At 43.8% G+C, this 61,303-nt stretch overlaps 1 protein-coding gene across 2 annotated transcripts; it reads right to left on the bottom strand.

Moving 5' to 3' along the window:
• Positions 1-723: 723 nt before the first annotated feature.
• Xpnpep2 (X-prolyl aminopeptidase 2) lies at positions 724-29,245 on the bottom strand. 2 transcript variants are annotated; one of them, XM_027940065.2, is made up of 21 exons: positions 29,141-29,245; positions 26,530-26,603; positions 24,889-24,999; positions 23,350-23,413; positions 21,651-21,755; positions 21,317-21,403; positions 20,167-20,313; positions 17,347-17,448; positions 16,592-16,673; positions 16,091-16,286; positions 15,238-15,327; positions 14,181-14,290; positions 13,524-13,601; positions 12,069-12,140; positions 9,103-9,163; positions 7,686-7,755; positions 6,818-6,922; positions 6,321-6,380; positions 5,732-5,808; positions 2,650-2,739; positions 724-2,092 (listed from the first exon to the last, which is right to left on the bottom strand). In XM_027940065.2, the coding sequence occupies exons 1-21, from the start codon at positions 29,187-29,189 to the stop codon at positions 1,898-1,900; spliced, it is 2,025 nt and encodes a 674-aa protein (XP_027795866.1). In that variant the 5' UTR covers positions 29,190-29,245; the 3' UTR covers positions 724-1,897. The 2 variants fall into 2 exon arrangements, with proteins under 2 accessions (XP_027795866.1, XP_071462379.1); XM_071606278.1 differs by lacking the exon at positions 6,818-6,922.
• Between the last annotated feature and the right edge of the window lie 32,058 nt (positions 29,246-61,303).

Genomic DNA, 61,303 nt, shown 5'->3' with positions numbered 1-61,303 from the left:
CTCTTCACAGGTTGTGAGGATAAAGTGAGAAATTGCCCATAAAACTTTCTATATGTAACATAACACTTTCTGTACATTGCACTCAGTAGTGGTAACAGTGATGCTGCTGCTGCTGCTGATGGAGATGACTTTAATTTTATTAATAGTAGCTGTCTGTGTGGTGAGCAGGCAAGAGGGCAAAGGACCCAGCAAACAGAGGCCCACCACTGGGTGCTACAGGTTCTCAGTGAGGGTGGGTCTGAGCTCTGACATTAGCATGGAAGATTTGGTGATGACTGTCATAGTCATCCTCATGTTCAGCAAACTAGGCCTTGTGCTGCCAGGCTGGGCAACTTCTTAGCCTGGTGCCTTTGCCCAGCACCCTGTCCCCAGAGCCTTGGTTCTCACCTCCTCACCACCCAGAACACAGTGTCTGTTCTGGCCCCAAATTTCTGGCCCACATTTGGCAAGTTCCCAGCATGAGGCTCTGTCCCCTCCACACCTCTAGCACAGGCTGGAGGCAGCTGGCTAGGCAGAGAGAGCATGCACATACATGTTCAGGAGCACACTCACACACAGGCTCACGTGCACATTCTCAAGCCCATGTGCTCCCCCACTGAGCTTCTGGAGCCTCAAGTCCCCACCCCCACCTCAACCTCTCCTCTTCCTCCCCCACCACAAAAGCCACAGGTAACAGCAGCCTCCAGCAACAGAGCAGACACAATACAAAACCAGAGGCAGGCATCTTTGCAAGGCTGTTTTAAGCATGTAGCAGGATGTGAGCCCAGGTGGCTAACGGCTGACTGAGGCCCGAGAAAGCTGGGCTCAACCAATGAGGAGGGGGCTGGGAGGTGGGTTAAGAGTTGCTGCACGGTGCTGAAGGGCAACAGAGCTGGACCGCAGGCCATCTCCCCATGCGTGTTGCGTGTCCTCAGGCAGGGACCACCTTCTACCTGAAGCTCAGTTTTACTGTCCGTGAAATGTGGAACCTAGACTCTACCCACCTGAGGTTAAGGGTCATCCAAGGATGTGGGAGGATTTAATAGTATTGCCAATGTGGCTGCATTTTAGAAAATTAAAATGGGCTCCTTGAAGGCCAGGGAAACCTGGGATGGTGACATCATTCTCTAACCTCTGGTAGCACCATATTCTAGAGTACCTTGCCACAGTCCCTCCTACTCCATAGCCAAAGCCCTACACTTTCACTTTCCCTGCTGTCATTGGAACAGAGTGCACTTGGGGTTTGGGAGCAGTGGGCTCCTGGCTGGCCTGTGGCTCCAGGCTTACCCCCCCCACACACACACTAGATTTGTTGTTCTCCTCAATCCTAAGTAGCTCTCTGCAAACAGATGACACAGTCACCCTTCCTTTGTCTTCCTCTAAGGTACAGCAATTAGCCTGGGGGAGTCCTGCTCCTTCAGCTCTATGGGCTGTAGCCAGGAGGCCAAAGTGGAGCTGGGGACAGGTGGGTGGCCAAAGGCAGCCTTAAGGGTTGGAAAGGCCACAAATTCAGGAGCCAGTGTGGGTGGGAGCAGCTCTGACAATCTCCACTAGGTGGTAATAGGGTGGAGTTCTCCCCAGGACATGGAGCCTCTAGGAGTAGGGGCACTACCTGATTGTTTTTTTATTTGTGGGGAGAGGAAGTAGCTCTAGCAGTCTGGGCTCACAGGAGGGAAGGCATAGTTGGCTCTGCTTTCCCAAACTAGGGGCTCTGAGTGAGGTGCACATGCCTGGGGAGGGGTGTGTGTGCTGCCTGTGCTGCCTGGGATCTGCCTGGAATCTCCTTCCAGAGGGGGCCAAGAGCAACAGTTTCTAGGTAATGGGCCAGCAAGTGCTCTTGGGGCTTGTGTGGTACAGGGGGAGGGGAACTCAGCAAGTCCCACATCTAGGTGGAGGTCAGCAGGGGAGTCAGGAGCCTCTAGCTATTCTGGATGAGGAAGGCAAGAGTGGTGGCTAGCAAAGCAGAGGCCAAGGAGGTGGAGTGGGGGGCATTGGCAGACAGGGGCTCTGTGTGCTTCTGCAGCCAGGCCAACTCTTCCAATAGCTGGCGATTCTGTAGCTCTGGGGCCACCTTCTCCCGGATGGTCTGGTAGTAGCGATTCAGGTACTGGAGCTACAAAAGATAGGATAGGTTTGATCAAACCCTGCTGTGGTATTCCAGATATCCACCTTGGTCCAGGAACCCAGCCACTATCAGGCCTTATGTATTCTCTGGGGTGTTCCACAGGCAGTTCCCCATGGTGGCTGCTTAATGCCATAGTAATGTTCATGAGGAATGAGATGGGTGAATTTCAGGCCCAGGAATGAGAATAAACAGGGCTGGCATCCCCATTTTACAAAAGAAGAGACTGAGGCCCAGAGAGGTGGTAGGGAATGCTTATTTTTCTAGACCCTGTAGTAAGAGAACTCAGAGTCCCAGTCTCAGCCTTTCCAAGAGTTAACTACCTAAGATTGGGCAGGCTGGCCTGATTGGAAAATTCTAGAAGTTTGGGGGTCTCTGGTGAGCTGGGAAGGTATGCCCCAGTGTCTGCCTACAGTGCTACCAGTGTGGACTCTCCTGGGGAGGGGCAGGGACAGAGTGCCTTGGAGTTAGAGGCATGAAAGTCCCAGAGTGGGGAAGAAGGCAGTCATTCACAGGCCGAAGGCCTGGCAGTGCTGACGGATACTCACCTGCTCAGGGGACAGCAGGCTGACATCAATGAGGTTTCGGTCATAGGGCACGAAGGACACCACTTCAAAGGTCAGGTAGCTCCCTGGGTACTGAGAGCCCACAGAAAAGGTGGAAAAGCAGGAAAATGAAGGAGGAGGAGTAACTGTGTTTAAGGGAACATGGGAGCACTCCACACAGAAGCTGCAGGCACAAGAAACTGATCCTTGTCAACCCAAGACAGTGGTTAGATCTGAGCTTTCCAGAATCTCTTCCCTTGGCCAACCATCATCTTCTCTAACACTTAGCACCTAGGTGCTTTCCTCTTTATTCCTGAAATTTAAACTTAGGTCTGTGTTTCTCAAAATGTGGGTATCAACAGCACCTGAGGAGTACATTAAATGTGTAGATTCCAGGATCCACCCCCTAGGCCTACTGGGGCAGAATCTCTAGGGCAGGGTCTGGGGGCTTACATGCAATTCAAATGATTTACAAATAAGTTATTAGGGGAGAATCAAAGCCTCTGGGACAGGAGTCCCCTGTGTTTCTCCCTTGCTAGCAAAGTAATAAAACTTCATTTTCCTTTTTCTCAAAAATAGTTATTAGGGTTTTCTACCCATCCATTCATCCATCCATCTATATATCTACTTATTGATTCATCTATCTATAAAGACAAGTAAAAAGAAAGGGGTAAAAGCCTATAATTTCCATCTCTCAGAGAGCTTATGTGCTTAGGAAACTCAAACTACACAAAGATACACAATAAAAATAGAAAGTCTCTTCTCTGGCCAGTTTCCTTTCTGAAAACATTTCTGGCATATGCAATATATTTTTTGAAAAAAATATATGTATATATTTGAAAAGCCATTCAACATGGATCCTACCATACATGCTTCTCTTTACCTTTCTTCCCACCTTACTTCATGGTAAACCCAGGAAAGTGCTCTGAATTAGCACAAGGAGATCTACCTCATTCTTTTAAGGGCCGTATAAGATGTACCATGATTTATTTCAGCAGTTGTAGATTTTTAGGCTGTTTCCATTTTTTTACTATGACTATCAATGCTATAAACCAACAGAACTGTATAAACATCTTGATGAACTTTGGGACTATATCCAGAAGGTATATATTTGGTGAAGGAATTGCAGAGTCAAAAGGTACAGGGATTTTTAATAGGCACTTCTATAGATATTGTCAAACTGCCGTACAGAAAGTTTGCACCAATTTGTACTTCTCTTAATAGTGAACTGAGAGTGTCTATTTCACCACATATCCATCAACACTGGGTATCATTGGAGCCTCTAATTTTTGCCAATCTGATAGATGAAACATGATATTCTATTGTTGTTTTGATTTGCATTCCTTTAAGGATGGAGTTGAGCATCTTTTTACATGTGTGAACCATCTGTGTTCATTTTAGTGAATTATCTCTTCATGTCCTTTGCCCACTTTTTTCTTTTTTTGCTTTTCCTATTTTTATCCTATTTCTTTGTAAAAGCTATGGTAAAATTAAGGAAATTCACACTTTATTTGTGATGTAACACATTGTCACAGATCTCTCTCCCTCCCTCCCTCCTTTTCTGCCTTCCTTCCTTCATTCCTTTGCTGTGATGGGGCTGGAACCCAGGTCCTTGTGCATGCTAGGCAATTGCTCTACAACATAGCTACATCCCCAGACCACAGACTGCATCCAAAGCCCACTTTGTCATAGTATCTTTTGATATTTTTGGTATTATTTCCATATACACATTTTCTATAAAATTTAGTCAGAGTTTCAATATTTTCCTTCATGACTCTGGGTTCTATACAGAAAGGCCCTTTTACACCCTGGGATTATAAATTAATTCATATAAGTTTTCTTCTAGATCTTTTGTGGTTCCATTATTCACCTTAAAACTTTGGTCCATCTGGAATTTTATTTTGATATAACAGTGATGTTATTCATTTTAATCCCACCAATGATTAGTCATTGGTTCCCCCCACCCATTAGTTGAATAATTTCTTTCCTCCTTACTGTTTTCAAACATCAGCTTTACTGAAAACTAAATTCCCTGAGACTGGGGTTGTGGCTCAGTGGTAGAGTGCTTGCCTAACATGTGTGAGGCACTGGGTTCGAGCCTTAGCACCACATAAAAAAATCAATAAACAAAACAAAGGTATTGTGTCCATGTACAACTAAAAAAAATTTAAAAAAAAAAGAAAAGAAAACTAAATTCCCCATGTCATTTATGGGAATTAGAAGGTTTACTTTGGGAATTACTGTTTCATTGTTCCCAATGTCTGTTTCATCTCCAGTGTCATTCTCTTTTATTTTATTTTGTGTGTTTTTTTTTAATATTTATTTTTTTTAGTTGGACACAATTCTTTTAGTTATTTTTTATGTGATGCTGAGGATTGAGCCCAGGGCCCTGCACGTGCTAGGCGAGCACACTACTGCTGAAACACAACTCTAGCCCTTGTGTTAAATTTTGACAGGGCTAGTTTTCTTTATTGCTTTTCTTTTTCAGAATTTCCTACCTACCTAGCTATCTTTCCATGTTTATTTTTACAAACTTTACTGTCATTTTGTGAAGTTACAAAAGTATCCAGTTAACATTGAAATTGTGATTGTCTTGAATTTATAGATTAATTTAGGGAGAAATGACATCTTTATAATATGGTGGCTTCTTTTCAGAGAGCACCATTTACTTAAATCTTTTTTATGTTCCTTAGCAGAGAGTTTTCTCTGTAAGTCTTTTAAAGTTTATATCTAGGTATTTCATCTTGTTGGTTGTTAAAATATCAAATCCTTATCTAATGAGCTCCCTTGGTGATTATTAATGTGCACTGAGAACCAATGATTTAGAGCAGGGATACTGATTCTCTTGTCCTGAAGTGGGACCTGGCATTGATTGCCATTTAAGAAACAAACAAGCTTTACAGATGATTCTAACGTGCAGCTTGAGAAACTGATTTATGGAATTCCTACAGAGCCATGGAAGATTCCAAATAAATTCATGCTCACACATTAAATGCCCTTCTCCTTCAGCTTCCATCACCTCCCATGAAGCCCAAAGTCACTGCCATTCTGTCCACACTTCCAGCCCATTTCAGTGGTACGTTACCTTGGTCTTTGCTTCCACTACGAGGGCTATATCTTCAAGACGGATCCCAAATTCTCCATCCTGATAGTAACCAGGTTCTGGGAGACACAGAGATGCTGACAGCATTAAGCCAGCGTGGTTGGGGATACCCAAACTCAGGCTTTATGTGCCAATCAAGAGGCTGGAGTGCCCCACTGCCTGACTGGCAGCTCCCTGGCTGTTGGCTCTGGTGGCCCAACAAATTGGCTAAGCAGAGGCAACATGTTAGGCCTCAGATTCCCTCTAAGCCAAACTCTGACTCACCATCCCTCCCTTCTCCCTGTGTGCCACTGTCCTGTTACCCCAGCATTTGGTTGGAAACTCTGTAATCTGGATGTACAGCTGAAAATCAGCTCCCAAGAATAATAAGGATGATAAGGGCCAAGAGGGCTGGGTAAGAGTGGGCCAAAACATTTGGGACACGGGAATGAGAGTGGGGAGATGAGGGAGGGCAGCAGTGGATTCAGGGCTGTGCCCATGCCTGGCATGCTTCCTGAAGGTGGGTGCTTGATTCCCCAGCTAGCCCTGCTCTGGGATTGGATGGTGCAGTGGAGAGGTCTGAGAGCCGTACCTATGGAAGTGAACATGCCCTTGGCCATCTTAATGTTGTCGGACTGGAATCCCACTGGCCCTAGAAAGAAAGATACAGGCAGGTATCAGCTCTCCTATCCTTACCAGCTTGGAGGTGAGCAGGTTCTGGAGAAGAGCAGGTAATTGGGGTCCCTGGGCATCTGTAGCAGTACTTCTCTGTCACATCATTGTCTACCTGGAGCTGGCACATACCAGAATAGCCCTGGCGTTTATTTCTCTGGGGTCTATGCCAATTACCACTAGGCCGTGGTCCTCTCTTTGCTGCTCTCTTAGATGCCAAGAAGGCTGTGGGATTGGCCAGCTGCCAGCATGCCTCACTTATCCTGTGGTGCATCACCTCCCCCCTAGCAGGATGACCATGGGTGGGTCATGGCATCTCTGTGGGTCTTGGCAATTTCCATACCTGTGAAATGCTTTCTTTCATAGGGGGTGTCACACAAGGGGGGATACTGGAGCAGGGATTGAGAAGGTACCTACATTCATGCACACACAGGAAGTTGCCAATGCCATGGCCTGTCCCATGACCATAATTGAGGCCAATGTCCCACAAGGCCTTACGGGCAAAGGCTTCCACCATTCGTCCTAGAAGGGAAAAGAGAGTGCTCTCGCTCAGTTGGCTGGATCCCAGACTGTCCACCTTGCCCCTTCCTGATCAACTACTAGGGTAGTGCCTGAGGAGAGGGGCTCCTGAGAAGCAGGAAAGCATGAAATGACATGGTGACATTGGGCAGGAATGGAGAGAGGCTAATGAATGAAGCCAGTGACACCATGTCTAGCCCAGACCCTCACAGTTTTCAGCACAATGTACATTGTACCTGTTACCTGGACAGACAATTTTACCACAATTTCTCCCCATCCATTAAGCCTTAGCATTCTGACATCTATTTCCTCTAGGAATCTTCCTATGACTGCTGCAGCCCACAATGATTTTCCCTACCTCTGAGCAACAGCATTGGATTAGGAGGCAGCAGACCTGGATTTGAGGCCTGGCAATCCTACCAACCCTCTGTATGAACTTGGGAAAGTCTTTTTTTAAAAAAAAATATTTATTTTTTTAGTTGTAGTTGGACACAGTACCTTTATTTCATTCATTTATTTTTATGTGGTGCTGAGGATCGAACCCAGGGCCCCCGCGCATGCTAGGTGAGTGCTCTACCACTGAGCCACAATCACAGCCCCACGAAAGTCTTTCTCTCTCTCTCTCTCTCTAGGCTAGATTTTCTCATCTATACAAGGGATGGGATGATGATATAATCCCTGACCCACTAGCTTCCCAGGGTAGCAGTCTAAATCCCATGAAATCAGGGCCTGAGGCTCTGTGTCCAGCCTGGTCTCCAAAACCTACCTGATGTAGCAGCAGGAAAGATGAGTCTGGACAGATCAATGTTTCCCATCAACACACGGGTATATGCCTCCTGATAGGGAGAGGAAAAGGTGATGGGACAGGCAGTAGGAGGAGCCAAGGGAGCTTCCAATGGCTTGGCCTAGGGATGTGTGGGGGTGGGGCCCAGGCCTCTGTGTGTTAGCAGAGTGGGGGCGACACATCCTCATATATGGGTCACCCAGGTGATAGAAGATGGCCTAAGGAGGCTGAGGGGGACATTTCTGAAGCTGAGGCTCAGTCCATGTAACTCTATTTGGCTGGCCCACAGAGGTCATTATAATGTGTTGAGGACATGCTTATTTTTTTAAAAAAGAATTTAACCTTATTTTAAACATTTATTTATTTATATGTGGTGCTGAGGATTGAACCCAGTGCCTCACCCATGCCAGGCAAGCACTGCACTCTACCACTGAGCTACAACCCCCAGCCCGAGGACATGGTTATGGAAGGTGGTTATAGTGGGGGTGGGGGGGCAGGAAGACTGTGGGCTGGAATCCTGGGTTGGCCATTCAAACTCTGAGGTCTTGGGTCAGTGAATTTCACTTTTCTGTGCCTCAATTTCCTCATCTGTAATGGGATGACAGTAGTATCTAGTTCCTAAGCCTGTTGGGAGGAGGATGTGGACCAATGACATAGTAAATAAATGCTCAACTCAGCACTGGAACTCTCCTTGCGGGCTTGTAATCATCCTTTAAGTTTTCCTAAGGCCAAGATTGGGTTGGGCCTGATCATGTGGCAGATCAGCCTTCCTGTCAGGGGAGTGGGGGTGGGCTGACCATGGCATGGCCTCTTCTGGTCTCTGCAGTGGTGATGTGGGCTATCCTCTTCATTACCCACCCACATAGGCTTGTCATCTCGTGCAAGGCAGCCAGAGGCAACAGACTCAACTGGCTAAATTGTGAGCTCTTGGAGATCTGCAGAGCACTTCCCCTCTCTGTTTTAAGCACAATGTCTGACTTGTGATCTGCTTGCTGAATGCATGAATACAGCTCCCTGTCCCAACCTCTGCCCTAGTTGACCAGACTTCACTGTCCCGAACACCTCCAGCTCCTTTCTGCCTCTGAGGCTTCACTTGTGCCATTTTCCTCTATTTAGAATGCCTTTCTTCCCCCTCTCTGTTGAGTGCAGGGTCAGACATGCAGACAGCACTAAAGAAATAATTGTGCATTGATGTTCTGAAATGGGACAAGGTGACCTTGGACCAAAGCCTTGGTGGCCTGCAATCTCTGTGAGTGAGCACTGTGTTTTCTGGCATTACCTTGCTACATGAACTTGGGCAAACTATTTAACCTCTCTGGGCCTCAGTTTTGTTCTCCCAGGCAGAAGGACTCTTGGTGGAGTCCTTTCCCAGGAGGGGAATCCTGGTCCCAACACTTACCTTTTGGAAGGCAGAGGGGGTGCCCCAGTGGACTGTTCTGGTGATATCTGTGGTCCCATCCCTGTGGAGAAGGGAAAACCAATATGATCAGCCCCACTGAGTGCTTATGGGTAGGGGCTGGGCCCTGTGCTTCCTGTGCTTTTCCCACTGGTGTCTGAGCAACAGGGCTGGGATAAGGCCAAATAAGGAAGCAAAAGGAAGATAGCCACCATCATCAAAATCCTGTCTTCAGGACTGCGAATTGGTGCAACCACTCTGGAAAGCAATATGGAGATTCCTCAGAAAATATAGAATGGAACCACCATTTAACCCAGCCATCCCACTCCTTGGCATTTACCCAAAGGACTTAAAGTCAGCATATTACAGTGACGCAGCCACATAAATGTTTATGGCAGTTCAATTCACAATAGCTAAACTATGTAGCCAACCTAGGTGCCCTTCAACAGGTGAATGAATGAAGAAAATGTGGTACATATACACAGTGGAATATTATTTAGCCAAAAAGAAGAATAAAATGATGGCATTTGTCTGTAAATGGTTGGAGCTAGAGAATATCATACTATGTGAAATAAGCCAATCCCAAAGAACCAAAGCTGAATGTGTTTTCTGATATGTGGATGCTAATTCACAATAAGCGGGTGGGGAAGAACTGAGGTATTTTGGACTAGACAGAGGGGAATGAAAGGAGGGGAGGGAGTATGGGGGGCAGGAATGATAGTAGAGTGAATTGGACATTATTAACCTATATGCATATGATTATAGGACTGGCATGATTCTATATCATGTACAACCAGACAAATGAGAAGTTGTACTCCATTTACATATAATGTGTCAAAACGCATTCTGCCAGGTGCCATGGTGCATGCCTGTAATTCTAGAAGCTTGGGAGGCTGAGGCAGGAGGGTTGCAAGTTCAAAGCTAGCCTCAGCAACAGTGAGGTACTAAGCAACTCAGTGAGGCCTTGTCTCTAAATAAAATACAAAATAGGGCCAGGGATGTGGCTCAGTGGCCGAGAGCCCCTGAATTCAATTCCTGGTACCCCCCCCCCCCCCGAATGCACTATACTGTCATGTATAACTAATTAGAACAACTAAAATATTTTTTTAAATTGCTTTTATATTTTTAAATACATGACAGTGGAATGCATCACAATTCTTATTACACATATAGAACACAATTTTTATGTTCACACCAACTCATGTCTTCATACATATACTTTGGATAATGATGCCCATCACATTCAACTATCATTTATTACCCCATGTCCCCTGCCTTCCCTTCCCACCCCTCTGCCCTATCTAGAGTTCATCTATTTCTCCCATGCTCCCTCTCCCTACCTCACTATGAGTCAGTCACCTTATATCAGAGAAAACATTCAGCATTAGAACAACTAAAAAATATTATTAAAAAAAGATCTATAACAAAAATATTCCACCTTAGCATGTATGCATGAAGGGGCTCTGCATAGCTCTCAAGGTGAAATTCACTATATTCTCTGAAAAATCACAATGCCCCATATACACTCCTTCCCGATACTACCCATTTGGGCTGGTTTACAACTCTCTGGGTGTCAGGTTAGCTCTAAATGCAAGGCTTCTTCTGGGCTTCCTGGGAGGTAGCCCAGGGTTGTCTCCTTTTTACAGATAGGGAAACTGAAGTTTGGAGAGATGACATTACCATAACATTCCCATGTTCAGATGTTTCCCATTTATAGGACACTTTTTCAGCTCCTTGAGAAGGATGGCAGAGTCGGCCTTATTATCCTCATTTCACAGGTGAGGCAATTGAAGCCTTGAGGCTGTGAGGTGGTCTCACTCCCCAAGCCTCAGCAAAGCCAGGACCAGAGCAAGCACTAACTTTCCACGAAGTTCTGTTCATTGTGAATATGGATCTGACCCAGTGATCCAGCGAAGTGAAGCCAGAGACAGAAGATTTGACTTCCAACCACCAGCTGCAGCATTTCCCCAAGGACAGTCCCTGGGCCAGCACCCCCCCCCCCTTGGGAAAGGGGAGGGGAGAAACCATCCCAGGGCCCCAAGGGTTCCTCCTGGGGAGTAGGTCATGGGGCGTGGTAAACTACTTCTTCAGAAGGAGAGAAGAGGAAGTGAGGTGACCATTTCCCCAACCTCACCCTCCTCTGAGCATGCCCCAATCCAAAAAACGCCCCCACAAATTTACTTCCCCTTTGCAAGTCGGCCATCTCAAGTATGCACAGCATGGAATTGGGGATTAGCAAAAGCTGCTAAACTGAGCCCCTGCCCCACTGCCTGTGAAAGCTATGCTAAGAGCCAGTGAAGGAATTTTTAACATTAGCACATTCACCATTTCCACCCAAGACAGGTTGGGAGACCCTTAGAAACTACTCTGTGCTCCTCCTTCAGTTCAGCACATGCTTTCCTTTGCCTCACCCAATCTTTCCACAGCCCACTTGCTCTCTAGATGAAAAGGGAAAATCTTTGAGGTCAGGTCAGCTCAGATCAGCTTCAGTACATATGATTGGCCACATATTTGGAAGGAATATGCTTAGCCTATTCTGCATGGCTGTCATGTCTTATTCCAGTTGTGCACTGGACAAAAAAAAATACATCTAAAGAGTTGCTTCTTACTTGCCCCTACTTCCAACCTGACCTGGTCACCTTACCTGTTCCATAGGAGGAGGGGGAACTTAGGAATATGCATAGTGATCTTTGGTATGTGGGCTGTGGCCAGAGTCTGCACAAGTGGGTTAGAATATGGGTATGTGTGTGCAATCGGGCAAGGATGTGTAATAATGTGCAGACTTAAAAAAAAAAAAAACATTTTGCTTGAGTAAGAGGAGTCTTCCTAACACTCACAGAAGTGCTGCATATCTAGCTACCTAGCCTACATGTGTATCCCCACTATCCTGGTCTCTGTGTGGTTGCCACTGTGCAGGAAGCCCAAATGTGAAAATGAAGGATGTTCAGTGCAGGGTTGGGGGTACATACCAGTACTGTCCCCCAGAATCCACCAGGTACATCTCATCTGAGGACAGCTTGCGATGCATCTCCTTGGTTGGGCTGAGAAGGGGAGAGAACACTGAGAGGGGAGCAGCTTAACCCTGCACTGAGCAATGTGGAGTTCTGAGTGAAAGCAGAGACACTAGCCAGGCATGGTGGTGCATACCTGTAATCCAGCAGCTGGGGAGGCTGAGGCAGAAGGATTGCAAGTTCAAAGCCAGCCTCGGCAACTTAGCAAGACCTTAAGCAACTCAGTGAGACCCTGTCTCTAAATAAAATATAAAAAGGCCTGGGCATGTGGCTTAGTGGTTAAGTACCTCTGGGTTCAATCTCTGGTACCAAAAAAAAAAAAAAAAAAAAAAAAAAAAAAAAAATCAGAGGAACTCCCCCTTCCCTGGAGACCGGGCTCATGCTCTGGGGATATCATTATCTCCCAAAGGCCCTGGGAAAGTATTTGATATCTGTTGCTGCTGTCCTCAGCACACTTTATCCTGCACTGGCCCAAGCAAACCTTTGGGCCCCAGGGAGGGGAGGAAGAAAAGAACCCAGAATGTGGGAATGAGGAGAGCCTCAGAGACCACCCAGTCCAGCTATCTCCTTTTACATAAAGAGAGACAGGTCTACAAAATGACTTGCAAGAGGTCACATAGGAAAAGAAAGCAAGAAGAAGTTGACCCTGGACTAGGATGCTCCATATAGTACTCTCTCTCTCTCTCTCTCTGCCTGCTGCCTCAGAGGGTGTGAGGGCTCCAGGAAGCAGAGCACAGGAAGGGAGGAGACCTTGTGGGTGGGGCTGGAGAACAAGAGTCCTGAGGGTTGAAGAGTACCTACTCTGTCACTATCTAGCTCTACTAGGGAGAAGTAGAGAGAAGGGACTGGACCAAGGCAGCTGAAACTTGGGAGACACCAAGGGGTGCCACAGGAGGAAGTTCTGGGATATTTCTGGCCTTCCTTCAGAATGATGTCCAACCTCTTCCTGCCATATCTATACCAGGCTGAGGTGTCTGGTTACCTCCAAATATCGTTAGGCAGGCATACAGTGTTTTCCATGGGGCCAAATATCTAGCCTACAACTTGGGCCCACCGTGGTTGTTTCAGACTGAGTGAAATAGGTCTTTCTTCAGAATGCTCCTGAACTTTGAGAATTATATAACATAAATAACTCACAGGAAACCAAGGAAAAGCATCTAACAGCAGCCATGTCTGTCTCTTAGAACCCTCAGTCCTGAGTACTCAAAAAGTGCTGGCTTCTTGGGGGAAAAGTCATTCAAGCCTTTTAATTTCAAGGGGACTCCCAACCCCATCCCCCACAGTGCTGAGAGCCTCAAACCTCAAATGTGGACTTTGGGCCCAGAGCATTCCCTCCTATACCCCAGTCCCTCTTCACCCACAAGATCCAACCCTTGCCACCAGAATCCTAGAAAATTCTTTCTCCTGAAGTACCTGTAGTGGGCCAGGGCAGCATTCAGGCCACTAGCAGAGATGGTTTGGAAACTGGGTCCAGAGGAGAAGTTTTCTTCTCTGGATTGTGCAAAGTAAGAAATGGTCAATGAATGGGTGTTCAGTCTGACTCCATTTAGCTCTCTCAGCCCCACTTCCTGGTTCCATCTTCCCAGGGCCAGTCCTGACATTTATAGAGCACTTGAGAATGGAAAAGGCCAGATTATAAAGAACTATAGAGAATTCCCCCTCCACCTTCATTTTACAAATGGGAGTAAAGAAAGTTAGCTCCTTGTATCTGAAAATGACCCCAGCCCCGGATCAATATGTTTCTCCTCAACAATACAATATGTCCTTGGTGTGCCCCAAGAGCTCCCCTCCCTATTGGGAGCTCTCAAGTAGTGCAGTAGCCAATTGGCCTGAGCCAGCCTCCCCGGGAGAGAGAGCCAGTGTCTGAAGTAGACACTAGAGGGCGCTGTTGGTCATCCCACTTTCAGCGGGGCTGGAGCTTGTCCTCCAACACCCCTTGCCCAGCTCCCAGACCACCCAAGATCCTGTCTCTCCTATTTCCAAATACAAGGAAGATCTTCCTTCCCTCTAAGTAAGTAGACTAATTATCCCTCCCTGCCCCCACCCCCACACTGGAAGATAGTCTTTCACCCTCGGAACTTGTCCACGAGCTCTGCCCCTGAGAACTCATCCACCGTGCCTTTGGGTACATTCTTCTCCAGCCAGACCAAGTACCGGATCACAGCCACAGCGTCCCGCACCTGGAGATTGGGAAGCAGAGAAGCAGGCTGAGGTATGGTCAGAGTGGCAGCCACAGGCTCTGGGACAAAGATCAGCCACTTTGGGTTCTGGAGCTTTGAAAACATGGATCTGACCTGCTATTTGATATCAAAGGATTCTACTTAATGTTTATATCTGATCGTAATGTGCTCATGTTTTCAAAAGCATTCTTATCTTTACAGATGCTTACTGAAGTGTTGACAGCAGAAATGATTTGATATCTGGGATTTGTTTTAAAATAATCTAGCAGCAGAGGATGGGAGTGGAGGTCATGAATGTGGGGTTATAGACAAAATGAGACTGGCTAGGAGTTGATGATTGTTGAAGTCAGGTGATGGGGACACACGGAATCATTATGCTACCTTCTCTCCCATAGCATACATTTAAAGTTTTCCCTCAGGGAAAAAAAAATTTAAATGAGGTAGCTTAACCTAATTTTAACAAGAATATTCCAGAAAAGTGTGCTGCTGTCTTGCCAGGATGAAGAAATCATTACAATACATAGTTAATATTTAGGGAGTGCTCAAAGAACTGCACACATGTGCGGCCCCCCCACATATTCTTCATTAAATATCCACTATAATTGTGTGCTATAAGATTATTATTTGATCCTCCTTTTTCTGATAAGGTAACAGGCCTAGAGAAGTTAAATGACTTGCCCAAGGTTACCCAGCTAGGAAGTGGGTGGAGCTGGAGTTTGAACTCAAACACTGTACCTTCCAGCTGCCTCCTGCCCCCACGTGCCCATGCTTTAAACCATGGAACTATCCTGGGAGTGAGGGGGCAAAGGGCAGGTGGGTGCTCAGGAGTTTAGTGTCTGCTCCTTTGTTTCATTGAGGGTATTCTTTAGGTTCCTTTGAAGGCTTTCCTCTCCAACCCATCAGACTGGTAGCTCCCTCAAAGCCCACCTTCCTGCACATGGACTTACATGGCTGGCCTTGAGGAGTGCCTGCTCCTTGCTATTCTTCACTGCTTTGGTCACCATCACTGGGGAGTAGGTGTCTGCCAAGAGTTTCTCCTGTTGGGGACAGGGAGGGAGAAGAGATCTGGAAGCACCCTCCAAGGCACAGTAGTGTTTGCAAAGGACTGGCAGGAAGTCCCAGCTGAGGTCAGATGTACTGCTCCCTGGCATGGTGATGCCCTCTCCTTCAGGAGCTCTCTGACTACACAGATCTTTCCTAATCTTCCTTGTCCAGTTTGACCCTCCCTCCAGAAGGCTTCCTTGATTAACACTGCCTTAGCAGTTTATTTCCACCTGCACTCTAGAATGGTTCAGGAAATGGGCTGTTCTGACAGTGTAAGTTTCCTGTACATATCATAGTGGCTACCATTTATTGAGTGCCTACTGTGTGTCAAACAGTGGGCTTTACATATAATGTCTCCTTTAAATATCCAGGGCAACTCCTGTTGAGATCAGGACTCATTTTACAGGTGAGGAAACTGAAACCCAGATTGGCTTAATTATTTGTCCAAGGTCATTGTAGAGCCAGTTAGGAGCACACCTGGGGTTCACTGTCAGGTTTGCTGACTCTAAGGACTGCTAGACCAGGCTGTATTCTCTCTAGCTTCTTCATGGTATGAATGCTTTGTCTCTGTGGACAGACATCCCAGCTTCCTCTTCTATTGTCTCTTCCCAGTGAGGTCTACAAGGGACACACAGTACACTCGACTGATCAGCTGACTCAATGTCTAAGGGGCTTTGACCCCACTTTTAGTTGACGCTTACCAGGCCTGGAGTGGGGGTTAGGTCTCTGTCATGAGCTGGAGCCTGCCAAACCCACCTTGGGTATTACTTCATAGAGCCCATACATGGTATAGCTGGTCCCAATCCAGATCCTCACATCTTCCAAGGCATAGGCCTGGACGCTGTCACGGACTTGGCTGTAGTCCTCAAGTTGCACGCACATGGGGCCTATGCAGCTGGAATTCAGGTACTGGAGAGTCTCAGGGCTAAAGCGACTCTTGTTTACAAATAACCTGAGTGGGGAGGGAATACTAGGAGTGTCTGCTAAGGACAAAGCAAAGAACCAGAGACATATACAGTTTCTTTGTTCCTAATAGTAAGAGGAAGCCAGCACAGGAAGCCAAGATTTGGGGTTCATTGGGAATAGAGGTCAAGTGGTCAGGAAAAGCCAACATGAGATTTCCCAAAGGGTCTTGCTGGAGCAGGTGCCAAGATCATGGGCAGTCTGAAGGCTATATATTGGGGTGGGGTCAGTGGTGGGGCAATGAGGACAGAAGTTGGAGGAAGTTCATGACAGCAAGCCAAGGAAAAGCCTTACCTGATGGAGGAGTTCGTGAGCAGTGTGTAGGAATAGAAGAAGGGGTTATAGGGGATGTCATTGCTGCGAAGGTTGAAGAGCCCTTGAAAAGAATCAATGGGGACTGTTTGAGGCTGATCTGCTTGGGGGTGAGCGTTTCAGACACCTTTGCCTGTTTGCTTTGTTCCCCCCAATTTGCTGGGTGTACACTTTTATCATCTGGGTCTGAATGGTTCTAAGTCCTTTTGGGTGGGTGGGTGGGGGATTCAAGATACTGATGGGAGCTACAGACCTATCTCCCACCCTTCCCTGTGCAGGTATCCAGCATGAAGCACCCAGTTTTAGTGGGTCTTTAGAATGTCTGAAGCCCAGCTATATGGATTGAGCAAGAAGCCCTGAGCCATGTTGGAATGGAGTAGGGTTACTCTGGGTGTTAAAGTGGGGTCTGTGAGTGCCCTGGGATAGTGGCCAGGCTGGTGAGAGGAGTTTGTTGGTCCTCTTCTCCTAAAGGAGACAGATGCACTCTGCTGCCATGGTCAGTTCATTCCTTTGGTGGCCTGTGGGCTGGCCCCACCTTGCCTAAGGCCTCCTGGTTTCCTTATTCTGCAGACATGAGCTACTGTTCCCTTATGCCTTTTAGGTCTCACAGGTCATGGCCATAGAGCTCTTAGCAGCTGGTAGGTACATGGTTGTTTGGGGAACAGCTCTGTGTTGTAGGGTCCAGGAGGCTTGTGGGGGAACTCCTGCACCATTTGTGTCCATAAATCCACACTCACAGGCCGTCTCATCAAGCGCCGACAGAAGAACAGCAGTTGGGGCCTTGCTATGCGCCTGCATCTGGCTTCGGATGCCAGATACTTTCTCCTGCCAAGTGCTCCCTAGAAGCAAAGGAGCCCAAAGAAAGTGTAAACGACATATCTTATCTTTGACATTTGGTTCCTGGGAGGGCTCCTTGGAATAGTAGTTTTCCATTTTTTTTTAAACAAAGCAGTAGAATCCTTTCTTCAAACAAACTTTTTAATAGTGTAGTCACTAATGACATGGGCTCAGGATCTAGACTGGGCTCAAATAACCTGGTTTTGTGATTATTAGCTTGGAGACCTTGGGCAAATTATTAACCCTTCTGTGTCTTATTTTGTGCATCTTTAAAATAGGGATAGGATATAATAATAGGATCTACCTCAATAGGGTTGCTATGAGGCTCAAATATTTATAAAGCATGTAGAAAGTTGTTTTGGCACATAATGGGTCTAGTATAGTTTTCTGGTGGATAAACAAGTATGCAGAGAGAGATCAGGAGAGCTGCTTTATTTGAAGGGCAAAGGGAGAAGGCTGTTGCCATGTTCAACTCTCCCCCACAATAACCCCAGTACTTTATCAGCCCAGGGGTTTGGGGCTAAACACTCTGTGACTATCATTTTAATTCTTCCTTGCCCCATTTTATAGATAAGGAAACTGAGATTTCAGAGAGGTAAAGTGACTTATCTAGGATTTCCTAGTAGCAGGAGGTGGGACTTGGATTTGAACTCAGGTCTGTCTGACAGCATGACCCACACTCCTAATCTGTACAGACATGTAATATCTTGCTAACACTGTCAGTCTCTGGACCTGTCATTAGACTGTGTGCCACAGTGCCATCCTTTCTAGTATGCCTGCATCTGGATTCTAGGACGTTAGTTTTTCACTAATGACATGCCCCCTGCAAGGCATATGGAATCTGCCCCTAGATAGGACTAGGAATTTTTTTTGGAAGAAGGTTGTAGGCATTAAGGGTCCTGTTTGGGTCTAGATATGAACATAAATGATAACTTAATGCCATTTAAAAATGTTATGCAAACAGATAAAAACTATTCAATAAGAACTAAATCTTTGGGTATGATATACTTTTTAGTTTTATTTTGTTGCAGTGAAAATAGACATAGCATAAAATTTATCATTTTAACCTTTTTAAAGTGCACAATTCAGTTGACTTTAAGTACATTCACAATATTGTGCAACCATCCTGCTATCTAATTCTAGAACATTTTCATCATCCTAAAAGGAAACCTTGTACACATTAAGGAATCACGTCCCATTTTCCCCTCCTTCCAGGCCCAGGAAACCACTAATCTGTTTTCTGTCTCTATGGATTTTCCAGTGCTGGGTGTTTCATGTAAATGGAATCACACAATATGTGGCTCTTTTTGAATGGCTTCTTTCACTTAGAATTACATTGTCGATATTCATGAATATGATACATCTTTGAGAAAACAAATGAAACCAAATTTCAATGGTCTTACACGTTCAGCTATCTTTGTGTAGCTAACTTTTCATGTTCTGCCCTTTTCATTATTCCAGCCTTTCACCTGCCTTTAAAATCTGCAAGTGACTGGAGAGAAAATCTCTTTTGTCTAAACTTCTTAAAGCTGAACTCTATTCTTTCGCTTTCAGGCCCACTTCTGGCTCCCGATGGCTTATTCCTTGAATAGTAGCAGCCTGAGATGCCTCAACTTCTCCCTTGCCTTTGGAAAGTGACAAAAATCATGCAAATCTGACCCCAATCTCTGCTCTTTTTATCCTCACCTCTTCCTGGTATAACCATGACCTTCTTTATCTAAACAAGATGAGTTTTATTTATGACAAACAGTCTTGGATAGCCAGTTTCTTTAAAAATGGTGTCAGGATGAAGAAAGTATGATTCTTCAAGTTAACATTGGAACAGATAAAGAAAATTGGGCACAATTTTCATTCATTTCATCATAGCCACAATTTTGAAATTAGCCTTCTGCTTTTTAAAAAAAATCCTTTCTAAAGCATAAATGCACATGGACTTGTGTGTGGAAAGGAACCTCTCAGATTGTGTAATGTGATTAGGAGTACTAATCTATTGGCTCATTCAGAATTCCAAGAGAGGGTAGGGGTGGTTGGTGGCCCAAACTGATTTACAATCAGTCCTGGTCAGCATTTTAGTTATTACTTAAAAGAATCACAGAGCATACTGATGATCTCGTATCAAGTATTTAGATAGTATTGACAAGGTCAAGGTTATGGATGATAGATTTTTTTTCTGGGTCAGTTAACTTTCCTTTGTGATCTAGCCAAAACCTGAACCCTCATCTATGTTGCCGACTGACCCCAAACTTGGTTATCTACTTAATCTCCACCCCAGCCATCTCTGAAATCTAAATTCTTCACCACAGGAGGGCCAGAAATAAAAGGTTGAATGATTCAATATGAACCAGCCTCCACTACTGGAGAAGCAACTCAGACCATGTACTTTCTCTCTTCAGAGGGTTTTTCATTTTCTCTGACTCTCCTGTTTCCTCCCTTCCTGCTCACTCTTGCTTCAAATCCCAACATCCTTTCTTTATTCTAGCATTTTCTAAATATGGTCTGAAGACCATTGGACTAGGGACTCTCCGTGGGGAGAGGGCCCAAAAAGCTGCATTTTAACCAAGCATCCTGGGCAACCTGGGTGTATGCTAAGGCTTGCAAATCATTGCTTTGGTATTTTTTCACAAAAAAAAAAAAAAAAAAAAACAACAACAACAACAAAAAAACTCTGGGGATCCTTGTGTTTATACAAGTTGGGAAAGAGAATGGGCTTATGGAATCACCTGTGAATGCCTCCTGCAGGGCATAAATAGGTTGGCTTGGCACTGGGGGCCTTTCTGATCCCCACACCAGATCCACAAGATTGGACGTAATGGACACCAGCTGTCTGTTGGAGCCCTGGAGGGCCAGGTCATAACTCTTCCAGGAGTCTGCAAGATAGGAAGGAGTCACTTTCGCCTTGCCCATTTACACCTCAGGAAAAACTGTGATTTGAAGCAAGTTAGTCCTGATTCCCTTTGCCTGCTGTTCCACTCCCATAGTCCAAAGTGTTATGAGCCTGCCCCAGCATTCTGGCCCTTCTGGAATTCATGCCCCACCCTGGGCTTTGCCTCACATCCTACTCCTTCTGTTTTCCAAGCTTAACTTGTCCTGAACACACCTCAATCCTGTCCACTGCCAATTGGCTAATCTTGTCTTATAAAGTACCAATGGTTGGGTGCAGTCCCTCCTTTGAGACTTCAATGCCACTGTTTAAATGAATGGTGATGTTCAAGTCATTGGATAGGCTGGCAAAGAAGTCAATTTGGAAGTAGGAGTCATTCAGTGTGTATTTATGAAAATTCCACCATTGAGGACATAATCTGGCCAACTGCCTGGGCCCTGGAACTCAGGAATTTATATTCCCAGGAGTCCTGTTTGACTTAAAGTCCATCTCAACTCCATTTACCCTTCTAAGCTACATTCCAGAAGGGGGTTTCTTGTTGATGCTAAGTACCATAACTGGTAAAGTTCCCGGCCACAGAAGATAGTTGTGGGTTTAAGGACATCCAGGCAGGCCTATTTACCCACTAGATCTTAATAAGTCCCTGAGTCTCCTAGGTTGATTTTCTGTACTCATGACTTTTAACAAATTCCATGTTCATTTTTTTCTGTGGTGCTGGGGTTTGAACCCAGGGCCTTGTGTATGCAAGGCAGGCACTCTATCAACTGAGCTATATCCCCAGCCCCCTCCATATGCATTTTAACATATTTAATTACACAATTCATGAATACATCTTTGTTGCAAAATATTCTGCAACCATAGCTTCAAAACACTCTATCTCGGCTACATCACTACCACCTTTCTAAAAAGGTATGTTTCTTTACCTCTCAGGAAATCTGAGCCCTACCCTGCTGGTTTGGACAAATCTAGGGACTGAGGGAAGAACATACCAATAGAGAAGAGGAAAGGGTCAAAGCCCACACTCCCTCCAGAAGGAATCTCAGCCAGCAGCCAGGTGACAATGGGAGTGGTACCAACTGAAAGACAAGAAGGAATGTAGAGGTCACCTCCAGGGTTAGCCTCAGGCTTTCTAGCCAGGTTTCTGACTATGATAGTCCTACCATGTGTGTTCTTGGGATCAGCCTCAAAGGTCAGGGATCGCCTCAAATCTCCTGAGCTTTCCACAGAGGCTCAGCATGGCCCTGAAAGACCCCCTCACCTATACTTTCCAAAACCTAGTCTGGGATGCCGGGCTGTGGGGACAGATCCATGTGGGCCTTCTACCTTCTTTATGGAGCTCCCAGTTGCAGTCCATTTGTCGCTCAGCCTGAGTCCAGTAGCGACTGTCGGTCCAGAGAGCTGCTTTCCTCAGGGTCACCACTGCAACACCTGGGGTAGAACAGAGAAACTTGGAGGTGAGGGTGAAGGCGAAAGTGAGGAGTATGTTTTCAGTGGATGGATATGCAATACAGTGCTGGTTCTGAGATGTCACAAGGGACCTCTTAGAAAGAGTCTGCCTCTGCCTCCTTTGGAAGGAGAGGCAGGAAATGTTAAAGAGAGCTTCAGGGAAAGCTGACAGAAAGAATGTACTGGATCAGGCATCTCCATGTTGAGGATATATATATATATATATATATATATATATATATACACACACACACACACACACACACACACACAGACACAATATCTTTGTTTATTTTTTATGTGGTGCTGAGGATCAAACCTAGTGCTTCACATGTGTGAGGCAAGCGCTTTGCCACTGAGCTATGCACTCTACCACTGAGTGGTAACCCTAGCCCTGTTGAAGATTTCTCCATTGAAAGGGTCATTAAGACTTTTACCAGGAGAAGTAGGATCTGTTTTTGCCAGTCCAAAAGATCTGATCCTGGCCGGATATGGTGGCCCAGGACTATAATCCCAGTGACTCCAGAGGTAAGGCAGGAGGATCACAAGTTTGAGGCTATCCTGGGCAATTTAGTGAGACCCTGTCTCAAAATAAAAAAGAAATCAAAAGGACTGGAGATGGGGGCTGGGATTGTTGCTCAGTGGTAGAGTGCTTGCCTGGCACATGTGAGGCCCTGGGGTCAATCCTTAGCACCACATAAAGAGATAAATAAATAAAGTAAAAAATCCATTGACAACTAAAAAATATTTAAAAACAAAAGGGCTGGAGATGTAGCTCACTGGTAATGCACTCCTGGGTTCAATCTCCAATACCAAATAAATGTATAAATAAGAGAGAAAGAAAAGAGCTCATACTGCATGTAGGTGCTCTCAGTGTCAAGACTTGGTTCCTGATAGGGACACTAAATCAGAGGCTTACTTGAAGATTGATGGGGAAGACAAATCCAGCAAATCTGGCAAAGAGAGTTAGGGCTCATGGTGGGCAAAGGCAAGGCAGCTTGGAGTGCAGGGAAGAAATGTTTGAGGATCAGCAAAGGAAATCTGGATTTCATTTAAGGGGCCAGGATCGGGGATGGGGTGTGTTTTAGAAACTGGGACATCATTAAGGGCTTCTATATTTGTGTCTTATTTGGCCATGTGAAGTGGTATTGTCTGTAAAAAGATTTGCAGAGTACAAGTTTATCCCCAAATGAGTCATCTGAAGGGAAAAGTGGGGCCCTAGTGGCTAGATGTGGAAGTAGTAACTGTCTCAGAAATGGAGTTCAGGGAGTGCTGGGCTGGCATAACTACAGCAGAGGTAATGATTATGGGAAGGAAGCCTGGAGGTCATATGCTGTCTTTCTGCACAGAAATGTGGCCAGTGGACCATGAGATGTGTGCCCTGGAGAACCTGGTGGCTTCAAGGGTGGTGAGGACAGGCAGAAAGGGAGAGAGAGGAGTGGGGAAAAAGAGAGGAAGAGGACTCTGGATAATAGGCCCAGGGGTCCTGGCTCTTGAGGCACTAGCCATTCCAGGTCCCCCTCTTAACACCTCTAGTCTACCAAAAGAAGCAATAAGGGTAGGCAATGGCCGTTACCTGCAGTCCCTGTGAAGCCTGTAATCCACGCACGCCTCTCATCATGTCTGCCAATATACTCACTCTAGGAAATCGACAACACCATCATTAGCCTTTTCCATGGGGTCAGATCCCCATGTGGAAGGCCCCCAACCACATCCCAGTTTTTTTTTTTAATGTATGGTAAACTCCAATCAGTCCCACAAGACTAAGCATACTGTGCACCTCTTCCAGGAAGCCTTCTGTAACTCCCCCAACCTTCTATCTTTCCTTTCTTTGACCAATTTTATATCTCAGAGTCTCAAACCTATTGGCCTAGCATTAGACTCAGGGTTGCACTGGATTGTTTTGCAAGGGAGTTTGTCACTCTGACCAGAAAACAAGTTCTGTGTAGTCCAGGATCATGTCCTTTGGTTCCCCTTTCCAGATATCCCCTCCTCCCTAGTCTAGCTCTACCCTGGGTACATCATAAATAACTTCTGCATATGGCTTTATTGTTGAGTTGGACCTCTGTATCCATGGATTCCACATTTGTAGCTTCAACCAATCACAGGCCAAAAGTATTTGTAAAAATTGTGCCTGTACTGAACATGTAGACTTTTTTCCTTGTCATTACAGTATGACTACCATTTGTATATTTGTATTGTATTAGGCATTATAAATAATTTAGAGATGATTTGAAGTACATGGAAGGATGTGCACAGATTATGTGCAAATACTATGCCTTTTAAGGGATTTGAACATCCACTCATTGGGGTATCTGTGGGGCTCCTGGAACCAATCTCTTGCAGATACTGAGGGATGACTATATCCTGGTGCTCAGAATCCTTGGAAACAAGATATCATTATTCTCATTTTGCAAAAGAGAAAACTCAGGCTCAGAGAAGTTCACATCCTTATCCAAAGTTCTTAGCCTTCCCCAATAGGTGGGAAAACTAATTTAAGCAAGGCTGTTGACACTGAAAGGGCCTAACTTGGCTGATCTTGGGAAGGTGGGAGGGTGGAGGTGGAGCCAGTGGTGGGAAAAAGTAGGGTGGCTAGGCAGGTTTGTTGCTTTGGGAATAGTGGCCCTTGTTCTGACCATCTTGCTTCCTGTGTGTCCTCCCTCACAGCCTATCCACCATATTTGCATGGTCCAGGACTCTGGATCATCTCACTACTCCATTTAGCAGGCTATGGGATGGCCTGGGCTGAAAGGGAGCTTAGATTTCTTCCAGTCCAATTTCCAGCCTCCATTCTAACCTCCTAGGACAGGGATGCCTTAAACATTCTCTCTGGATCTGCCACCTGGGAATTGATCAAAATTCATTTTGAAGTTGTTTATCATTTCACTTCTTGTGGTTAATAGGATTTAGCTATACCTTCCTTCTGATGTAAAAGAATATCTTCTTTCAGTTGCCCTAAAAGTACCGTGCGCAAGCTTTCCACTTCCACCCCTTTGCCTTTCAAATCCATTCTCTGCCTTCATCTTCTGAGTCTTAGTCTCCTGTTTGTGGCCTGTGCTCACAGGCTAAGCCAGGGTAGCTGAGGGGGGAAAACGGAAGAGGAACAGTCCCTTACCATGTGGGCATCTGTGTCTGGGATGATGTAGGCAGAGAGATTCCAGGCCTGTATCTTCTGGCGGAGGGCTGTCAGCCGCACTGTAGTATTGACTGCAGTAACTGGAAGGTGCTAACAGGAAGACATCCAAACACATACAGACACAGGCATGCACTGCTTAGAGAAAATGATGACTCCCTCCACCCTGCCACCTCCAGAGGAGTCACAAGCCTCTCCTGAGGCTGGGGTTGGGGGTGGTTAGGCTGACCTGGCCTGGGGAGGGGTGGGGTAGCAGTTAATTTAATAGTTAGAGTAGATTAAGATGCCTGGGCTGAGAGAAGATGGAGGTGTTTTAGGAACAGAAGGACCCCTTGTGACAGTAATGGGACCTGAGTCTAGGATAGGGTATTGAATGAGAACAGAGGGACCTGAGCTCTGGTCCTGAGCCAGGATGCCAGGACAGTGCCTCTTTGGATACCTTGGGGTAGAGTAGCCAGATTTAGCCAATGATGTCCACCCAGTCACATTTGACTTTCAAATCAACAATGAATAATGTTTTAATATAAGTATGTGGCATGTACTATTTGGAGCATACTTATACTAAAATATTATTTGTTATCTGAATTTCAAACGTAACTCAGTGTCCTGTATCTTATTTTACAATGCTACCTTGTGGCTTTTTCAACTTGTCACCCACTGGTCCCAAATGGCAAAGGATAGTGAATGAGTACCCCCAGCAGTTCCAGATATTGCCCAGAAAGATCCACTCCAAGTCAGACATATCCTTAAAGCCCAGTTTATCTATCCAATGAAAAATCATGTTTTTTTTTTTTGCTTATTTTGTTTTGCTTTCTACCCCAAACATATCCATGTTTGATTTAATATAAAAGTAATGTGGTTTGCCCCGCCTGTTTGTCTGCCCTAGTGGTTCTATAAAGTTGATACTGCATGCAGATGTTCTAAGTTTATTTTGTGGCTTAGGGTACTATGCACTTGTTCACCTCTTCACACCTTTGGCCCACCCCTGCCTGGAGAAGATCTTTAGCCCAACTCTGGTCATGCAAAGAACCATTCTAGTCCCCAGCTAGGAAGCTGACAACCTGATTTCCTTTGGCTAGGATCTGCTGGGCCTTCTGTTCTTCACACCCTAGGTCTCATTCTCTTTGCCTTTTCGTTCCGTTGGCTCTTCTAGTCTCCTGACTTCCTCCCTCCTCCCTTCTCTGCTACTCTCTTCTCTGTTCTAGAATGTTTTCTTATTTCCCATCCTCCTCTTTGCCTCTGCCTATCCTCAAAGGCCAGCTAGAGTCTCTCTCCCTTCCTTCTTTCCTCCCTCCCTCCTCCTTCCCCCTGGGGGTTTCCCAGGGTCAGGCCAGGGCAGAAATAGGGCAGAAATAGAGAACACACTATGGAAATGAGTGGGGGGGAGAGGAAGGGCACCACACGGGTCGGAGGCTGTATTGGAAACCTGAGACCCTACTTCCAGTCCTGATGGATGTTAATAAAAAACAGGGGCCCCGGGGTTGGGAAATCAGGAAAAAGCCTGTAGGACAGGAAGAAGCTCGAAATTGAGCCCATGGGGAAAGGTGAGGACAACAAGGCTGGAGGTGTAGGGCGGAGCCACCTGCGGGGCGGGGCTGCGTGTAGGTGGAGCCAAGTCCTTACCGGAGGGCTAGTAGAACAGTTTCTCACATCCTCTCTTGCAAGGTCTACTGGTGTTGGGTGGCTCCAGACATAAGCTAGAAACCAGGAGAAAAACCCGAGGTCATTTGGGGACCAGAGAGTTCTCAGAAAGGACAGGGACACCCTCTCTCAGCCCTGTTTTCCGCCCCAATCCTCCCTCCTTTGAAGCCCACCATGCTGGCTGTCTCTACTTGAAGATAATAACAATCATGTTTCATGGGAAATCAGACTGAATTGGATGGCACCCCGGGTCACAATCAAAGAAACTAGTTTCATCAACAAGTGATTGCCCCTTTGGATGGATTTTAGTACTCATTACATCAATTTTTTCTTCTAACCTAATTGAGTCTTTTCAGGGCCTATTGAAGTGGAAAAGTTGTGTGTAAATTAAATTTTGTAATCAAATTTTCTTTGAAATGCTCTAGAGGATCTCTCTAAATAATCATCCCCATCTTTATTCTAGCCTTTTATAAATCTAGTTTTATATATTAGGTTTACTTAAATTCAAGACCCACTTGTACTATTTCTTACAACCTGAATCTCTGCTTATCATTTTAGCCTTATTTTAAATATATAAGACAGCAATCCCATTCCAAAATCAGAACCTCCTGGGGAAAGATGGATTAGTATTTTAAAGAGTTCCATCTATGTGCCAATACTGAATTTATCGATTTATCTATTGAAGTCATGTGCCACACAACAACCTTATGGTCAATAAATAGCTCAAAAGATTTTATTGTTTGATGATGTCATAGCCATCTTAATTTGTGTAAGTATATTCCATGATGTTTCCAGAACTACAAAATTGGCTAATAGCATATTTCTCAGAACATGTCCCCATTGTTAAGCAACCCATGACTGTATCTTATTTGATACTTGCAACAACCCTGTGAGGTGGGTATTATTATTCATTTTCTACAGAGGATGAAGCCAAGGCCCAGGTAAGTTTGGAAAGTTGACCAAGTTTTGCTATACTGAGTCAGTGGTTGCTTGGGGATTTGAACCTAGGATATCTGAATACAAAACAGGGGGTGGGGCTGGGGAGGTAGCTCAGTGGTAGAGTGTTTGCTTAGCACGTGTCAGGCCCTTGGTTCAATACTCAGCATTGCACTCCCCCCCAAAGTGGGGGTGCCCTTTCTATCCTCCCACTCTGCCAATCATGGAGGGTGGGCCTGGAATGTGGGGGTCCATAGAAGGGACAGAGTGTATGGAGATGTAGTTTACAATTTGGGCTGTGTCCCAAATTTGATGTGACCCTAGGAGAGTGACCCAATATTCATTCCTAAATGTCTACTATAAAACCAGGCACTGGGCTAAGTACTCTCAGGTTCTGGGTCTCTGTAAAAAATGAAGACTGGATTTCAGTTCCTTCCTGTCAGAAAAGTCCAAGACTATCTCTGATAGTCTTTTCCTCCATCCTCTACCTTTACAGAGGATCATGGGGGCCTGAGTATAGGGAGACACTATACTTTTACCTTCTGAGTGGGTTGAACTACAGATGGAAGGGGGTTGGCTAGTGTCTAACATCATGAATGCTCTGCCTGTATGTCTTGGCCTCATAAACTCAAGTGGGAGATGAGATCCATACTGTTCATTTAAGAAAATGAACACTCATTTCATAGGAAGAAATCTCTATTAAAATGGTAGTGCTAAGATGCTAACATAAGAAGCAGGACCATCCAACCCATGTCCCTGTTCTCTGAGGCCAGAAAGAGCAGGCTCTGAAGCCAAATCACTCTATAACCCCTGGCACAGGGCCTGGCACTTGGAGGGGGAGTTCCTTAGGAACTGGATGCTGTATTAATGAGAAGGGTCCTGCTGACAAACAGCAAAGGGAAGGGAGGGGAGGCCAGGGGTGAGGGAGGTGCTGAACTGGACACTTAGTTGAGGACAAACAGGGCATTGTAGGGGTGACCAAGATTCTCTCCTTGAGCAGTTTAGATAGGTCCTCTGAGCCCTTTTCTTGACAAGTCCCAAAGTTTTGGCCTTCTGTGTCAGTCCTGTCCTTTCCTGGCCTGCATTGACCCATCTTAGCAGGAATCCTGCCAATTAAGTTTAGAGAGACCCCCTCCTTGATACCTGATCACCCTCAATATCTGATCAGATTCCTCTTCCTTTGCCCTTGATATCTGTTCGCCCTAGCCTATCTTCAACAAGAAACCTAAGTCAGTTTAGCAAGAATCCCCTTACCCTCAATGATTCTTCTTAGTAACTTTCCATGCACCGACCCCCTCCCTCTGTTTATTGGCTGTAAATTTTCAGTGGTCTCTGTTCTCTGCAGCATTGAGCCACTCCTATCTCCCCTGCTGCAGGGCTACTATTGCAGTAGTCTTGAATAAAGCCTTCCTTACAATCCTAATAAATGCCACAATCATTTTGTCATTAATGGGTGGATGGAAAGGTGCCCAAACAGATTAATTAGGCCCAAGGCACAAGCCCCTGAAGATCACCCTTGAAGGGGCCTCTTCTTGAAGACAGAGAGGGTGACCAAGAAAGAAGAGACAATCAGGGCCCCACCCCTCAATCCAACCCCTTCTGAGCCCAGAGGGGAGAGGCCAGAGCTGCTCTCTAGGAGAGGCCCAGAAGCACATACCACAGAAGAGGATAAGCCAAGGGCAGCAGCCCCAGTGAGCCCAGGCCATGGGGTTTCCAGATGCCGCTGAGTAGATGGAGGGACTGGGGAGAGGGGCAGGTCTGTTTCTCTGGCCTCTTCTTCCGGCCCTTTCCTGGACTGGAACAGACAGGGGTGGGGACTGGCAATGGGAAGGAGGAGTCCAGCTGGTGGATGGAGAGTCCCCCTCTGATCTTTTGTTTCAGAGGGCTCTGGGAGCCACAGTGGAAAGGGGAGACTTGGGCTGCCCCAGATAACCTGTGTTGATTGCTTGTGGCTTGAAGTAGGGTGTAAGCCCGCCCCAGGGCATAGTCCAAAGATCTCTGAGACTGAGGAGCAACAGCTGGTCTCAATCAGCCTTCTTCTCCCAACCCCCTCTTCAGCAGCCCTGCCCTGGCCATTCCAGACTTCTGTCCCCACTCCCTCCAGCAAGCTGATTCCCATTAGTTTCCCCACTCCAGGCTTTGGCTACAGCCTTGCTTTTTGTTTTGGGATGGATATTTGCTCCTCCTTCTGCTCCTCCTCTGAGCTGGCCTGTCCCAGAAAAAAAGCCAGTGTCCTCTCTCTCCATAGTGCCTGGGAAGCCCCAAGGCACCCCTCGGGGAAGTCGGTTGCAACTAGATAGTTACTTTCTGGAGCTGGCATGATTTCCCTCAGGAGAGTCCACTTTGCAAAGATGCCCCCAGCCCTTCCCTTGGGCTCTTATTCAGCAGTTCCATTCAGCAGCACATTCCGGCTCTGCTAAATCCCAGCTGCTTAGGGATTGTTCACACTGTGAGGGAATGAAGGACCAAAGGCATCTTGGTTTGGAGGGATCAGGTGGTGCTACTGAAGAGGAAACAAGACCCAGACAGAGCAGTTTGGGGGCTCTGAGAAGACAAATTTGGTTAAATGGAAATGCCATTTCTGCCATAACTTCTGGAACAGGGATTTGGTTGTCCTGTATGCAGGTCACTCCTAAACAGCACAATTCCCTGTGAAGGTAGTGGAGCAGCTAAGGTCAGCCTTGTCCCTGTACCCAAGCATGTCAGAGACTAGCATGTGGCACCAGTGCCAAGGGCAGCTCCTAGTAAATGCTCTCTAAGATCTCTATCCTCAGGCAAGTTGAGCCCAGAGAGGAATGCTTCAGGGAGAGACAGACCCAGCAGATGGTATTCCCTTCGTCTACAGGGCAAAAAGCGTACTGCCCCCCTCTTTCTTTCTTGTACTGGGAATTGAACTTAGGGGCACTTTAACCACTGAGCCACATCCTCAGTCCTTTTTATTTTTTAAATTTTGAGACAGGGTCTCACAAAGTTGTTTATGGTCTTACTGGATTGCATAGACTGGCCTAGAACTTAATATCCTCCTGCCTCAGCCTCATGAGTTGCTGGGATTACAGGTGTGTACCGCTGCACCTAAAACCATTTCTTTGATTTTAAAAAAATATCTACAACAAATTTAAGGCAGTTTCAATAATCCATTCAAGAGCAAAATAGGCCATTTTGTAGAAGGAAAGGGTGTTGGTAAAGATGGCGCCGGAGTGCTTCTCTTCAGGGAGTTCTCGTGAATAGCGCGAACTTTGAATGGCCGGTGAACCATCACCTCATATCCCTGTGAATGGCGCGAACTTTGAATGGCGCACTTCCAGTCCCTGAAGTGGTGCGAACTCTCGGCCAATAAAAAAGTAACAGCCCACTCCCCCCTGATCCCCCTTACCGCGCGCTGAGCCCATAAATATCAGCACCCTGTTCGGGCTCACTGTCTTGCTCGACCCCCTTCTCTTCTGCCACCGGCCCCTGCGGTCCCGCTAATAAAATCTCGGACAGGTAAATGGTTGTTTTGGCTTGTTGAATTTATGGAGCTTTTCCATCGCTCCTTGCAAAGGGAACCTTCATGAACTCCCTGGTGGGGTAGAGTCAAAATGAACGAGGAAGCTCTATGAACCCTACCTTCGGCCCCAGAGGACAGATCACAGACAAGGACTATGAGAAGAACTCTGTCATTCTGTGACTATTGAAACTCTCGTTGTCTTTTTCTTGTCCCTTCTTTCCTACCCTTAAAGAACTGGTGGTGAAGTTAGTCTCCGAGACCAGAGGACAAGAGAAATGCCCTCTCAAAGGTACTTGCCTCCTCTGTGCCATGTTTAGCCATCCTGGAGGGAAAACATGTAGAGTTGATGGGGTCATATAGAGGAAGGACTCTGAAGACAGCCTTCAATGACATGCACAGTCCTACCACTTCATCAGTGAACCTAGGAACACTGACACAGGAGCCAGACTGCCTGGATTTCAGTCCCGGCTCTGTCACAGACCAGCTGCATGGCTTTCATCTCTGAAACCTCAGTTTCTCTACCTGTGAAGGGATTATAAAAACAATAAATTGTTAAGGCTGTGATGAGATTTAAATGGGTTAATGTTTGTGACGCTCCTAGAACATGCCTGGCAGAGGATAAAAAGTAAATGCTATATGAGTGTTTGTTAATACAAATACATAACTAAAGTGAGTCTTGTCTGTACCTTGTTCTTTCTCTTTGGCCTCCAACACTGCTGAAATAGCAGTTACTGTTATAGCAAAGATCAGCTGGGCCCAAGGGCCCTGAAAGCAAACAAATGGTACAGACACCCCTCCCCCATCTTCTGGACTTTGCCTGGAATGGTCTCCACACAGTACTCAGCCCTCCAGTTCTGTCCCCTGAGTCCTTGCCTTGGCCCTGGTAGTGATGATGACCTCACCTGCCTTTACCCTCAGCTCCTCCCTTATCTCCTTATCTCAAAACCACTATCCGTACTCTCATCAATTTGGGGACTTGAACCCAAGTTGGCAACAGGCCTGAAGTAGAAAAGAATGATTCAGAATAGGGAGGGTGAAAGACCGAGGGTCCTTGTATCAAAGTTGTTTGGAAGACCCATGAATCACTGCAGTCTTACTGTGTCTTGCACAAGTGTTTATTTCACTTTTTGGTCCAAGGTTATCCAAATTCTGAAATTTGAGTAATTGTTTTCTAGGGTTACTGTCTCTATCCTCATTTTTTGTATCCTGAGCCAACCCCAGGCTTGTCACCCAGATCTGTTTTCTGACTTGGGCTTGCCCTTTCTGGGCACCGGTACCTGCCAAACTTCCACCAGAATGCACCAACTTGACTTCCGTGTTCTTCTGCCTGAGGATGACCCATACGTATTCTGAGTCACAGCTCAGCTTACATTCACAATGTATTTGATATATTTGAAGAAGAAAATATAGTTAATGGGACCAGCATGCAAAAACCCTAGCACCAGGGCCATAAGCAGCTCTGCTGTGGGAACCTCTGGGAAAGTAGAACCAGGAGAAAGACCAAGAGGAGGGAGGTAAGGCCCAGCAGGCCAGAGCAGCAGGGGGCATTCTTCAGCATTAGGGGAGCAGTGGGAGCAGTGGTGGGGTGAATGTTGGCAGTAGAGGCACAGAAATGGCACTACAGGCAGTGGTGATGGGGAGCACTGGCAGTCTGGGGACAGACTGGTGGCAACACACCTGAGGGAGCACAGATGGGCAGCTCCAAGCTTGAATAGCCTGTGGCAGTGGGAAAGTCAGATAACCAAATGGGACTCTGGGCACTGCAATGCCCCTACCTCAGGGATACTGAGGGTGAAATGATGAAAGGAGACCTAAGGTATTAACAGTTCTGCAGTTGGGAAAGACTTGTTAGTGCACTTCAGGTCTAACTGCTGATGTGACTTCAGAGGCTGACAGATTGGAAACTTCACCTTGTGAGCACAACATGTGACAGCTGCTTCCAAACCCCTTCATTTCCTCCCTCAAGGTTTCTCAACAATGCTGGGAGGTAAGTGGGGTCCTACCAGCATAAGGAGAGACAGACTTGGACAAGAACGGTGGCTTTGCCCAGGTCTGAGCTGACCTCTTGTCAGAGCTGGGACTCAAACTTAGGTTGGGGTGACTTTGAGGCTCCTGTTGCTTTCATTGGACCTCACTACTACCCCATCTGAAGTTCCTCCCTGGCTTCCATTGCCCTCAGGATAGAATTCAATTTCTGCAGCCCAGGAACCAAAGACTTCCTCCCTGATATATCCCACTACCCATATCTTGTCCACATTCTCTTCATTCATCAAACTCTAGTTCAGAAGTCACCTTGTCCACCAAGTTCTGACCACCTTGAGTTGATGCCTCCATCCCAGGTTCTTCTGTAACATTTTGTTTGAGCATCTACTTTAAACTTCTTACATTAACCCCTGTGCTTTCTTGACTCTTCTACTCTAGGTCACCCATCTCTGAAGACAGGAGCTTGCTCTTATAAATATTTGGATCTACAAAGGCATCTAGGACAGAGCCCAGCAAAAATTGAGATCAACAAAAGTTTGTTGAGTTGACACTAAATCCCAACAATGTGTAGTCCAGCCTGCCATATTGCTCCTGCAAGGAATGTGTTGATTGGGGGCAATTTTCCATCCCTAAAAGGTTGCTGTGGTGTTATTGGGTGTCCATTATATCACACCTGCCCCCTTTTGACAAATAACTACACTGCCTGTGTGTATGTGTGTGTGTGTGTGTGTGTGTGCACATGTGCATTCATGCTCATATATGTATGTGGTCAGAGGGTAGGGGGCAAGTGTTTGTTTCATGGAAGCTGATTTTGGGTGTTATGTCACCCACAGATTCTCCACCCAGACAGCCAAGCAGCAGGGAATGGGGTTGGTCCCCTTAGAACAAGGATTGGCCATCCATTTTCTGTGGTTGGTAGATCCCAGGAGCAGCTCCTGTCCAGCAGCTCCCATGAATCCTCCTCTTCTTCCTTCTTTTTCTCCTTCTCCTCTTTTAAGTTGATGATTATGGTCCAGGAAGTATTTTAGTGAATTTCAGTGGGCCTGGCTGAAGACCTGTGTGGGCCAGTTAGCTTGGTTCACTTCTGTGATCACAGACTGAATCAGATCTTTAGCCCTAGCTGAGTCCTATGCTCAGCGTATGTGTGATACAAACCTGTGTTTTGTCCTCAGGGGTCTTGTACTGCAACAGGACACATGGTTAGAGCACCACTGGGGCTTGCTGAGGTTCCAGTCCATTCTACTCATGTCTCCATTTGATGGTCTTTTGACATTCTCCCAGACATTTCTCCTCTTCAGTAGCCAGATCCCTACTGCTCAGCCATTTTGGGACCCTCTCTCTACCATCTTCTCTCCATCCACACTACCTTTTCTTTCTGTCCCTTGTCCTATCTTTCCTCTAGCATCAGAAAATTGCCTGTTCTTTTCTCTCCACCTGAAATGTTCTACCCCTTCCTTCCTCTCTTGGCCCTATGGGCTCCTCTTCTTTCCAGTCTCACCTCAAGTGTCACTTAGTCTCAAAGATCTCTCTGACCTCCTGGCTAGGTGGACTTCTTCTGGTATTCCCCTTATTGCTTTTCTCACAGTTTCTGTCATCTGCCTCTTAACATTTCCCCAATCTTGGGGATGACCATGACAATAAGCTCATGGTTGCCTCTCTCCCACATGTCTTCCATTATCTTGGGAGACATCAAGTTTCCTGTCAATGACTCATCTAATATCTGAGTTCTCTTGAGTCCAAAGCTCCTCAATTGAAAACCTTCTCCTCTACTCCTCCTTAGCCCTCCACACCCAGAGCAACATCTGAGGCCTCATCATTGCCTGGGATTACTGTCCTCTGTCATACTGAACTTCAACCTCCCATTCCTCCGCTACACCCTCCTGCTCTGGCAACAGACCTTTCTTCCTCACTCTTATTACATCTGACTTTTTGCTTCACCAGATCTTCCTATCCATTATCCTATGCTCTTCCTCTCCACTTATCAGCATCCCCTGGTCTCATTTCCCTAATTTATTCTAAACTACATTAACCATCACCCCAACTTACTAACACACATTTAACTCTCCTATTTCTGTGACCTCCCACTGCATCCATCCTGTCAATCTTTATCTCCAAGTAAAGCATGCAGGGCCTCTGTGTGTATCATTCTTATTAATAGGAGTGTTCTTTCTCTAGAAATAAACATGGTTCACTCCTTCATTTCTTTTAGACTTCTGAAATGCCACCTCTGCAGAGAGACCTTCCCTGATCTCATTGTTTGAACAATGCTTCTGCCACTCCTTATACTCTATTCTGTTTTATTTACTCTTCATATCATTTACCTGGCATTATATTATGTATCTGCTTATTTTTGACCACTGCTATAATCTGGGATCTAGAACACTGTCTGACACTTAGTAGGCACTTGTAAATATTTGTTGAATGAATGAGCAAATCCCAGGGCATTTTAACCATCTGTCTTCTTCATGGTAGAATACATCCCAACTTTGTGGATTGGGATCACTCCAAATTTGCAATGACCAACCTCGGCAGGCCTCTTGATGCTACTTGGCGATCATTTTATTTGTCCTGGGTTGGCTCCATTTCCCATTGCCCTCATTGACAATTCTAGACATTTACCCTTGTCCTCAAAAGCTTTTTCTGCTTGCATTCTATGACTGAGGGATATTTGAGTCATTCCTGACTTTGCATTATACATACAAACACAATAGCAATCTGTGGACAGGTAAGAGGATTTCTCTGGGGTCCATATTAGTGGGAAATTATATATTTTTCACTACAATATGTATGTATGTGGTCAGAGGGCAGGGGGCAAGTGTTTGTATCATGGAAGCTGAATGCCTTACATGCCAAATTGCCTTATAAGAAACCATTTCACACCCCTACCAATAACAGGGGGAAATTAGGCTGTTTTCCACAGCCTCACCAATACTGGATATCATCAATGTTTTAAAATTTTATCAATCTGATGGGTGAAAATTTGTCTCTTGCTTTTTCATTTGTGTTTATTCTATTGCTAGTTTAGATTGTGTGTGTGTGTGTGTGTGTGTGTGAGTGTGTGAGTGTGTGAGTGTGTTTGCTGTTTGTTTTTGAGATGAGATCTCACTAACTTACTGAAGTTGGCCTTGAAATTGTGATCCTCCTGCCTCAGCCTCCCAAATAGCTGGGATTATAAATACATGCCACTGTGCCTTGTCTGAGTATGTTTTTACATATTTTATTTGCCTTTTATTTTTCTTCATTGTTGAGTACCTATTCCTTTCCTTAGCCCATTTTCCTAGTAGTTTATTTGCCTTTTCTTTATTGACTTAAAAAGGAGATCTTTATATATTTTGTATATTCCTCATTTTTCTCCACATTTTTATTGGTGCATTGTAGTTGTACATAATGGTTGGATTCATTATTATATACTAGTATATGCACACAATACAATGATATAATTTGGCCAATATCCCAGTACTCCCCCCTTCTCCCCTCCTCCCACCCCCCTTGTCTTCTTCCTTTACCTACTTGATGTGTTACAAACGTTTATACACCACAAGCATTTTTATCCTTTTTAACTTTGTCTGTTTTTAATTTTAGAGACTTAATTTTTTATGTAGTCCCAAATCTATCAAGATAAAGAACTCAAAAACTTTACACCAAAAATTGCCCCAATTAATAAATGGGCAAATGAATTAAACAGGCACTTCTCAAAAGAAGATATACAAATGGCTGACAAATACATGAAAAAAATGTTCAATATCCTTAGCATTTAGGGAAATGCAAATCAAAACTACATTGAGATTTCATCTCACACCAGTCAGAATGGCAGTCATAAAGAATACAAATAACAATAAATGTTGGAGGGAATGTGGAGAAAAAGGAACGTTTTTTGCACTCTGGTGGGACTGTAAATTAGTATAACCACTATGGAAATCAGTATAGAGGTTTCTCAAAAGACTAGTCATGGAACTGCTATATGACCCAGCTATACCACTCCTCACTATTTATTCTGAAGAATTAGTCTTACTACAGTGATACATGCATACCCATGTTTATAGCAGCACAATTTGCAATAATCAAACTATGGAATCAGCTTTAGGTATTCATTATGGATAAATGTATAAAAATGTGATATATATACACAATGGAGTCAAATTCAGTCATAAAGAAAAATGAATTTATGTAATTTGCAGGGAAATAGATAGAACTTGAGACCATTATGTTAAGTGAAATAAGCCAAACTCAGAAGGTTATGGTTCATATATTTTCTCTCATATGTGGAAGCTAGAAAGGAAAAAAAGAAAAAAGTTGTGGCAGGGAATATCAAATAATAACAACATATTGCCAGGGGGCAAATTTGTGACATATGCAGTCAAGGGGAGAAATAAAGAATGTCCACGTGCAAAAAGAAAAAAAAGGTAGAAAGGAGATCAACAGAATGGAGGAAAGGGACCATGGGGGAGGAAGGAGGGAAGAGAAAGAGGAAATACAGGGGAATGATATTGCCCAAAATATATTCTTATATTGTGTGCGTATGAAGAGCTATCAACAAATTCCACCATTATATACCACTTATAGTGTTATACACCAATAAAAATGTGGGGAAAAAAAGAAGTAAGAAATCAAATAAAGAAAACATCTCTGTTATGATTGGAATTGAGATTGCTTTAGATGTTTAGATGGGTCTGGAGAAAATGTCTACCTTTATAAAACTGATATTTTGTTTTATTTTTTAAAATCCTGGAACATACTAGTTCTTTTCACTGATTCAGGTATTTTATGTCTTTCTGCGAAGTTTTGCATACTTTTCTGCACCCTCTGTGGTCTGGTGTTACCCTAGCTACTCTACTAAAGGTGCTCTTGCTAACATCACCAATGACATTTGTGGTACTCTCTCATTGGTGTGTGTGGTGGGTCTGTGTCCACTCCTCTTGAAACTAGGCAGGGTTTTTGTAACTGTTTTGATAAATAGCAGATATTTAAAGTGATTTTCCACTTATTTAGGTCTTACTTAACTTCTATAAACAATGTTTATAGTTTTCAGTATATAAGCCTTCCCCTGCCTTAATTAAATTTATTGGTAGATACTTTATCATTTTACATGCTATTTTAAGTAGAATTATTTCTTAATTTCTTTTTGGATTGCTCATTGCTTGTGCATAGAAACACGTCTAAATTGGTTTGGGTTGCTATAACAAATTACCAAAAACAGAGTGACTTAAAAAACAAATTTTATTTCTCACATTTCTGGAGGCTGGGAAGTCCATGATCCAGGTGTGAAAAGATTCAGTGTTTGGTGAGGAGGGTACTCCTTCCTGGTTTATAGATGAAAGTCTTTTTCTGATGTCCTGACATGGAGGGGGACATGGTGTGTGAGAGAGAGCTTGAACTCATGTCTCTTCTTAAAAGGGTACTAATTTCATTATAAGGGCTCCACTCTTATGACCTTATCTAACCCTAATTACCTCCCAGAGGTTCATCTCCAAATACCATCACACAGGAGATTAGAGTTTCAACATATAAATTTTTAGGGACACAATATTCAATCCATAGCACATGTGATCCTTAGTCCAGAAACCTTAAGCTGCCATGGAAATGCACCAAGTACCCTGAGACTTCCAGGCTCTGAGGAAGCTTAAAATAGCCCCTGAGATACCCCGAGATATCTCAGGCTTGGAGATATCTTGAAACTATGGGAAGACAGATAGAAATGCAGATCCAGCATCCAGCTACTTTGGCCACCTCCCCCAGTCATGTTCCTGCTCGAAGTACTTTCTGAGTGAAACCATATAAGAGACTCTGAGCCAGAGAGCTCAGTTTCCCCAATTCCCAATCCATATAAACCATGAGAGGTAATAAGATAATACAATATTTTTTGTTATTTAAATCATTAAATTCTCCTTACACAGAAATAAATAACCAGAATAATTTTCTAATTACAAATTCTAAGGATCATTTTAATGATATTGACTTCTCTGTGGTAGTTAACCTAGTAGAACTATTTATTCCCTTCTTTAAACTCTCCCCTTTTTTGACTTCCTTCATGATTGTTCTTATATCCGTGGCTGCTTCTTCTTAGTCCTTTTTCTATACGCCCTTTATTCTATGTTCCCCTTAAATGTTCACATTCCTGACTCAGCCCCTTTTTGATAAATTACACTCTCCCTGGAAAATCTCACCTATCTCTAAGTTGACATCTATGAGGTGATTCATGAAACCAACTGCCTACTGATAATTTCTACCTGCATGTCACTCAGCATGTCCAAAATAGATCTCTTCCTTCCCCCCACACTCCAACATGTCCCTATCCACCCAGTTGCTCAAGTCAGTCTTGAGGGCAATTTCAGATCCCTCTTTCTTCCCTGCCTTCACATTCAGTCACCATGTCTTGTCAAACTTACCTCCTAAATACATCTAAAGATCATCACTTCAGCTTTTTGTCCTGGACTATGGCCACAGACACCGTATTTGCTTCTACTCTTTCCCTCCAATGTATACTCCACACCATTATCAATGGTTAAAAATATAGGCATTGGTGTTAGATGATAGATAGATCTGTTTGTCCCAGCTCTGCCCTTCACTGGCTCTCTGAACTTGGGCATGGCATTTCCCTTGCTGAGTGTCAGTTTCTTCATCTGTGAAATGGTGATAATAATTTACCTATTTGCAAAGTTCGTGCCAGGAATCAGATAATGCACTTGCAGCATTTAGCACAATGCCAGACACCAGTAAACATTTAATAAACAATTGTGGAATGTTTAAAAGAGGACTTGGATGAAAAGCTCATGGACCATACCACATATAGCCTGGCTGGGCCAGGAATGATTAGGAAAGGTTACATTCAAGAAGACTAGGGGAGAGCATGGATATTAAAGACAACATATAGGATGTATTACTGAGATCAGAGTAGCAACTAGGGCCTGGAAAAACTGATAGATAGGTAGTTGGAAGTTAAGGTTACTGGGCCCAACTGGAGCCAGCACATCTGGAGCCAGACAGCAGAGGGCAGCAGAGGTTGCTATGATTATAGTTCTCTGGGTGGAAGTGGGGAGTGGGGAAGAGAAACGCAAAGGAAGAACTTGGGGGTCATAATTGCAAGTAGAGGGTTGGCTAGGAGAGCTGTCCAGAGGATAGTAGTACTTTCAGGTTCACTGTCCATTACAGCCTGGGATGATGATGATTTAGGAAGTAGGGTGTCTTGGGAGTGAGGGAGGGGGCTAGAGTTTAGAGGTGGAAGCTAAGTGGGTCGGCTAGTTTGTGAAGCACACTAAGGAAAATGCATCTATCCTGGTTGTGTGTCTATTAGTGCTTTCTTTCTTTTATAGGAATCTCAATGGTATTTCTAAGGACAGAGTTATCAACTGGGGACCCCGAACGGTAGACATGCTTTTATTTGTGGTAGCTTCTAAGTTTATAATACAGGTAGGGACCACATCCCAAGGTGTGGTCTAAAAAGGCCTCAGAATCACGAGGAAACCAAGGCCCAGAGAGGGGAAGTAGCTTGCCTGAGGTCATATAGTTAGGATTAAGAGTGAAAGTTAACACATACTGAGAACTTACAAGTGTTGCTGAACACATTCTTTGCATTACTCCAGTTAATCCTTAAAATAAATTCCTGAGCTTAGTGAGACTGTCTCAAAAAAAAAAAAAAAAATGGATGTAGCTCAGTGGTAGAGTGCCCCTGGGCTCAATCCCTAGTACCATACACACAAAAAATTCAGATGTTATATTTTATAAATGAGGACACTGAAGCTCAGAAAGGCTAAATTATTTGCCCAAGGCCACACAGTGAGTGTTGTTTCCAGGATGTAAACCCCAGGTAGCCTGAGCATGGGGCCTGAGCTCTTAACCACATTTTATTCTTTGCCTAGGTCAAGGGTTAGAATTCTGTACTCCCAAATCCAGGCTTTTAACATTACTCTATATTGGAGTGGAATCCAATTTTAGTAAATCAAATCTTAGTCTCAAATTAAGTGTAATAGAAAGGCAGTTTGCTACTTTAAGTGGCTCTTCAGTTAATCCTTTTGTGAGATAAATACTACCATTTTTCTTCTCCTTCCATCTTCAGTTTATCTGCTTTGGATGTTCCTAAATTGTGTGAACTGTTCAGGGGATATATGGTTGGTATGCTTCCTACAGAGAATTACCACTGGTACATGTTTTTCTTTAGGTGGCTTCCTTACCATCCAGCTCTGGCACTCCCTGGGACTGCCTTCCTACACTAGATTGTCAGTATAGGTCTAGGGACAGAGAAAGTCAGTTATAGTGACAAGATTCTTTTAGACAATACTCTATTTTGCTTTCTGTGTAATATTGCTTTTTGATAAGCAACCATTCTTATTTTTATTCAGTATCTGTCTACATGGAGGCCTTCATTCATTCATTTGTGAAACTCTTGTTGAGTGCCAAACATTATGCTAGTTCCTAGGGGAGTGTGCAATTATGAATCAGGTATGCATGGTCTCTGCCCTTGTGAGGTTTCACATCTGGAAGGAAAGCATGATGAATTATTCCCCATCATTTGCCTCTGACTGGAATTGAGAGTTAGCCATCTTATTCATACCCATCACCTTAACTTGAGCTCTTGCCATTCATCTCTTCCTTGGGTCACTGCAGCTGGTCTGACAGGCTCTGCTTCCTCTTCCCAACCCCCACCCCAGCCTGCACAGAGCAGACAGCAACAGACAGACCCCACCTTTGAAAACATCCCTTCTGACATGTCACATCCTTCCCCTGCTTAACCTGCTCAAAATCCTTCAGTAACTCCCCATTTCCTGTCAAATGGAGTCCAAATTCCTTCACCATCTGGCCAGATTCAAGCAAATCTGTGAGCTGATCCTGCCCTCTCCTCCCCTCTCTACACCTATTTCCTACCTGTCACTGTGCTCCATCCAGTAGAAGAGGTCTACATACTGTCCGCATACAATGATGGTGCATTCCTTACCTTAGTTCTGCTTCAAACTCGACCTGGCCTTCGGAAGCTCCAACTATAGTACCACCTGCTGTAGGACTGCTCCCTCCTCTGCTCTCCCTTCTCTGTGATCCTGGGCTCAAGGCCTGGCTGGTCTGAGAATCAATAAGATGCTCTCATGGGCAAATGCTTTGCATTTTATAACAGGAGGCTGTCTTCATATCTGCTCTATGGTTTACAGATATCATCTCATTGAATCCTCATAACACTCTATGAAATAGATCATATGTACTAGGCCCATCATTCAGATGAGGAAACAGGCTCAGAGAAGTGAGGTGTCTGGCCCTAGCTCACACTCATAGAGAGGCCCATCTGGGGAGCCTGTGCTCTCTCAGGAGGTAGTTCATTAGACTGATGATTTGAACCCCAGCTCTGCCTCTTTTTATCAACCTGTAGTGTCACTCTAGATGGCCTTTAAGTTATTTTTAAAATAAGAAATGTATTTTTTGTTGTTGTTTTAAAGTCTTTTGTACTTGATTTTAAAAAATATTCTATTGATGTTTTCCTGGTCCTAATTCTGTTTCTATTTTGTCATTGTTTTGTGGTTGTAAACTACCTCAGAGTCTTTGGGAAACAAGGAAAGGGTAATGAAGCATATGCAAATAAAACATGCTCCTCTTGTTTCCAATCACAGTGCCCAGGAGAGAAGAGGACACCAGTGCTGGACAAGCATAGTCAACCCTATGCTCTTGTGAGGCCTTGAAGAAAAAGCAATACAAATCAGAATCCAAAGGTCAGTTCCTTTTGTGAAATAAAATGGCACAGAGTCTGTGCCAGGTCCTCTATCCATTATGCCAAACTGTGGCATGGACTTGATTTCCTTCCATGGCTTTATTTTTATTTATCAGGGGCTATCAGGTGGTAAGGATGATTCATGCTTTACTTACTCTTCTTGTTTATTTCCTTTCCTCGACCTTCAGATATTTTCCTCTTAATGTTTGTTCCGGGTTTTGACAAAGCACTGAGGTACTTGACTTGCACTGGTAGCTTTTTTTCCTAATGTCTTCTTAGGGAAAAAAATGAAAGGAAGTGACAGTATTCCCAAACCATCTTTTATTTCATCAGTGGATGGATTGCACCTGCTACTCTTAAGGTCACTCTCTAATTGTTTCCTTTTACAGTAAAACCTCATTAGAAGACAATCCATGAGTACCAAATGTGGATGATTTGGGTTCTACCACAACTCAGTTTGCTCACTATTAGCAAATAAATGGATTGGATAAATGGAGTGTGAGTATTGGGATTCCAAGCTTCAAGGCAACAAACTTTATCATTCCTTGGGCAGGGTCATTTGCATACCAATGATTGATGCTGCAGATTCTTTCCATTTCATTAAGACAAGTCTCCTAAGACCTTGATTAGGCTACCATTTGTTAGCCTACTTGGAATCACTGTGAATTATTCAAAGCAATAAAGCTTCATTTCTTTATAAGTAACCTATAATACAGATGGTTCACTAATTTGAAAGGCTACCTCCAATTAGTTTGAGTAAGTGAGGTTAGACTGCATTCAATAGCAATTTATTGATTTCTTTCATCAGACAAATCACTCTCCCTAGGCAAGAATTCTTCTTAATAGCCTCTGTACTTCAGGCAGGCTGGAACAGTGGGCTCTCCTTTGCAACAAAGATATGGGGTCCACTCACCTGGCTTTGAATTGGAACCTTAGTCATAGGGATTCCTTTGTACTGATGCTCATGGTTTTGTCCTTTGTGGCTAAAAAACATGAGCTGAAGTTTAAGGTCAATATATGGCTGGGATGGAGGAGTGGTTGTGTGTGGTGATGGTCAAGTTGCTGTCTAGGTTTGAATTTCCTCATTCTGCAATTATATACTCAGCCTTTGAGTGAGATGAAGGGCAGCTAGGTACCGGGTTCATTCTATGAATAGGGCTCAGGAACATTCTAGGCTAGAGGTAGAATTGGTCAGTTAACAGCACTAGAGACTGTGGATGAAGAAGTAAGCAAAAGGGGTCTTCCTTTCTAATCCTGACTGCATGCTTATAGGTAGTCCTATATTCTACCATACTGAGCTTAAGACACAAGACCTCAGTGGAAACTAGAAGAAACTGGTATTATAGGACAAAGACAATTAGGAAGATGAGGGAAAATACATGTATATTTCTTGCCCAGTATGTCAGCCTTTTTTATATAGAAGGCAAGAGGAAGCTGGTGCAAGGGCACACACCTGTAATCCTAGCTACTCAGGAGACTGGGGCAGGAGGATTACAAGTTTCAGACCAGCCTTAGCAGTTTAGTGAGACTCTGTCTCAAAATAAAATAAAAAGGGCTGGGGATGTAATTCAGTAGTGGAGTATCTACTTAGCATGCACAAGATCCTGGGTTCCATTCCCAGTACTGGGGGAAAAATACAGCAAGAGGGAGAGGCTCATTCGCACAGCCACTAGTGTAGCAAGGAATTATCAATATAAATATTTGAAATGAATGCCTTTCTTTGCTGTGAATTTCTCAGGGATCCTGGCTATGGAATGTTCTTGGGATGTATTTCAGGCAAGCCGTCTATTTTCTGCTTCTACTAAGGGTGGAGAAGAAAAGAGATGGGCTGGGCCACCTTGGGCATGCTTGAATTATGAAATGACAATAGAATTCCTGCTTCAAATGCTAGGGAAATGGGTTTCTCTGATCTCCTGGGAGGAATTGTAATTACCAAGTTTTGAAAAGCCTAGGGAATGTGTAACTGAGGGCTGCTTTTCATTTGGGACAGGAAGAGACAGACACGGAGGGTGAGACTGATAAGTGAAAGGGCGTGAAGCACCATTTCCCCCTGCAGGATGCTGGAGCTGGTCTGTAGAAGATGCAGCAAGAGGTGGTGGTGGTGATGGGGGAATCCATCCTACCTGACCTAAATGCTCACAACTATGTTATGTGAGCTCATTATCTATCATCTTCACTGTACAACTCAGGAAACCAAGTAACAGAAAGATGCAGAGGTTGCATGGCTGGTGAGTTGTTGATCTGTCATTTGAACTCCAGAGCCTCTGTGAGTTATGGTTATTGAGAAGATCAAATCCATCTGGAACAGCAGACAGATAAGGAGAAGAGGGAGGTAGAGGGTGTTATGGTACCATGACACACCTCAAGTACCCTGAGGTGGCCTCAAAGCCAAGAAGTAGCCCAGTGTAATAGTTAAGAGTGCACACTGGGAATCCAACCATAAACCAATGGTCTAAGCCATCAGCAGTCTGTGTTCAAATCCCAGATCTTCCACTTGCTGGCCATGTGACTTTGGGCAAGTTACTTGGTGTCTCCATGCTTCAGCTTCTTCATTTGTCCAAGGAGATATAGGGATATTAATAGCACCTACTTCACAGGGGTACTGTGAAGATTGGATGAATTGATACAGGAAAGTGCTTTGCCCATGCCTGACATGCAGTGAGGACTCCTTAGCTACCTAACACTTAGCACAGCAATGAAATACACAAGCATTGGGTCTGTGGTTGGCTGGGAGCTCTGTGAGCCTCAGTTCCTTCCTACAACCTACTTTAGGGTCAATGTGAGACCCAAGTAAAGCAATGTATGAAGAGAAGAGCACTCAATGAGTACTAGATTCCCAGCAGCTGTTTTGCATTATTACATCAGCCTGAGGATGACTAACCCAAGGAGAGCGTCCATATTCTCCTGTTGGCCTAGGATCTGTGAGTTCAAACATTTCATCAAATGAATTTGTGGCAAAGGATGGAGAAAACCTGTTGCTCTGTAAGGAATTCTGCTTTAAATCTAATGACCTTCCATCTTACTGATAGACTGTGAAAAGGGGAAGGGCTATGGCCTCAGAAGCTACTGGGCTCAGATCTAGAGCTTCAGTCTCAGTCTTGCAAGGTGTAGGTAGAGCCAATGGTAAGAACTGATCCTCCAGAGCCAGATCTTTCTGGGTTCAAATCTCAGCTCTATCACATATTGTATGATCTTAGGCAAGTCACTTTACCTTTCTGCCTCAGGTTCTCCTCCTGGAAAATGGGGAGAATATTTGTACCTTCGTCATGGAGCTGTTATAGGGATTAACTACAGAGACATATGTAGAGAACTAAGAGCAGTGCCTGGCATGTAGTCTGATATTTGTTGATTTCTTTCTGGAGAAACTAGGGAAATGAGTGAGAAATGAAGGAAGGCTGTGGCTAGCAATCCTCTCCACCCTCTCCCCTTCCTCACCCGCTGGAAGATGCTCCTGTTCAAATGGGAAATTGAAGCCAAAATAGCACAATAAAGGAAAGGAAGCGCTCCGGGAGCAGATGGGCTCCCACTTGCAGTCCTGAGGAATGTGCTGACTCTTCAGGAACAGGACTTTGGCAGTCACTTAACACAATCACGAAGCCAAGGGAAATGATCAAGTCTGTCACCAGGGTCAGTGCCAATTTGTTTAAGAAAGTGGTGAGGCTGAAAAGGAGTATGTGGGGAATGAGGGGCCCTGAACATTCCTGGAGCCAGTTTGCAAAATCTCCTGGGCAGCAATCCCAGGTGAACGTGCTGGAGACCTACCCTCTCCACATGCCCTTCCAGAGTTCCAAAGTAAGCAGCCTTAACCTCCATGGGGGGGCTGGTAGTTCACATGGGCTTGGTCAATTTGAGGCTCATATGCTTCCTTTATTCTATTCCATGAACTTGTATTGAGTGCCCATTCTGTGCCAGGCACTGGGCCAGGTCCCAAAGGGGATTCTGGGAAGGATGATACAGGTAAGGTTCTTGTCCTGGAAGATCTCATAGAGGAATGAGGCTTACTGCCTACACATGGGAAAAACATCTGAGAAACACTGAGGGGTCAGGGACGAACAGTTACCCGCTTCCAAGGGAGTTTATCTGGAAAAAAAGAGAATGTCTGGAAAGGATAATGCTTAACATTAGCGGGGGTGTTATTTCCTGGGGGGTGTAGGGGGGGCATGGCAGACTGTAAACTCATTATAGGAAAGACTTCTGCCTCTGTCAATTCCTTGACCAGTAGCTTTACACGTAAAGAGACTTATAGGCAAGACATTTAGAATTAGATCCTGCCAGATTTGATTGCATGCCTACTATGTGCCATACACAATGCCAGATACTCGCCCATGCTTTAATATCTTAGAAAATCTAGCTGAGGTGGATTTCATCTAAATGATGATGTTAGGCATGAATATAGAAAGGCCTATGGTTATAATATAACTCAGTGGTTCTCAAAATGGGGCCTCTGGACCAGCATTATCAGTTTCACCTTGGAATGTGTTAGAAATGGAAATTATCAGTCCCATCCCATAGACACTGAATCAGAAACATAAGGGTTGTGTCCAACCATCTGTTTTAATAGCACACCAGGTGATATTGATGTATGTGCAAATTTGAAGCACCACTTTTCTAACCTAGTGATCTTTAGAAGAGGCTCTGGGGTGCCATGGAGGCTCTGGGGGAGAGCAGCTTTGTTTTCATCTGCCTTAGATGTTGAGCTGCCACTTCACATTTTGTTTTAAAAAACAATAAAAAATGTTTGAAAACCATGACTCTAGTCTAACCAACCACCTTCTCTACTCTTCTCACTGTGCCTCATCATCTGTACACATGGGGAATACCAAGGCCCTGAGAGGGAAGTCTCTGGGATGAAGGGATGGGTCAATCACCCAGGCCTCCTTATGTCTAGCCCAGTGCTTTGAGGCATTTCATGAGAGAGGAAACAGGAAGCAAACCTGTGAACTATCCTCAAAGATCCTGGGCCTGTCTGCTTCTGTTTCTTGTCATGGCCGGAAAGGCCAGAGTCTTCTCATGTTCTCGGAGGAAGCCCTTCCGCTTCCTCTTTCCTTCTGTATCCCAGGGCTTGTAGCCCCAAGCCAACACCCAACCAGCCACTCTACCCCGCAGCCCTCATCTCAAGGTGGAACCTCAGGGAGTATCTATCTGAACTTCCAGCCTCTCTCTCCATTCCTCAGTCAGAGTTCTCAGGCCTATCTGATGTCTGAGATTTTGTTCACACCAATCCAAGCAATGCTCTGTTATTATCCTTACACTATGATCTACAGTCAGTGAAATCCTCTACTGATGGGTCACTGCATCTTGTAACATGTCTCTCCATCCCCAGCCTTTAACACTACTGGACTTATTGCCCAGCTGCAGTCAAGGCTCAAAGACCTAGCTGGAAGGGCTTTACCACTGCTGCCTATGCCCTTTCAGATGTCAGGCATCACCTCTGACTGCAGACTTGAGCCTCTGCCAATCTCTGATGGCTATCTTCACCAGGGCAAGAACACTTACTCCAGCCATGTCTATGGTGAGGGGAGAATACAGTGACTCCTCTAGGTGCCAACTAAGGACACCACTAAGGCTGGGCAGGAGCCTACGTGAACACAGTCAAGGCTACTGCATTGTGGTGTGTGAGTCAGCTGCTTGGCTCTTCCCTTCTGTGTGTGTGTGTGTGTGTGTGTGTGTGAGAGAGAGAGAGAGAGAGAGAGAGATGGGGGAAGTAGATTCTGGAGGAATAAGAGACTAAAAAGAGATTGGAAACATGACCACTAAAAGACTAACTTTTGCAGGCCATGTCAGCTCATCCCCCAATCTCCCTATCAAAAGAGCATTTGAAACCTAGCCTGGCCCAAACTTGTCCCACCTCTTAGCCTCTGTGGACAGGCTTATAGCAGGAATTTCACAGTTGATGTGAAGCTGGCAGTGTGGAAGAGATAGCAAAAGGGCTCAGGAATCAGATGGATGCACATTCAGATGTAAACAAAGGGCTTACTGTATTCTCAGCTCTAAAAAGGAGATGGTATTATTAGGTTGAGCCACATGAAAATGCTATTTTGTAGATCAAAAAATTGAATACTGCTGGTTTCATACAATTCCACCCAATAGTATTTTCCTCTCAGGGTCACTGTGCAGATCAAGTGAATTAATACATAAAAATGTTTATACCAGCTACTGACATACAGTAAGTGCCCAATAAAGAATAGTGATGACAGCCAGACATGGTGGTACATGCCTATAATTGCAATGGCTTGGGAGGCTGAGGCAGGAGGATCATAGCCAGCTCATAGCCAGCCTCAGAAATTTAGCAAGACCCTAAGCAACTCAGTGAGACCATGTCTCTAAATAAAATATTTTAAAAAGGGTCAGTGATGTGGCTCAGTGGTTTAGTGCCTCTGGGTTAAATCCCTGGTACCAAAAAAAAAAAAAAAAAGTGATCATCATGGTGATAACAATGGGTATACAACACCTAATACTGGCCACAGAATAAGCCCTGACTCAGGCCATCTCACAAATCCAAGTTCTGAATACAATGAAATACACATTTAACAATCTGTGGTGTTAAAATGAACCCCTGATCAATACTCCTCCTCTTGGGGCTATTCTACTCTTAAGATTTTTTTTTTTTTTTTTTTTTTTTTTTTGCTTGTGTGTGCTTATCAGTCACTCTTTGGGTTGAAACCATTCTACAGTGAAGGCTCCCATGATTATCTCAATAGATGCAGAAAAAGCATGTGACAAAATACAGCATCCATTCATGTTCAAAACACTAGAAAAACGGGGGATAGTAGGAACATAACTCAACATTGTAAAAGCTATCTATGCTAAGCCCCAAGCCAACATCATTCTAAATGGAGAAAAACCAAAAGCATTCCCTCTAAAAACTGGAACAAGACAAGGATGCCCACTTTCACTACTTCTATTCAACATAGTCCTTGAAACTCTAACCAAAGAAATTAGGCAAAAGAATGAAATAAAAGGGATACAAATAGGAAAAGAAGAACTCAAATTATCTCTGATGATGGTATGATCCAATATTTTTAAGGCCCAAAAGACTCCACCAGAAAACTTCTAGAATTTATAAATGAATTCAGCAAAGTAGAAGAATACAAAATTAACACCCATAAATCAATTGTGTTTCTATATACCAATAATGAACCAGCTGAAAGAGAAATTAAGAAAACTATCCCATTCATAATAGCCTCAAAAAATGCTTGGGAATCAATCTAAAAAAAGAGGTGAAGGACCTCTACAATGAAAATTACAGAACACTGAAGAAAGAAATTAAGAAAGACCTTAGAAGATGGCAAGATCTCCTATGCTCTTGGATAGGCAGAATTAATATTGTCAAAATGGCACAGAGACAAACCCACATAAATATAGTTATGTCACACTAGACAAAGGTACCATAAACATACATTGGAGGAAAAATAGCCTTGTCAATAAATGGTGCTGGAAAACTGGAAATCCATATGTAGCAGAATGAAATTGAACCCCTATCTCTCGCCCTGCACAAAACTCAAAGTGGATCAAAGACTTAGGAATTAGACCAGAAACCCTGCACCTTCTAGAAAAAAATGTAGGCCTAACACTGCAACATATCAGCTCAGGAACTAACTTCCTTAACAAGACTCCTAAAGCGCAAAAATCAATAAATGAAGAATCAATAAATGGGACAACATCAAATGAAGAAACTTCTTCACAGCAAAGGAAACAATTAAGAACCTGAAGAGAAATCCTACAGAATGGGAGAAAGTCTTTGCTATCTGCACCTCAGATAGAGCATTAATCTCCAGGACATACACAGAACTGAAAAAACCTAACACCAAACAAACAAACAACACACACACACACACACACACACACACACACACACACACACAGCCTAATCAATAAATGGGCCAAGGAACTGAACAGATATTTCTCAGAAGAAGACATATGATCAATCAACAAATATATGAAAAAATATTCAATTAGAGAAATGCAAATCAAAACTACTCTAAGTGGGGATAGGAAGGGCGGCAGAATAGAGTAGACATTATGATTGATGTATGTATATAGGTGACTCTATGACCAGTGTGATTCTGCAATCTGTACAATTAGAAAAATGAGAAATTATAACCCAATGATAAAATGTATGAATTGCCCAGATCATTGTAATATCATGTGTAGATAATTAAAAAAAAAAAACTACTCTAAGATTTCATCTCACTCCAGTCAGAATGGCAATTATCAAAAATACTAGAATAATTATAATATTATTATAATTATACAAGAATATTAGTAACAATAAATGTTGGTGAAGGTGTGGGGGAAAAGGTATACTCATACATTCTTGGTGGGAATACAAATTGGTGCAAGCACTCTGGAAAGCAGTATGAAGATTCCTCAAAAAACTAGGAATGGAACCAACATTTGACCCAGTTATGCCACTGCTCAGTATATATCCAAATGATTTAAAATTAGCCTATACAGTTACACAGTCACATCAATATTTATAGCAGATGAATGGATAAAAAGAATGTGGTATTTATACACAATGGAGTATTACTCATCCACAAAGAAGAATGACTATGTTATTTTCCAGTAAATGGATGGATCTGGAGTCTATCATGCTAAGTGAAATAAGCCAGTCCCCAAAAGTCAAAGGTCAAATGTTTTCACTGATCTGTGAAAGTTAACCCACAATAAGGATGGAGGAGAGGGGCAGAATAGAAACTCAGTTGATTAGACAATGGGAAATGGAGGGAAGGAGGAGGGACAGGAAAAAGAAAGACAGTGAACTGAATCTGAAATAATTTTTCTATTACATATATGAATACACCATAGTGAATCCCACCATTGTGTACATTCACAAGAACAGGGTCCCAATTAGAATAAGATATATCCCATGCTTATATAAGTATATCAAAATTAGTTCTACTGTATGTATAACTAAAAAGAAACAGTAAAAAAATCTTAGGCCAGGTGCAACACCACTCTGTAAATGTAATTGGGTAAAATGGGCATAGTAATAATATCTATAGCATAAAACTATTTGTTAATTGAAACTTGTAAAAGATAAAACAAATAAAAATAAAAATTCTCCAAGGGAGAATAGTTTTCATTGATTAATTGATTGATTGATTGATTCATTCATTCATTCATTTATTCATGTTCAGGCACTAGGCTAGGTGATGGGTTGCTCTTAGCCTAGAATGGGTCCCACCTAGACAGAGCATCCAGTCGATGATTCTCCCCTTTGAGGCACTCTTTTAGTTTTATATCCCCACCCCATGCTTGGGACCTACCAGATGTCCTAAGGAACTCCTGGATTCTCACTTACGAAATCATCTATGTGGCTTGTGATTGGGATTCAGTTTCAGGAGGTCAGCATGGCTAGTTCATTGCTCCACTAGTCAGAGCAATATTTCTTTGACAGCAATGCATGCAGTTGGGCCACCAGAATGGTATTAATAAACTGGTTTTGGATGATTCAGATAGTGTGCATACTCAGGCTATACAAAATATATTTTCCAGGGCTCTCAGCACCCTAGGACTGGCCTGTGTGTATGACCACTACTGTGATCAAGATTTACACCATTTTCATCATGGAAAAAAGTTTTCTGGAAGCCAGGTGTGGTGGCACACACCTGTAATTCCAGTGACTCTGGAGGCTTAGGCAATAGGATCACAAATTCAAGGCCAGCCTCAGGAAATAAGGTGCTAAGCAGCTTAATGAGACCCTGTCTCAAAAAAATAATAATAAAATAAAAAGGGCTGGAGATGTGGCTCAGTGGTTAAGCACCCCTGGTTCAATCCTTGGTATCAAAAAAAATTTTTTTCCTTGAAGAACTTTGCAATTGATCTCATTTCCACTGCCAGCTTTCACTACCATCATCTTGCTTTCTGTCATTATAGGTTAGTTTTACCTGTTCTAGAATTTCAAGTAAATGAAACCACATAGTATCTAATCTTTATATATGCCTTCTTTCCACTAGCATAATACTTTTGAGATTCTCCACATTGTCGCATGTGTCAGTAGTTTGTTTTTATTGCTAAATATCCATTGCATATATACCATTGTATATGCTGTATATCAATACAAATTATAGTATATATTGATAAGGCAACTATGAACATTCTTGCATAGCTCTTGTTGTGAGCATTTGTTTTCATCTTTCTGGGATAATTATCTAGGAGAGGAGTTACTGGGCCAAAGCATTGGTTTATACTTAATTTTATGAGAAATTTAACAAATTGATCTCTACAAGGGTTACACCATTTTATACTTCAACCATTGTTTATATCCACTGGGTATTGTTATCTTTCAGCCATTCTAGTGGGTATGTCCTAGTATCTCATGATGGTTTTAATTTGGACTGCACTGATGACTAATGATTTTAAGAATTTTTTCATGTGTTGTTTGTATGTCTTCCTTTATGAAGTGTCAGTTCAAATGTTTTGTGCATTCAGGGGTATAATTTACAGACAATAAAATGCACTCACTGTAAGTATATAATTCAAAGAAGTTTGACCAATGAATGCAACCATGTAAACAGTACTCACTGCAAGTTTATCAATGTTATTGATGTTTTCATAGCGCCAGCTTTTGGTTTCATTGATTTTTTTCTCTATTTGTTTGCTAGTTCATTGATTTCTGCTCTTACCTTTATTATTTCCTCTCTTCCATTTGCTTCAGGCTTAATTTGCTCTTCTTTTTCTAGCTTCTTAAATTTGAAGCTAAAGCCATTGATCTAAGACGTTTCTTCTTTTCTAACATATATATTGAGTGCTCCAAAATTCTAAGTACTGATTTAGTGACAGTCTTCAAATTTTTACATATTTTCTTCATTTAAAAATACAAAGCTGAGAATGGAACCACCATTTGACCCAGCTAGTCCCCTTCTCGGTCTTTTCCCTAAAGACCTAAAAAGAGCATACTACAGGGACACTGCTACATTGATGTTCATAGCAGCACAATTCACAATAGCAAGACTGTGGAACCAACCTAGATGCCCTTCAATAGAAGAATGGATAAAAACAAATGTGGCATTTATACACAATGGAGTATTACTCTGCATTAAAAAATGGCAAAATCATAGAATTTGCAGGGAAATGGATGGCATTAGAGCAGATTATGCTAAGTGAAGCTAGCCAATCCCTAAAAAACAAATGCCAAATGTCTTCTTTGATATAAGGAGAGTAACTAAGAACAGAGTAGGGAGGAAGAGCATGAGAAGAAGATTAACATTAAACAGGGATGAGAGGTGGGAGGGAAAGGGAGAGAGAAGGGAAATTGCATGGAAATGGAAGGAGACCCTCATCCTTATACAAAATTACATATAAGAGGAAGTGAGGGGAAAGGAAAAAAAACAAGGGGGAGAAATGAATTACAGTAGATGGGGTAGAGAGAGAAGAGGGGAGGGGAGGGGAGGGGGGATAGTAGAGGATAGGAAAGGCAGCAGAATACAACAGACATTAGTATGGCAATATGTAAATCAGTGGGTGTGTAACCGATGTGATTCTGCAATCTGTATACGGGGTAAAAATGGGAGTTCATAACCCACTTGAATCAAAGTGTGAAATATGATATGTCAAGAACTATGTAATGTTTTGAACAACCAACAATAAAAATTTAAAAAAAATACAATTTCCCTTTTGATTTTTTCTTTTGCCCATGGATTATTTACAAGTATGTCGCTTTATTTTCCAAATATGTTAAGATTTTCCAAACATCTTTTTGTTATTGATTTCTAATTGCATTATGTTGAGGTGAGGAATACATACTATACACAATTTAGATTTATTAAGACTTGTTTTATAGCCGGGCATGGTGGCACACACCTGTAATCCCAGCAGCTTGGGAGGCTGAGACAGGAGGATTGTGAGTTCAAAGCCAGCCTCAGCAATGGGGAAGCCCTAAGCAACTCAGTGAGAGCCTGTCTCTAATAAAATATAAAATTGGGTTGGGGATGTGGCTCAGTGGTTGAGTGCCCCAGAGTTCAATCCCTGGTACCCCCTGCTAAAAAAAAACTTGTTTGATGGCCCCCAGTCCATGATAGTCTATCTTAGAGAATGTTCCAAGTGTGTTTGAGAAGAATGTGTATACTCATGTCAATTAGGTCAAGTTTACTGATGGTGTTGTTAAGGTTCTCTATATTTTTACCAGCTTTCTGTTTACTTGTTTTTATCAGTTATTGAGAGATAAATGCCAGACTCTTCAACTATAATTGTGGATTTGTCTATTTCTGATTTTATTTCTTTCATTTTTGGCTTCAAGTATTTTGAAACTTGCTAGGTACCTACACATTTAAGATTGTACACTCAGAAAAAATGAGAAATTATACCCCATTTGATTCAAATGTAAAATAAATAAATAAATAAGGATGGAAAAAAAGATTGTAATATTGTCCTGATGTCCTTTTATCATTATAAATGTGTTCACTATGTCTAATATTCCATGTCTCAAAGCTTACCTTGGAATTCATATAGCTGTCTGTGGTGTATCTTTACCCAGCATTTTGATTTTAACCTATCTGTATCTTAAAATATATATTAAGATATCTTACTTAAAAATACTTAACAGATATTTCTTATAGACAGCAAAAAAGTTGAGTTTAATTTTGTTTTTGATAAAACATGATAATATATTTTAATTATACTACTTAGAGTCCATTTATATTTAACATAGTTATTGATATAGTGGGATTTAGGCCATACATTTGCTCTGTTTGTCTTCTGTTCTTCTCATCTGTTCTTTGTCAACATTTCCCTCTTTTTCTGCCCTCTTTTGGATTTAAAAAAAATTGTAGTTGTAGATGGATAGCATGCCTTTATTTTATTTGTTTATTTTTATGTGGTGCTAAGGATCAAACCCAATGTCTCACATATGCTAGGTTAGTGCTCTGCCGCTAAGCTACAGCCCCAGTCCCCCTCTTTCAGATTGAGTGTTGATATGGCTTACGTGTGTCCCCCTGCCAAGGGTTCTTGTGTAGAAACTTGGTCCTCAGTATGGAGATGGTGGGATCTTTAAAAGGCAGGGCATAGTGGGAGGAGGTCATTAAGTCTTGCTGGGAGTGCTGCTCTGAAAAGATAGTTGGTTGTTTTGAGAAAGTTAGGAAAGAACAGGTCTGTCCTCTCCCCAACCTCTTTTTTTTTGGTTTCCCGTCTGGTATTGTGATCTGTCTACCTGCACTCCCACCATGGAAATGCCATTCACCTTGAGGTCCAGTGACAAGCCCTCAAACCTGTCAGCTAAATAAACCTCTTTTCCTTAACAGTACCTAACTTCAGGTATTTGGTTAAAGTAATGAAAAATAGAGGAAAAATGAGTGTTTTCTTAAAACAGATTTTTATTTTGAAATAATTTTAGATTAACAGAAGTGCTGCAAATATAGTGCAGAGAGTTCCAAAGATCTTTCATCCCACCTTCTCTAATATCAGCATCTTACATAAACATGGTATATTTATCAAAACAGCTATTTTTAGATATTGTACAATAAGAAGAACAGAGCTGTGATTCTGGAGAGAAGAGTTGTGAATGAGGGGAGGCCTATGATGGTCCTCGATTTTTGTTTGGAGTCACTTTCGGGACCATGGTGTGGGAAGGAGAAGCTCCAGAAAAGCATAGAGGTCTCTCTGGGTTAATGAAAAAGATATTGGAGTTTGGGAAAATTAGGTGGCTGGAATTTGTAGGGCAGAGTTCTGAAAGGAGGAACAATGCAGAAAAGGTGGCCCAGGTATCTGAATAAGGATCCTATTGACCGGTGGTCTCCTGGATGGACAACAGGCAATAAAAGAGACAAAGACAAACTGGGAGCTTAGTTATGTCATCTATGAATGAACTAAAGAAGGAGTAGTGTCGTTAGAAAGATGTGAAAATATTTGGGAGCTATCTAGGAGGTGAGACTGACAAGACTTGCTCATAGATTCGATGCAGGTGGTAGGTGAAATGAAGGGCAGAGTTCAGGATAACACCCAGTTTTATGGCTTGAACAACTAGGAGGATGGTAGTACCATTCACTAAGATAAAGAAAATTGAGGCAGATGAAGATCTTCATTATTTTTTTCAAGGGGTGTGTTGTTTATTTGGTGCATGAGTGGAACAGAGATGATGCAGTCACTTGTGGACATGTGCAGTTGGAAGTGCCTGTGAGCCTTCCAGGTAGAAAAGGGAATTGGATATGTAGGTGGGGGTTCAAAGGAGAGGTAGGGGTTGGAAAATTAAATATGGAGTTTACGGCATAAAAATGGCAACTGAGGTCATATGTGTGGGTGAGATTGTCCAGGGAGAGGATGTTCAATGAGTAGAGAAGGCAGCCCAGAACAGAGTGGATGTCTTCACTTATCAGCAAAGAGCTAGATGTTGGGAGAATGGGCTATAGTATAGGGAAGTTGTGATGAGCGGAGCCCTGCTTGTCTTTGTCCTTGAAGAACAGGCCCTAAAAGGCACAGTTCCCAAGGATGGGAGTGAACAGTGCTAGAAGTAAAGCTGAAGGGCAAAACTAGGGCATGATCTACTGCCTTCACTGTTCCCTTGTCCCTTGCCTTCTCCACCCCCACCCCATCTCATCTCCAGGTGCAAACACAAATACTATTAAAAAGAAAAGGAGGGGCTGGGGTTGTGGCTCAGCAGTAGAGTGCTCACTTCGCACGTGCGAGACCATGGGTTCGATCCTCAGCACCACATAAAAATAAATAAGTGAAATTAAAAAAAAATTTAAAAAAGAAAAGGAAAAATAGGGCAAAACAAAAGCATAATAGAAATGGAAATAGTTTCCAAACCCCAAAGTAGGAGAAAACCTCAACTGGTATTTTGGAGGAGATGGCAGCAGTTGCCAGCCTGTCTCCAGTGCCTGGCATTGTCAATTTGGCCCTGAGCCCTGCAGCTGGCCCTGAGGGCTGGCCACACTCCAACCAGCCCACACATCTTCACTCCACCTCTGGTTTTGGGATGCATGCCAGGACCTCCCCAGGCAGACAACTATGTGGCTAGCTCAGGCAGCAGAGTAAGGGGGATCCCAGAACAACTGGGACAATCAAGGAGAGGCAGGAAGGGGATAGCTCTGTGCAGTTGTGGTAGGAGAACCGGGAGCCCAGTCCCAGGTACCCACTCTCAGTGGCCTCCCTGACAATACTTGCCTAAACTCTCCTGCCTCTCAGAACTAGTAAATTCGCAATGGTGTCATCACCCAGTGTTACCCATATTCACCCTCCATTGACTTTTGTTCTTCTAGTGGATCCTGCCTATCTCTCCAGAGGGTTGGGAGTCCCCAAGGCCAGGGACTCAACTGAAATTGCTGTTGCTTGACTTCTCTACAGTATACCCTCAGTCATCAATCAATTTTACTGTCAACTTTGCTGTCAACTCATAAGTGGCATGATGACTGACTTTGAATGTACTGCAGTTTCCTTTAATTGTGAAACCCCTGGGGCATGTACAATGGGATGGATTTCCCCAAATTCAATTCACATTCAGCTTCTAAAGTGAGGTACCTTGTCTGGATCTGTTAACTGAAATGAATTAATTGTTGAATATATTGGGGGAGAATTTTCCTAGACTTCTGCTTAAGGTAAATGGATACTACTGAGTCGAGAGGGCAGTTGGCAAAGGTACTCAGTAGGAAAGGAACTATATAAGGCAAGGGCTCCATCTAGGCCCATGCTCAGCCCCTCCTGCAGATCTGGAAAACAATTCTGGTGGCCAGAGCATATGGCTCTTCAAAGCTGCAAGAAGCACTAAATTGCTTATCCTGACCCATGGGATCTTTGCCTTCTAGCTCAGCTCAAGTCCTCTGAAAAGCAAACATCCAAATGGGATTAAATATATAGAAGGTCTATGGAGGGAGGAAAAGACCTGTGAAGGATACAGGGATGTAAACAGCAGTAGGCAGAAAGAGACTTCAGACCACTATGTAGGACTGACACCTGAGAAAGGAGAGAGGTAAAGGACCAGGTGTGGTTAGGAAGAGTCTCAAGTCATAACATTGAGAGAGTCTTGGCCAGATTGATGGGGGAATCTCCAAACAACACTTGCCTATTGGAGGAGTCCTTTGTTGGGCAGGAATGGGGTGGGACTAGTATCCCTGCCAGACTCAGTTGCTGGCTGGGAGCAGCCCAGGAGAAACATGGCCTTGGTGTGAACACCACCACTGATCCAAAAGTATAGCAGTTGGGGCTGTCAGTTAACTCTGCTTACCACATAAGTTTCTCTCAAAGGGGGATCTGAGCAGTGATCTCCATGCCCATCTCACCATCCCTATAGCCTCCTGAAATACCTGTTGTCTTACCTTGACTGGTCTGTTTTTTTTCCCCCAAGGCAACTGTTTCTCCCCCTGTAGATGAACCCCAGGCCAGACAATCTTCCTGGGCCTCCTCAGAATCCACAGCACAGCCCTGGATCCAAGAGATCTGCCTCTCTGGGTTATCCCTTAGAGTATGCAGGTTGTGAGAACAGCCAGGGAGGGGCCCTGGACTTTGATTCTCCACTGGTCCATTGGGCAGCACAGGTGGTGGACACATTAACAATAGCCCCCAAAGGAAGTCTACTGCTGCTTCTCTTCGTGGTCTGCTTCTGCTCTGAAGCTGACCTGGAAACTATCTCCTCTTCCCTCTGGGCCTTCAAGAAAATACCAGGGTGGTTCCTTATGGATGTATGGATGAATGGCCCCTGTAAGCTCTCAGACAACCTGTGCTGCTTGTGGGGGGAAAGGGTGAAATTCTGGGGGGTGGGTAGTAGGCAGCTGACCAGGGCCAATGTAGCTGCCTCCATCCAGGATTCTGGGGGAAAATATTTTTTTTTTGAAAGATGACCACAATACTGACCTGGTTGGTGGCTCCTCCAGGCCAAGTACAAGCTCTGCTTTGGTATGTGCCTCCAGGACTTAGTCTGAAGTCTGGAACACAGTGGGTGCCTGATATTTGATGGATGAACAAGTGCTTTGTCTTGGTTTCCTCTCCTAGGCTCCCTTTTACCCTCCACTAAAATAACAGGTTCATAAAAGCTGAAACTTTGTTTTTTCACTGCATTATTCTAGTTTAGAGTCTGGTAATAGTAGGCACTCAACAAATATTTGTTAGAATATTTGTAAGTGAATAAGTGTCTATTGGGTGCAAGATCCCTGTTCACAGAAACATAAGAAGGTGGAAAGGATAGGCCCTATCCATGAGAACTCCCAGCCTAATGGGAAGACATAGTTCCTCGGGCAGCAAATGCAGAACTAGGTTTACTCTGTGAAGTAGCTACACATAAGGATCCATTTAAAAGAAAGCTGTGATCAAGAACATAGATGGATGCAGCTGGCCAGAGAAGGCCTTGGTGTTGTGGGGGACATTGGAGGGATGGAGGTGATAAGAGCTGGCTTCACATTTCCTTTATTGGCTTTCTGTTCATGGGGAACACATGTTCTGAACCAGAACTCTGGACACAAGAGGCTAAATGTGAGAAAGTGAGCCTGGCCTGAAAAATCTGACAGGATACTTCCTGGTCTCAGGCTCAAATTGATCATGGTGAGGAACAGTCCAGATGGGGGGCAGTCTCTTTTGGGGGTCTCAACCAAGTTCCCTGGCAGGAGATCAGCCCTTTTGCTGGAGGTTGGCACAACACAAGTGCATTAAGTAAGGAAAAAGTCTTACTGTTCCATGACTTCCTGGACTTAGGAGAGAGCAGCAGCCTAATTCTTACACCTGGATCAGCCTAGGCACCCTGCAGACTCATCTTTACTATGGCATCAGGCCTTTGCAGGTCTTTTAGTCTTGGTCCAACCAGACAGAAGCATCTTATCCTTTCATGGATTGCGTTTGCCCTCCCCTAGCTCTTGTCACTACCAGCTTAGGATAGTAGGAGCTTAAGCAGGTGGGTTTCAAGAGTCTGTCAATCCATGGGGGAGACTATTTTGTGAAACTTCAGATTTAGTGTGTGCTTATAATGAAGATAGAAGGAATCAATAAACCAGTGTTATTCCCATGAGATATCTTTAGTTTATTTTCCCCGCATTGGAGATGAGTTTGCCTGCACCTTTAACATTTTGCCAGAAGCAGGCAGATTAAGTAGGGTTGGGGGCTCAGGCTGAGAACAGGGTTAGGCTTCACTAGTGTTTTAAGCCATGGCCAGGGCTAGGATGAAGGAAAGTGGTCCACACTGGGATGTGTCCACACTGGGAATCCACAGTGTTGACTTCAGAGGGCTGTAACAACCCAAGTTAAGCAGATCCAGCATTTAGCTATATCAGGAGGTTATTTGTTACTTACAAACGACACATTAAGACTTGTTTTGTAAATCTTTGAGGAAAAACTCAGAGTTTGAAATTTTCATTTTAGCTAAAGGTATTGCAATCTCCATTCATGTAGGAGTTATGGATGCAGTAAGAGATTCAATACTGACCATTAATAACTAGTCATTAACATGGCAGTTCTTTTAGTTACTGAGGCTTGGCAGAAAACAGATTTTGGGGCCCAATATTTTCTAGTTAAGCACGGAATATCATTCATAACCCCAATGAGGATAGGCTCTGAAGGGAAGGGATGCAGAAGAACATATGGTGAGGGTTCCAGCAACACACTCATTGGTTTCTTCTTCCCTCTCCTCCTCTTCTTGGCTGATGCTATTTAAAACAACAATAACAACAACATAATCAACAACAACAACAACAACAAAAATTGTGTTTATTGCTTCATAGGGATTATCTTATTTTGTCCTC

Source organism: Marmota flaviventris, chromosome X, assembly GCF_047511675.1.
Source record: "Marmota flaviventris isolate mMarFla1 chromosome X, mMarFla1.hap1, whole genome shotgun sequence".
NCBI classification, from domain to species: domain Eukaryota; kingdom Metazoa; phylum Chordata; class Mammalia; order Rodentia; family Sciuridae; genus Marmota; species Marmota flaviventris.
Note: the sequence above shows the minus strand (reverse complement) of the source record. Positions and strands in the feature narration are given on the sequence as shown.

Bases quoted from the DNA above. Each gene is read 5' to 3' on its own strand.
- Xpnpep2 (XM_027940065.2), bottom strand. From the start codon at position 29,189: ATGGCCTGGGCTCACTGGGGCTGCTGCCCTTGGCTTATCCTCTTCTGT. The intron at 16,674-17,346 runs GTGAGTGTGGAT...ATTCTTTTCAAG, and splicing joins GGCGCTTGATGAGACGGCCT to GGCTCTTCAACCTTCGCAGC. The intron at 12,141-13,523 runs GTACTTCAGGAG...TCCCCTTCTCAG, and splicing joins GCTGCCCTGGCCCACTACAG to CCCAACCAAGGAGATGCATC.